The sequence below is a fragment of the Numenius arquata genome, chromosome 7, assembly GCF_964106895.1.
Source record: "Numenius arquata chromosome 7, bNumArq3.hap1.1, whole genome shotgun sequence".
In the NCBI taxonomy this organism is placed as follows: domain Eukaryota; kingdom Metazoa; phylum Chordata; class Aves; order Charadriiformes; family Scolopacidae; genus Numenius; species Numenius arquata.
Genome location: NC_133582.1, coordinates 31,379,451 through 31,442,696, shown reverse-complemented (window position 1 = coordinate 31,442,696; position 63,246 = coordinate 31,379,451). Strand labels below are relative to the sequence as shown.

The 63,246-nt window shown below is 42.7% G+C and overlaps 1 protein-coding gene across 2 annotated transcripts; it reads left to right on the top strand.

Annotated features, from left to right (window-relative positions):
• Positions 1-32,445: 32,445 nt before the first annotated feature.
• Positions 32,446-57,480, top strand: ACTR2 (actin related protein 2). 2 transcript variants are annotated; one of them, XM_074150688.1, is made up of 10 exons: positions 32,446-32,581; positions 38,727-38,837; positions 42,450-42,464; positions 44,467-44,682; positions 49,020-49,092; positions 51,473-51,609; positions 52,402-52,551; positions 53,194-53,339; positions 54,435-54,567; positions 55,805-57,480. In XM_074150688.1, the coding sequence occupies exons 1-10, from the start codon at positions 32,534-32,536 to the stop codon at positions 55,973-55,975; spliced, it is 1,200 nt and encodes a 399-aa protein (XP_074006789.1). In that variant the 5' UTR covers positions 32,446-32,533; the 3' UTR covers positions 55,976-57,480. The 2 variants fall into 2 exon arrangements, with proteins under 2 accessions (XP_074006789.1, XP_074006790.1); XM_074150689.1 differs by lacking the exon at positions 42,450-42,464.
• Positions 57,481-63,246: the final 5,766 nt, after the last annotated feature.

The following is a 63,246-nucleotide window of genomic DNA, read 5'->3' as shown; positions in this document are numbered from 1 at the left end:
TCCTATGGCTCCATGTCGCACGCCTGGGATGTCGGAGCAAACGACAGCTTGAAGAATTCAGAATGTAGGAGCCTGGTTTTCTGGTCGACCAGTTAAAACAACTTCTTACTGACTATCAGGTTGTATCACTGCCATTTTCAGCTGTTTATGCTTTCAGATTTACTCCTATCAAAGTCCTCTGCTTTTCAACGCCACCGGCACGGCCGCCACGCTATCCATCATTCTAGCCTCCTACACGGAGCGCTGCTAAACCTTCCGAGTCTTTACAGCTGCTTGTAATCAGCTCGGGAATTTAAATCCCCACTAAATACATATTATCTGACGTTATTTCATGACAAAGGCCACAGTATAACACATTGACCAGGGTTTATCTTCCAGCCGGCTCCAAGGGCAGGAGGAACAGCCTGCGAATGGATTGTGAGATCACCGACACATGCACAGAATCACAGAATCATCATGGTTGGAAAGGACCTCTGAGATCACCGAGTCCAACCATACGCACACAAAAGACCCCCACAACCTCGGCCGCTAGAGCATGCCCTGAAGTGCCACATCCACACGCTTCTGAAATACCTCCAGGGATGGTGACTCCACCACCTCCCTGGGAAGGCTGTTCCAGTGCCTGACCACCCTCTCAGGAAAGTCATTCTTCCTAATATCTAATCTAATCCTCCCCTGCCACAACTTCAGACCATTTCCTCTGGTCCTGTCATTATTCCCTTGGGAGAAGAGGCCAACACCCACCTCTCTACAACCTCCTTTCAGGGAGTTGTAGAGGGCAATGAGGTCTCTCCTCAGCCTCCTCTTCTCCAAACTAAACATGCCCAGTTCCCTCAGCCTCTCCTCGTATGACTTGTTCTCCAGACCCCTCACCAGCTTGGTGGCTCTCCTCTGGACACGCTCCAGCAGCTCAATGTCCTTCCTGTAGTGAGGGGCCCAGAACTGAACACAGCACTCGAGGTGAGGCCTCACCAGTGCCCAGTACAGAGGCACCATCACTGCCCTGCTCCTGCTGGCCATGCTGTTCCTGATACAAGCTAGGATGACATTGGCCTTCTTGGCCACCTGGGCACACTGCTGGCTCACATTAAGCTGGCTGTCCACCAACACCCCCAGGTCCTTTTCTGCTGGGCAGCTTTCCAGCCACTCTTCCCCAAGCCTGTAGCGTTGCCTGGGGTTGTTGTGACCGAAAGGTCATGTAGGGCTTCATCTTCCCGCGGCCAGCAGTGCTGCAGCCCTCGGGGTGCAGTTCACCCGGCCATGTCTGCACACCGAGGGATGGCTGGAATAACCGCCATGGACGGGAGTCTTTACCTTGGACGTCAACAGAACAGAGCAGAATCCCCAGAGGAACTGAAATTGCACCGTCTCGTCCTTTCCCTCCCCAGTCAGATCATGAAAAGTCACTCAGGCTCCACACATCTTCATGGTATTAATATCATTCTGTTCAGTTCCCGAAAAAAAAGTCAATAAACTGTGCCGACTACAGTTGAAAATATTAGTGAAAAAAAGGTTTTGGGTTTCCTTTGCTTTCTTGCATTGCTCGTTAAGTGACACAACCTACAGATGAATCCACCCCATACATTACCCTACGTGCTGCTGCTGCTGCGGTGGCCATCGCTGAAGATTCCACTTCCCTTTCCCCATTCCTTTGTGTATTTGTGAAACAACGCCCGTTTGGTGTGAGGTTTGCCATCAGAAATCCAACGCATCCTCTGAAACTCTCTCTCTCTCGTGCAGCACGACTCTTTGAGACGCTCTGCGGGAGGCGACTGGATGGGCAGGAATACCCAGGATGACAAACCCCATTTAGCAGGCAGCACCTCAACCTCCGCTGAACCCAGAAATCAGTTTTGCGGGGGTCGTTTTTTAACATTTGTGCTTTTACTTTTCTCTTCCCCAGCGAAACAAAAAGCTCCAACTGCCCCAATTCTGTATTCTGTTGTGAGGAATAATGCTTACAGCTCTGCCTTACACGGGCACCCGTATAACCGGATGAACGGGCTCAGGACCCTCGCCTGGTTTCTCGCTGGGGTCAGAGCGATGGTTTGTAACCTGTGTATTGCCTTCTGTCCTGTTCCCCGTCCTTCCTTCAGTGGAGATTCATAGTTTCAACACCACGAACCACCGGATGGTCAGAGAGGCCTCGCTCATCTCTCGCTAATGGGAGCGTAAGGCAAGGAGCAATATCAGATGCCAGTTAAGGAAACATTATTCATATACCTTCAGGGCTGAATTCTGCCTGTGCCAAGAGAGGCTGATTTTATCCTGTTAGTGAAATCAGCTGCAGAATTGCCTTTGGCTTGGGCTATAGCATTCTTCCAGAGCAGCCCGGGAACAGCCGTGAGCACACATTTACCTTGAACCATAACACTGACCTGCCATCCCCTGCTCCCATCTCTCTCCTCCCTAGGCCACAAAAGGCATGTGCCAGGGGACAGGAACATTTCCCTCTGGGAAATGAGGGGACAGGAGGACAGGGGAGGGGAGGGAGAGGGAAAGCAAGCTGCAGTGCCTGCGGGAGGTGTAAGAGAGGAGAGGAAGGAGGAAAGAGGGCCCAAACGATGGAGGAGGAAGGTTACAGCTGCTTGAGCTCAGGTTTGGCATCGCAGCGGGGAGCCCGCACGCCTGACAGCGGGGCTGCTGCTGGGATGGGGAGGGCATCGCTCCCAGGGGTTGCAGCCTGCAGAAAGCAGCGAGCTGCACAGGATTGGTTCTACCTTCCTCTTCTGCCCTTATTTCATATGAAACACTCAGTATCTTGTAGCTCTATAACCACGCCACACAGTCACAGGGCAAAGGAAAGGTTCCGGTCTGCTCTCTATCACTCTACCACAGTTTTTACCTTGTAAATGTCTCTCTTCCCTGTGTCTTGAACCAAAGGGAGGGGGAATCGGGCTCCTGCCCCAGTTACTGCCTCCTCATAAAGCTGTCGTGTTAGCACAGCAGTGTTCAAACACCATCCAGCTCTTGCCAGTGTCCTTTTCCCTAGACTATGTATAAAATCAGAATGAAACAATTCAGGTGTTTATTTCCCCTCTTGCCTTCCTCTGCTCTTTCCTCCCAGTGTCCGATCCATGTGGTGGGAAGCTGGCAGCCCCGCCGAGAAGGTCAGGTCCCAGGAATGCACAACAGCAGGCTGAGATGTTGCAACTGACTCTTTCTGATATGGGGAGCGCTGGGGGAACAAACACAGATTTTAGCTTATCAATAGCAGCGTGTCTGTCTCGTACTGCTCACAGTCCTCCCGTGTATTTTAATCGCTCTCCAGGACTCGTCAGCTACCGGTGTTTTTCTGACAATACAACCAGCCCATTTGTGATGTGCTGGCAGCACACCTAAAATGCCGTTAGCACATTCTTCTCCTTATTAATTCTTGATTTAGGAAGTAAAGGGCGAAGGAAAAGAGAGCAGATGTCCAACTCTGGTGAGCTACATCTCTTTTGGGAAACTCCTAGAAGGAGAACTAGCACCTTGTTCTGGCTCTTTTCATCAGAATCCAGGCCCAATTCACTTCAGTGCTGTCATGAGCACGGGGGAGGTTTTGTGGCAACTGTCACCCAAATTTGAAGTAGAAAATTATTTTGAGCAGGACACTAAACGCTCTAATAAGCTGGCTATGTATTAACTTTGATATCTTTCTTTACTTCTTACTTCACGCTGCCGCCACGATTCAGATCTTGATTTCCCAACCTTCTGCAGAACCGACACCACCACATTTTGTCTTGCCTGAGTAGCCACGGAGGAAGCAGAGGGGTTTGGTAGTTGGGGCTTTTGTTACACAAGCCTAATGGAAGCCGCGTAACCCTGCCAGCTTAGGGCAGTAACTGAATGCATTTGCTTAAATCATAGAAAAAAAAAAAAATTAGGTTGGACGGGACACCGAGAGATGATCTAGTCAGTTCCTTTGCTTCGGTTGCATCTATTTCAATCCCAATAGCTATATTCTTGAAAACCTCCAGAAATGACAATTCCACTGTTCCCACAGGCCATTTATGACAGCAAGCACAAGAAAGGTAAAAAAAGCTCAGTGGTAAAATGATTCCAAGGATAAATTAAGCAGCTTTGGCTTTTACTTAAGGTTGCTGGTGAATTCAGTACACTTTACTTCATCTGTTATATCCTGGGCATCTTTTTAATCATAATCTTCGGTGCCACAGGAGATACAGAAGACAGAGCTGGAGCTAATATGCTGAGCTTCCATGGCTCTATGCCAGCTGAGGATCCAGCCGGTTTGTTGGTTTTACAATGGCAGCTCAGTCTCTAGACCACAACTGTGGTTGCCGTCTCCTGATCATAGAATGGTTCAGGTTGGAAGGGACCTTAAAGATCATCTTGTTCCAACCCCCTGCCCTGGGCAGGGACACCTCCCACCAGACCAGGTTGCTCAAAACCCCCTCCAACCTGGCCTTGAACCCCTCCAGGGATGGGGCAGCCACAGCTTCTCTGGGCAACCTGGGCCAGGCTCTCACCACCCTCACAGCAAAGAATTTCTTCCTGAGATCTCATCTAAATCTCCGCTCTTTCAGTTTCAAGCCATTCCCCCTCCTCCTATGGCTCCCCTTCCTGATCAAGAGTCCCTCCTCAGCTTTCCTGGAGCCCCCTTTAGCTATTGGAAAGCCGCTATAAACTCTCCCCGGAGCCTTCTCTTCTCCAGGCTGAACGCCCCCAACTCTCTCAGCCTGTCCTCACAGCAGAGGGGCTCCAGCCCCTCTGGATCATCTTCATGGCCCTCTGCTGACTCATTCCAACAGGTCCATGGCCTTCTTGTGCTGAGGACTCCAAAGCTGGATGCAGTACTCCATGTGGGGTCTCATGAGAGCAGAGTAGAGCGGGAGAATCCCCCCCTCGCTCTGCTGGCCACACTTCTTTTGATGCAGCCCAGGATGCGGTTGGCTCCCTGGGCTTTCTGGGTCCTGCCTGCAGCACCCGTTTCCTTCTAGTAAACAAGCCCTTTCTTATTGATGCAGATCTTGGTTGGCTGCCACATGGGCATTGGGGCCGAGTACTGCTAGAAAGCACGCTTGAAAAGGGCCTAGGAACGTCAGGAAGTAAGAACACTCAGCTCAACATGAGCCGGCAGTGCGCACTGGCAGCCCAGAAAGCCAACCGAATTCTGGGCTGCATCAAGAGAAGTGTGGCCAGCGAGTCACGGGAGGTGATTCTACCCCTCTACTCTGCGCTCGTGAGACCCCACCTGGAATACTGTGTCCAGCTTTGGAGTCCTCAACACAGAAAGAAGGACATGGACCTGTTGGAACGGGTCCAGCGGAGGGCCACGAAGATGATCAGAGGGATGGAGCACCTCCCCTGTGAAGACAGGCTGAGAGAGCTGGGGTTGTTCAGCCTGGAGAAGAGAAGGCTCCGGGGAGACCTCATAGCAGCCTTCCAGTATCTGAAGGGAGCCTACAGGAGAGCTGGAGAGGGACTCTTTGTCAGGAGATGTAGTGACAGGACAAGGGGTAATGGTTTTAAATTGGAAGAGGGGAGATTTAGATTAGGTATTAGGAGGAAATTCTTTACTGTGAGGGTAGTGAAGCACTGGAAGAGGTTGCCCAGAGAAGTTGTGGATGCCCCATCCCTGGAAGTGTTCAAGGCCAGGCTGGACGGGGCTTTGAGCAACCTGCTCTAGTGGAGGTGTCCCTGCCCAGGGCAGGAGGTTTGGAACTTGATGATCTTTAAGGTCCCTTCCAACTCTAACCATTCTGTGATTCTATGTTTCTATGATTCTATGACTCAGGTTTGCTGAAGTGGGGATCAGAGTACTCGCCACAGATACTGCCAAGGGCTATCTGCTACCTCTGACTCATACGTTTTGCAACCCAGCGGAGATAGCAGGGTAGCGCACCATGGAATTTGGTCGCTCTGCTCTTTGCCTAGGTATCTGTTTGCTTAAGGCTTCAATTCAGTGTACCGGTTATCATCTAAATGCTCTGGCATGTATTCATCCAGCTGGGCTGGCATCTCCCTGCTCGGCACAGGATGGTATTTAACACTGACATCGATTTAATACTGACAGGTTGTTTTATTGCGTTTTATGGGTGGTTTTGATGCCAGGGTTCTGGAAGGGAGACTCAGCGCTTTAAGCTGAAAAGTTTGTATTTTCTTATATACCCATATGGCATCCAGAAGTGGCGAAAGGATACATTTCTAATGAAAAACAGCAAATCAAATCAGTGGCTGTACTTTCTTTCATTTTTCCTTCTTCTGTCTCACCCCTTTCCTTCAATACCAGCTTTTGTGCCATTATTCTCTCTTCTGACCTCTTCCTTTTCCAAAACCTGTCTTCTCAATTTTCCTTTGTTCACGATTCTCCTCTGTTTGTGCATCCTTGATCCACACCTGCCTTGCGCAGCATCTTCCATCCTGTGTGCATTGCATGCTTACGGCAACCTGCAACATGAGATTCAACAACAGAACACCGCCCTTGTTTCACGGCCTGACATCGATGATACCATTTTATGCTTTCCATGATCTACCTTTTGAATTTCTCTCTCACTGTTCTCTGTGCTTTTTTGTCTTTCTCGCCCTTTGGCATTTCGTTCTCTCCCTGCTCATCCCTCGTAGGCTGCATCTAACCTGGTTTGAGGCATTTATTAGCAGGTTTGTGAAACCCTTTGCAGGTGCCTGTACAATTCAGCTGTGTGTCAGGAGAGAGAGTCTCAGACCTCTATAGTGACATTTGGGTCTGCAGTTGCATATTAGACTGTCTCCTGGAATTATCCGTTTCCACGGTGGCTACAAACACAGAGAGAAAGCAGTAGCCTCCTCCCACACTACCCAGGAACAAATACCTGTCTTCATGAGGAAAGGACAAGCAACTTTTTGCCAAGCCCCACGGGCGCTTTGCACTCCCCACACAGGATTGATCTGGAGTCCTGCCAAGGCTGGACGCACGGTATGAGAAATCCTGTTACAGCTCAAAGATGCAGAACTAACTAGACCCCCGAAACACAGCACGTACTGATCTTTTCAGCACTTGGGCCTCCACAGCCACCTAAGCACAAAAGCCTTGCTTCCAACTCTGAGTTTTTCTTGTCCATACTTTCTTCTCAGTTTCCTGCTATATTTCATGCCTAAAAATGGCAACGGGCAAAGAATCAGTCAACAAGGCCACTTAGTCTACCCAAACCTCTATTTGAGACCTCTACTTGATGCTGTATCTTTCTGTAAACAGGTGCATTTCAGCTCAAGAGCTCTACTTTGTTAAGTATTACGGGATTTGGGGAGACTTGAAAATAAGCTTACATAATTGGTTTATCCTATCAGTAATGTTGATAACTGCATACCTTCCTTGGCTGGCAGACTAAACTTTGAGTAGTCATACACTAAATTAAACTAACAGTCAACAGAAAACCAGATGGGATTCATCTTTTATTATTGTTATTCAGCATGAACCCTTCAATGTAACAAAAGCTCAAGGAAAAAAAGTTCAGGCTCGGGATTTGATAAGAGAGTCAAATGCTTTCATTTTCATGAAACACAGGAACAGACGGACAGAACTAACTGAGGGTAGCTGACAGACCCGTCATTGATAACTTTTATTTAAAATCCTTCAGGTGTCAGTTCAGGTTTAGGCATCATACCTAATATTTCCGACAGAAGCTCATCATTTGTGTCATACGAGGGGACACCACTACAGTCCTGTGAGGAGGATGGCACAGAACCATTTAACGAAGTCTTTCAAGAAGCAAAGAACTGTCTTTGAATGGTGAAATACTGTGATTTTTGGTAACAGATTTGGAAAAAATAAAAGTAATAAAGACTACATTTTGCTTAAGACATTAATCAGTGAATTCAAGTGGTAAAACTCTGCATAGCAGTAAACCCAATATGAGAAGCAAGTGCTCAATGGATTCTTTAGTCCACAAGCAGTAAAGAACCTAGCTTTTGCTTTCCTGAAATAGGTACATCTATAGGCTTCAGAAATAGGCAATACATTCTTTTTTACACAAGTCATCACTTGCAAATTTTGAAGACCCATCTGTGAGTGAAAATAAGCACAGACGTGAGCCCTTTATCGGATTGTACAAAGGCAAAATTAGGAAATTACACTCAGGATTCAGCTAAGTGTGGAAAATTTCCCATGCAATTCAAAGTTTTAATGACTGGGTGAATTTGTTTTCATTCTCTCACTTTTTTGCTCTCTTCTTTCTCTCTCTCTTTCTTTGGCCTTTTTTTTTTTTTTTTTTTTTTTTTAAGAATGCACTCTGTCATTGACCTGGTACACTTATCCATACTATTTAGACACACAACCTAAATGGGGCTAGAAACTCTGAAATTCCACAGAGGTGTTTCATTTTCAATCTAAGAGGCAGCAACATTTAATTACTGGCAGGCTAATCCTGCAATCATTATTCACTGGAACCACTCAACACAACAGAAGTGTTGATTCTAAATGACGTTGTGTAATAACCAACAAACTTAAAAACAAACAAACATGAAAGCAAAGGTACTAGGATAGAAGACACATTGCTGAAATGTAGAAGAAAAGTGTGATTCAAGACTAAAATACCCACGGTGGAAACTCATTGTGCTTTTCTGTTTTTGTTCACAAGGCACACCGTGTTAAATTCCCAATTCTGTATTCAGAGGCTTAATTTAATTTCATTTAGATCTAGACTGATTTCCAGGTATACCAGAAAGTTTCTCCTAGCTCTCAAAAGACTGCTTACCACTGTGGGTGAGGGATGACCAATCTGGCCTGTTAGTCACCTATGGATTTTCTTGTAAGATGTATTCTTCCATGGCTGGGAGGGTTGCGGCACTAATTCATCAATGCAATCCTTTTCCTGAGACCAGCCACAGTATGGAAATGGCACTGATGAAGCAGCTCTGGTTTCTCCCTAAAAGCAAACAAAAGGAGAGAGAACAGATATATAATTTCAGGAGCTATAAATTCACACAAAGAAATTTAAAAAAAACCCCACCAACTATTTACATTCCACTGGCTATTGTGGTGAAAAATAATTAGAAAGAATGTTATATGAGATAGGGTACTGAAATTATTTGCTCCTTTTACCTTAAGAAAAAAAAAAGCTATTTAAAGATCAAGTAATTCATACTTAAATGCAGTCACTCCCTATACACTGCATGCATTGCCTATGTTCATTAACTAATGAGATTCTTTTCGTACTGTGGAAAAAAAAGGTCACATTTTGAATACATGAGATTAAGTATTCAAATTCGACTGTTATCTAACAAAATATTGGCCCGTGTGATATTCATTCCATGTTGGGGTTTCAGGTCCAAATACAAAATCTGCTAATATACGTGGTTTAGAAGACATAGTAATATCATATCTAAATCAAGTGCATCAAAAAGTGGGGTGGGGCAGGAAGCCACAGAGGCTTATTATGTGAGATAGCACTTGAAGGAAAAATCAGGACAACTGTATTTGCTTTCCTATCTGTTATCCACAGGAGATCCTCATAGAAGAGATATGACACTCAAGGGAACAAGGGTGACAGCTTCCGCTCTGATGATTTTTCATCGCTTTTCATCCTAAAACTACGGTTCAGAGAGGGCAATGGACTACTGCGCTTTCCATCAACTCGTAATTAGCATTATCAGAGAACCCCAGCCTCCCTCATTAATTCAAAGCAGTCTGCCTGATCTTTTCTAGGGTATGCCCATGTACCAATTTAACACTTGGTAAACCGAATGACCACCTCACTCAGAGCAGCTATTTTGGGAGGCATCCAGTTCTACAAAACTGCAAGGCCATAGTCTCCCCCAACTTCTACTCTGAGTAGTCATTCAAAACTGTGCAAAATAATCATCCTTCCTATTTTCGTGGTGACATTTTATGCACCATGTCATAAACCCGAAGGATTACTGAGGACGATGCAGCCTATCTAAAATTAAGGGGACAAGGGAAAACTGCAATGGTAACATGTAATGTTGTGATGTACGTTGCAACCAGAGGAGAAGAGAAAGCCAAAGACCTCCATAATTACTTTCTATTCATGGAGATGACAAACACCATTACAGATCTTTCTTATAAAAACTGAAAGTGATGCATCTTCATTTCCTTTTGGTGGGCAGTCACTGTACCTGATAAAAAGAGCTATATAAAATGAACTGCAAATACAGCGTTTAGTCCAGCTACAGCTTTTTCAGTCCTGATAAACCCATTAAACTGAGCCAGAAGTGACTCATTCTTCTCAATATCATTGCTCCAAAGCAATTGACTGCAGAGAACCAAGATACTGGCCTACGATAGCAAGACAGAAGAGAGTGTTCCAAGAAAGTTCCAACTATACCTTTATGTGCATTGCAATTATGCCAACTCCAAAGACATTTCTTCTCTTACTCGCTGGACTATATCCTGGAGGACAGTCTGGCACTCATCAAGCGAGAGACAGGCCCTGAAAGAAATATAATGGGACGCATGTAGTTTGTCTAACGAGATACGTCTATCAAATGTTTAAGTCAGGGTTGATCTTAATATCCACCACTTGCTTCATAACTGAGATTGATAAAAGGGAATGACAGGATAAAAATGCTGCACTTTGCCCTTCGTTGTACCTAGACATGCATGAAAGTCACCCAGTACTTTAGACTCCTTCCCACAGCTGAGCCAACAGCAAAGTGTTCAAGGCAGAGCTGAACCGTAGGGAATGAGCCTCCACTTTTATAACAAGATTCCTGTTGGCCTTTCCGTCCATTTCAGTTCGTCTCCACAGATGTACAGCCTATTTGGCAACAGAGTTCTTAGCAACCCATTTACATTTTTAATTAGTTTATTGTAAAGCTTAATGATTGGAGTTAATTAAAAAACAAAAACAACAAACAAACAAAAAAAACCCAAAAACAAACAAACAAAACAAACAACAACAACAGAAAAACAAACCAAAAAAACCCCAAAAAAACAAAAGGCCATTGATATAAAAATGGAGACTTAACCAATATCACAACCAGTAAGTTTCACGTTCACCGGAAGAGTAATACTGGCTGACGCAATCTGCTCGTGCCTACCAACATAATCACAACCAGCTCAGATAAAGACATCCCTTTTCATTACAGCAGCACTTGCACGGACGCTGTAATGCTTACAGAAATGTTCCTTTAGCAGCAATTTGCCATCTGAAGCAAGGAAAAGTTGTCGAATCTAAAAACTAGGAGCTGTTAATGCCTTGGTTTCACTTTTGTTTCATAGCTGTAACACTGCCACTGTGGAGCTGCCATCTGAAAGGGCTCCAACTCGCTTCTGTGTAGACGTCTCGGTAGACGAGCTTGCAAAATGGGTCTCCCAGGAATATATTCTGATTAAGAAGGGAAGAAAAATGATTTATAGATGGGCTATTCATTTAACCAGATCGGCCCAAATATGCCACCCGAGAGGAATCAACTCATTTTAACTAGCAATTTAAATACCAGAGATTTTAAAAAGTGTGGCTGTCCAACTCCAAAACAAATCTATACATTATATCATAGGAAAAGTGATCAAACAAAGAAGGAGACATCTGAAGTTGGACTTCTGAACACGTGTAAATGAGATGTGTGAAGGGGAGTAAGAACTGGTGGGGAACCTCCAAATTTTGTAGAGTGTTCAGGATCTTTTGTGGGCACTGCAGTTTACTTCCCTTGTAAGCTAAGTCCTGAAAAAAAGTTGGTCTGAAAGGTCCTTTCACAGGCTAGAAAAGCAGAGAGTGAGTTTAGTGTGTGCAGAAACAGAGTGACCTAGGGTTTCCTGGTGGGCTGCAATGATGGGCCACCCCTCCAACACTACAGAAGGAGACCACATGCTTGAATAAACCATAATTTGTCTAGTTCAAATCAATGGCCTTCTGCATGTAAAACGCCACTCCTGTATCAGTCTGTATCAACAGCTAGGGGAGAAAGGAGGGGAAAATGGAACTTTTAGTAGTTTGATTTCATCTAATGCATGCAAAAAAAAAAACCTCCTTTGTTTTCTAAAGAATGGTGTTCTGCAACAACATAGCAATGGATTGGAAATTACTGGATGTAAAAAGAAAATTTTGACATATATTATACTGGCAATTTATGCTGCTTGCATGAAATAAATAATAAAAATGCATCCTTTTACTGATTTTTATACAGAATACTGTCATATTCTGGCAGAACAAAGTATGTTCATCACACTGTGTGATGTCTAGTATGTCTGCCAATATTAGCTTTATGGACCAAGTAATAATATTATGTTAATAACTGCTGATTGCTATTTGTGTACCAGACTGTTCCAATACCATGGTGATGAGCGTGCTGTTGGTGTCTGGAACAGATGGACAGAACACAAAAGATATTTGCCTTGATTTTAAGGCAAATAGGATTACCTGTTTCATTAATAACGCTACATGAAAACACAGGCGAAAACACGTGATTCTGTATCTCCATTTCCAGGAACTGACAGGGAGAAAAAAGACAGTGCACGTTTATAAAGACATGCTTTGGATGCAACAAACAATTTAGCCCACATTCAGGAAGAGCAAATCTTTGAATCACTTGGAAAGCCAGTGCAGCTGCTTTATGCTATTAAGAGTGGAAACAAAATTCACCACCTTGCTGTCAGCAACACAGCTCCTTTGCAGTCCTCTGCAAAGGTGATACCTTGGGCCGGAGATGAGGCAATTGCCTGTGTCCTGCCCAACCCCACTGATTTAAACACCCCTTAGGAAGAAGAAGACGCAACAGCTTTCCATCATTTCTGGAGAAGAGAACTGAAAGAACAAGGGAGGCCACTTCACCTCGTCTTTTTTGATATGACAAAGAAATAGGATGAAAAGTACACTTTGATTCCACTATGTTGTTTCTTAGGCCCCGCCACCAGATAGCCACTTTATTTTGCACTCTCTTAGTCTTTAACAGAAATGAGGAAGAAAGACCAAGAGGGAAATATTTTCACCGTAGCTTGTGCAGTTCTGTTTGGAATTAAGCCCGTGATACTGGGAAAAAAAATATCTCGGAGCAATCCAATACACAATACAAGATACGATGCCGTATACTATTGACAAACTGGTTTTGAATGACTGCAAAAGCAGTTATGTGGGGAAGAGAGCTCTGACACAGAGCACCGGGACCGTAACAATAACAACTCCTTTCCTATCTCAGCAAATAAGCCAAAAGAGGAAACTGGAATCTACTGCTTTCATATAAGAGCTGCCAATTTCCCACCGGTATCAGAAGCCAGTGGTGTTTGGGAAGGAAACGACCCATTGCTGCATGGCAGAGCTAGCAGGTGCAGATGGCATGTCAACAACTTTCCCAACCACTCATCTGCCAAGGTTGCAAAACAGAAAGTACAAATGGTTTTAAGGACAAGCATTCGGTTCCCACCGGGTCATCCACAGATTCTGAAAGCACTTTATTCACTTTGGCATCCAAAACGGTTTGAAATAAGGCCACCGATGTAGGTGAGGTGTCAGATCACTGCAGTGATAATATTCCCCCCCTCCCAACATATACAGACAAAATTCTATGAATTACGTATGTCAACAAACCCTAGCGTACGCCAAAGCACCGCAGCCATTCCCATGAACCCAGTGGCAATGCCTCGTCTTTAAATGGAATCATGTGTTAATGCAGCCAGAAACAGCGTTCCAAAAAGCGTCTGCATCTCCTGCAGCGCCGGCTGGCCTGCAGACAGCTTCCCCACGTCGGGCTGCAGCCGAGCCGTGGGGCAGGAGCTGCTGCCAAGGCTGCGGCAGCAAACACGGGAGTCGCTCGCTCTGTGGCCACGTAACGCGGGATGAAAGGAGCAACAATCGTGCAAAGCGTGGAAAGTCTTAGGAAATGCGATTTAGCAGGCAGCCTCCCCTCAACGTGTCAAGCCAGGTCAGCGTTGGGGAAGGCTGTTAACCACGGTAAGGGTCAAATCCTCAAAACTCAAGTAAGAAGACTTTCTGCCACGCTTTTGCTTTCCATTCCTTTTTTACTGGCAAATGACACCCATCTACATCTGTCCACGGAATCATGTCGCAGCACTGCAAACATAAGGGGATCTTCGGTAGGTCCGTCCCTGTTCACATCTGAAATGCATGGCTTGAGAAAATAACAGGAAATAGCAGAGCAAAGACGGTTTCCAAGAACCACGGAGCCAAATCAGCACTTTGTTCTTAGTGGGTAAATTAAAAAGTCTTCTCTGCTGCTCTGTGGAGCAGGGTGAAATATAGCAGAGTGACTTCTATCTCAGCAGAATTTTGCATTTGCAAATACTGGCTGCATTTTCATTTGTTTCCAGTAACAAAAACCGGCTGGGTAGGCTAGTTAGAGTGGCATTAATTCGAAAGCTAAGCAATGATAGTTGCACATACAATACAGCATCCCTTCCTCCTTCTGAAGATCAAGTTCCTCTGTCCTGAAATAGGTATTGAAGATAGATGGGATGAATCATTTTCTGAATTGCCTGTTTTTCTTTATTGACTATTGACCATTGACCATTTGTGGAGACAAGCTGGCTGAAATTTAGGGGATGATTCGTTTTACTTTGTCAATTACTTCTGAGCTCTCTTCAATAAGAAAAGCAAAGCTGTGTAGAATACCATCATGGGACTCCATCTTTATTGTCTCAATAATTCAGTCTATTCATTTTCATTGGGAAAAAGACAGACTCTCCATGCTTTGGACTAAATTTTTAGCCTGGGTTCTAGAAGTTAAACTTCATGCTTTTTGTTAACTTTAATATCCCCATATCTAGCAGAGATACTGCTAAATGACTACCACAAATCGGTCTGGAATGATGAGGTCCTATTTCAGGGCATGAGACCAGAGAGTAAAAATCCCTATACACAAGGCTTTGTCAGCTTCAAGGAAGACAAAAAAAAAAAAAAAAAAAGTTAGGAGGAGGAAAGAAAAAGAAATTAAATGAAAGACTGTCCTGTTCATGAGCTGTAGCTTTCAAGTTTTCTTAGATATCCACCAATGAAATCAGTGAAATATTCTTGAGCAACAGTTAATTTTTAAGTTGACAATATGCAACATAACTACCCAAGGAACACTGAAAGTGGTACTGGAAAAGGTCATCTGATATGCTGCGACTTAACACTGGGCATGGTAAGAGGAAGATCATGGCTGCTATGGGTATGGCCTGTGCTCCTGGGCACCAGAGTCACACTCTACATAGCCTCTGTGGTTAAAACTTGTTTTCCACGACCCAGACACTTCCAAAGGAAATCAAAGAAAGACTATTCAGGCTAAGATAAACATGTAGTGATACTTCTCATAAGTACTCTCCCAATCTCCAGCTTCTATAACCATCTGCTGCCAAGGTCACACAAAACCACTTCTTCTACTCACAGAATCGTGAGAACCATTTTGTTTGCATACTGCACCAAGTACAAAGAACACCCCAAACTACTCATTTAAGATTCACATAGTACATAAAGTGTTGATATAAACAGAAAGAGGGCACTTAACCTTCCTGATATCTGAAGGAGGCCTCAAATGGGAAGACAACTCTTGTTTACCATCCATACCCATAGATGATACCCAAGGCTCAGTTCTGACCTGCTGGCAAACATTATGCTCAATACAGGAAAATGGTCTAAGGAGCCTAAACCCCCACCACTACTACCTTTCTTGGCCCTGGAGTGGATTCAGATGTTGGCTTATCTCATGCAGGCACAGATCTGAACAGTCAAGATACCCATGCTAGTTTACAAACAACCCCAGTACTGCCCAGGCAGGGGTCATTTGAACACACCAGTCACACCACCTGTATCAGTGTGTTGCGAAAGAGCCATTCAGCAGGTTTGACATCACCCTGAATTCCTTAAAGAGGGGAATCCTAATTGGAACTGCTTCAGTATTGGTCAGTATTATAAACCGCACCTGTTGAAAGTAGGGCTCATGCCCTGCAAGCTGACTGCCTATTAGAATTGAAAAAGCAAGGCTTGGAAGGCAGGAACTGAATACTGAAGTCTACTATCTCATGGAGTAATACATGAAATGATATAAAAGCAGGGAATAGAACTTAACTTCCTCAGATTTAAGAAGAACTTTTCCCTGGATAAGAGCTGTGTTGTTAGACAACACGTCCTAGGGTTTAGTCTCCATATAATTCTTGTAGAAGCATTACTGCTTTCTAGAAGCATAAGTTATGGTTTGTTTAACTGAAATATTATTCTGTTACAAGCCCTAGTGGCCAGTACATTCATACTGAGAATTTCATTGAGGCACCGAAGTCTTTTTATCACACCTATCTACAGTCCTAGTTATCTCAAGCTAGATATTTTTTATTTGGTGGAAAAACTTTTGCCCTTGGATAAGCACTTAGATAAAGCATTTTGTTTTGTGCAGTAAAGACGTATTTTTAACGTGCAATGACATAATCTACATGCAACCTACTTTTTTTTCTTACTAAGTCGGATACAAGGTATATATTACTCTGTATAGAGTAAATTTTTAGCTGGTGTTAGCAAACATGAGGTAGCTTATGCAAACCTGTGCCTGGAGCTATATGAAGTTTTCAGAGACAGAGGGGAAAAACACAGGGTTGTTTATTCTGAACAGTTCTTCTGATAGTTTCCTCTTTCATTTTCCATTTAAGCATTTTATTTCCCTAGGACAAAAGCATAGCCTCCCCCTGCCACATATTTCAGCTGAAGGTTCTCAAATAGTCAAAGGAGGGCTATTTTTCAAGTCAACCAAAGCATTAGCAAAACAATGGAGTTCTGACCTACTGGGATGAAGATTTGATAAAAATGTTGATAAGAACTACAGAAAATTGTTCTGGTTCACAAAATGTGCCTATTAAAATTGATCTAGAGACATGTTCAGGTAGGTTGTTTTATGCACCTGTTACTGGATTTTGTTTTCTCATCCACACACGCTGCAGCTCCCACCTAGGAAAAAAAAAAATATTACTTTTGAATGACTAGCAGGTTAAGCAAAATTAATCACAGCAGTAACACCTGCCTAACAAATAGTAAAAAAATGCGATCTACATATAGATTTAGACCGAAACCTGGAATTCTAACTATACATATTTTCACCTAATAAATAACCAAGTTCCAAATGAATGCCAAGAAACCCACCACAAGAGTAAGATGTTATAAACCTGTACCCCAGCTCTCTATGAGTTTCAAGGGCTGCAACGTGAAAGTAGGTTTTAGTACTGCTTCCATTTACCCTTTCTATGCCCCAATTTGAGATGACTTTGTCAGTGCTGGAAACCACAAAGTCTGGAGGAAGTGCATTCTCCAACTGTTCCGATTTCCTGAGGAAAAAAGGCGTTTGTCATCATATTTCGTGTATGAGCACTTATTCCGCTGTCTCCACTTCCTCTTTGATTAATTTTTGAATCCAGTGTCTGCTTTTCAACTATGTTTCAAAGCGAATCACAGGTTTCAAGATCCAAATGTGTCACAAGTTTAATGGAAGCAGGCAGCCAGCTAGGAAAAGGAGATCCAAATGGTGCCTCCAGCCATGGAAAAGGATGTAGCAAAAGCCCCATTCTTAACAGACATCAGACGATCCATCTAGGACAGACACAAAGACCATCCAGGCCAGGGGAAAAATTTGTATGAGACACAAATCCATTGGAAACCAGGCTACACTGATTCCATTGCTCATGGACTTATTTGCTCATTTCTTGTAGACTTCCCTACTACACAGAGAGCTAGGGGTTCCCTAAATATCTATTCATGCCATTCACAGTCCAAGATTATCCCTTATACTCCAACTACCTCTTCTTCTTAAAAACTCCAATGTATATTTAATGAGGACTTTTTTTTCACAGAGATCAGAATAGATCTCCTTAGTGCCCCAAACCACTAAATAGTTCTTCAAATACCCTACTTCCACCTATCTACATCTTTTCTCAGTGTAAGAAACCATTTTCATAGGTGGCCTTGTTTAAAATGTGAGTCTGCTCACTGGCATTAGTTTGTAAAAGTATACAAGGTCAGTCTTTCTCATTCTGTTTGTTGCACTTGGATATTCAAGTGCCAAAATGGTATTCATTTATCTTTCATGCAGGCAGAAGCCCTGCCTGCAATGCCATATTCATAGAATCACAGAATAACAGAATGGTTTGGGTTGGAAGGGACCTTAAAGATCATCGAGTTCCAACCCCCCTGCCATTGGCAGGGACACCTCCACTAGAGCAGGTTGCTCAAAGCTCCATCCAGCCTGGCCTTGAACACTTCCAGGGATGGGGCATCCACAACTTCCCTGGGCAACCTCTTCCAGTGCTTCACCACCCTCACAGGAAAGAAGTTCTTCCTAATATCTAATCTAAATCTCCCCTCTTATCCTCATATTCTTATGCATTATCAGCATGGCTATATATCTTCAGATTATTTTCAGGGCTACAAATGATTTCTTCTATATCTAGCAATGCCTGTGGGTAGAATTAATAACTGCAGAAGTTCCTCACCACTTTTCAGATGTGCTAACAAGAGTTTATGGGAGTGCTGCTAACGCAGGTGAGGCCAAGGCAGCTGCTGCATCTCTGACCAGGATTTTAAATTACTTAAAATAATCTATCTAATTGGGCTTAATATGAATTAGGGAGAACTCACAAAACCCGCTCTCCCACAGGTCAGTCTGTAGCAGCAAGAAGGACCCATGTGGCTGTGGATGGAAAATCTCTTTCGTCTGCACACCTGGATCTGGAACAAAACATCTGTCCACATTCTAAACTAGCCCAGGCTGCAGCTATTGTTGTCCTAAGAAAACCAAGTAACAGAAACGGAGTCCTTAGGACTCCAAAAACACCTACGTAAAAAAAGGAAACCATATTCTCTCCAGCAACACAGGCATTGTAAAACCCAAGTTTATTGCACTTTTTCGTACAGCAAAATACCTTTTGGCACATTCTCCGATCCCAGAAACATGACTGTGAGGAGGTGAAAATTAAAGTAATACACAGAACAACTGTTAAGACTCAGCCTTCAACTTAAGAGTACTGATCAGTACTGATCAGCTGTACGAAGCAAGTTTTGCACTTTCTTTTACAGTTTCAGTAGCCTTATTTAAAAAACAAATACACACAAGGAGACAAGTGCTCATCTTGACCCCAAGTATATCTAAAATTGCATCATTTTGTTATTTGAAACTTAGCATGTATCTTCTAAATGAACAAATACCTCGTTCTGCTGCAGACACTCAAAAAATGTGTGAGTTCCACACTTCTTCAGCAGCAATTACAGTTCATTCCACCTTCAGAAGGATACAGGAATGTTTAAAGACAGCATTATCTGAAAGAGCGCCATGACAACCACACGCAGGTACCCCATCTGCACATAAGAGGCATGGCCTCATATTCAGTACAAAGGCGAGGCAAGCATTCCCGTTGCGATAGCTCATGTCATGGCAAAACTTCCACATACCCAAAGTACAGATACTGCCTGTGCCTTGTCCACTGCAGTGAGAGCTGTCCCCACGAGAAGAAATTCTCAGCCATGCAACCACCTAGTGAAGGCTGGTGTCTCACTAGGTGGTTGTGAGGTCATTCCAACTCTGTCAGAGTTGGAATCAATTTTCAGTTGTCTGATAAGAAAAGTATTCACACTGCAAGCTTTCCTGTAGTAGAAGGTGGTAGTAGGATCTCTTTCCTCTTCCCAGCCACCCATTTCCATAAAATTGCTAGGAAGCTGGAAGACTGGAGTCCTCTGTCTTTCTTCCGTCTGAAGAGAAATGGCCAACGGGGTTCCATGTTATTAGTGCTGAATGTTGGGACAGACGGAGTATGATCACATATGTCTTATTTCTTTAGGGAATTGGGCTCAAAGAATCATTCCCCACCCCCTTATTGCACTAAAAAGACAGCTATTAACTCACTGATCTATCTCCGACAGACGAAGGAGGTGAAGAAACAAAGCAAGTAAGCGATGATCTTAACCGAGGAATAAATTACTCTTTGGAAGTCAGATGGAAGAAAAGCCTCTGAGGAAATTTAATCACCACACCCTGCTGGTTATTAAAGGACTGTGTGGAAGCCACGGCTGGGCGACTTCTTATGCAAACCTAGGAAAATGTTTGTTTAATAAAAACATTAAACAAAAGGTTTCATGACAACGTCTGCTGTTTCTAACAGGACTGGACTGTTAGAGAAAACCTGATCTTGCATTCAGATCCATCCAGGTAGACTATTGTGTCTGCGCGGAGCAGACAGATTTGGTCATGCAGAGGCTAACTGAAGGGTTCAAGCCACAGGGAAAAAAGAAAAGAACTGTATTTTTTGTTTACAAGCTGAGAAAATTAGTTCTGTTCTGGATAAAGGCTTACATGCATGTATACTTTCTAGGTCGAGCAGAGTTGCAACTTATTTGAAGGCTTTGTTGCTTTGAAAACTTTTAAAGGAAGACTTTTCATGTGCATCTGAATGAAAAAAAATGTAAATTGAGATTTGGTCCAAAATACATATTTTTAAAATGTGGGGCTGTAGGGAAAACCAACCAACAGATATACAAAATTTACCATAAAAATTACAAGTAAAATTCCTACAATGAATACCCAGTGGAAATAAGTAACGCTGCAGAACTGTCTTGGTTACATCTTGGTCGTCCCAGTGAAAGGCACTGTTCACATTCTTCAAAAAGATGAGAAGTGGGATGTTGATGTAGCTGCTGTGATTCATTTTATCTTTTTTTGTCTTTTTCCAACTAAGCATTTTCACAGGGGAAAAACAATGATGTCATCAAGTTCCCCTCTCTGCTGAGACTGGGCAATTGCAAGGTTTTGTGCTGATTTGTTGATTAAAAAATTTCAATCAGTGATATTATTAATAAAAGTAGGTTCTCTTGCCATTACTTTGTGGTAGTTCGTGAGGGAGATAGAAGTACCTCATGACCTGCTTGCAGACCACAGTCAGGGGATAAAGGATCACCCAACCTTCAAGGATACTTAAAAGGAGGACCAGAATTAGACAAATCTCTTATTTGAATAAAACAATACAATATTTTATTTGGAGTTATTCTTGTTTGCAACATGATTTCCCTAGTTAGAATAAAAAAACCTAGATGAGAATGAGACAGCTTAAATTCTGCCTCTCCACTGTGCGCAGTCTCTCTCTCTACAACTATTGATCCAAATATTAAAAAATCTAGGAAAACTCAAACAACCTCAAATTATTAAATAACTTAGCTGCATTTTAAATTATCGGGCACAAAGGACAAAGTTAGTTGTTGCCATCTTCAATATCTAAGTTGCTTGTCATTGCGACGTTTAAGAAAAAGGGCTCCGATCCTGAATTATTTGTGCCCAGCTCTGACTCCAGTTGGGATCTGAGCTTAACCGAGCAGAGCCGGCAGCGTGTTGCTGCTCAAGAGTGCCACCTCCTGTCTTAAATCCCTCGATACCCACTGGCTGATGCATAACTTCATCAGGGTGCTTCGCCCAGTCCTCCCTTTGCTGGTAAAGCTAATTCTATGTAGAAAGGATGCTTCTTCTTCAAAAAAAAAAAAAAAATCAGACAAAAATATTTACATAAATTACAGGAAGTACAGCAACTATGCAATACATTACATTAGTCTTACAAACAGTTATATTTCCATGGATATCCAAAGCTATTAGACCTAATGAAAATAAAAAAAAAAAAGAGATTATTTCCTTCTCAGGCAACACTATGCTGTGTCTCACCGTTCTGTCTTTCAACAGACAGGCCTATCCATTTTATTATGCACGTTAACCAATTGCCAGATAAAAATACATTACTGACATCTGAAATGTGCTGCTGTATTTATAAACTATTGATTTAAGGGAGAAACATTAAAGGGAGAAAGGTTGCAGTTTTTTCCCAACGATTAATACTAAATTTAAGTAAAAGTGGCGTCAAAACTGCCAAAACTTAGAAATTAGAGGACAGTCTTACACTTTGCACACTTCAGATGTCTGACAGCTCTTTGCTTCTAATCAATTAGGCGACAACCTCACAGTCATTTTCTTCACATCTGAGACATCCAAGTAAGTGAATGCACATTCCTGTGTTATTATCAAGTTTGAGACTTCCATATCCTCCTTTTAAGGAAGCATAAAAATTCTCATACAAAAGCTTTGACTACACCCAATCTTTGCCTGCAATTTACAAATTAAAATACCTTTATTTCCTTTCATTTTCCTTCTGTTTGGCCTTATTTCATTTGAAATACAGGGCAAATAATCTCTACAAAATTGCAAATTGAAAGTTTCAGGTATTTTTCAGCATAACAAGAGAAGAGAGGTTTTTCTTATTTTAAACTAGTGATGCATCTACTTATTTGAGCTATTTCTCCATTTTCGTTCTCAATTTTTTTAAGTTTTCAGCTTTTGTTAAACCAATGTTTCTTCCAGAGGCCTGCAGTTAGGAATTTCAAGGGCAGTACTCACTAATTCTCACTTCAACACTGAACGTATTATTTCTCTTGTACCATGGCAGTGGGAAGAGGAAAACAAAAAAAAGGCAAAAAAAGAAAGCGCATAATTTTTGAAGCAGGTCTTGGGTTGCTTTCATATGATAAATTTCTTACCACTAAATGGAGTATGGGAAGAAAGCCATCGTGCTGAGCATCTGCACTGCACATAAATCATTTGACTTTGCAAGTGTCCAGCATTTCTGAGAAATCCATTTGGTCTCTGTTAAAAACAAAAGGCTTGAAAAAACCAAGTCTTTTGAAAAAAAGTGAGAGGTGCAATTCACACCACGCAGCAGCATCATATATTGACAATTCTTATGCCTTCTGGGAAAGCTACTTAATGAAAGACATCGCACTTCATTCTGAAATGTCTCTCATTTACTCAAACCTCCCAGGTCTTCAAAGTATTACAGAGACCTCTCCAAGAATTGCTGGACCAGCACTGTCAGGCAAGAGAGCTTTGAAAACCCTGCAGCACAGTAGGCTTTCCTGCATCCCAGAGACCAGGCAACCAAGGCACAGATATTTCCATCTGCTAAACTCTTTCATGCTGTATGCTTGGAGGATTGAACCAATCGGGATCGAATCTCTACAATATCCTTGCACATGGCCTTTTACTAAGCCCACATGGTCCTACTTCCATGGTGCACTCTGCTCTGAAATTTCTGGTCACACCTTATCTTGCTTTGGTCACTGCAGCTCATAAAATCAAATTATAGAATGGTTTGGGTTGGAAGGAATCTTAAAGATCACTGATTTCCAACCCCCTACCCTGGTCAGGGTCACCTCCCACCAGACCAGGTTGATCAAAGCCCCCTCCAGCCTGGCCTTGAACCCCTCCAGGGATGGGGCAGCCACAGCTTCTCTGGGCAACCTGGGCCACGGTCTCACCACCCTCACAGCAAAGAATTTCTTCCCGAGATCTCATCTAAATCTCCCCGCTTTCAGTTTAAAACCATTGCTGCTTGTCCTATCACTACAGGCCTTGGTAAAAAGTCTTTCTCCACCTTTCTTATAAGCCCCCTTTATATATTCAAAGGCTGCAATAAGGTCTCCCTGGTGACTTTTCTTCAGGCTGAACAACCCCAACTCTCTCAGCCTTTCTTCATAGGAGAAATGGAAAAACTCACTACTTTCTAGTTTCTAGTATGTACAGAACATACTTTTTTTCCCCTCGAATTAAAATAACACATCCTTATAACACACTTCAACGCTACCTTTCATTTACTCTTCCCATAACTCATCCTCATGTGGAATTAGAATCCATAGAGTCCTGCACACGTCCTAAAATATACACTGGATCTTGAATCACGTAAATCTGTAAACATTGCAGGATGTCATCTCCATGAAAACTATACATGAGCTATTAAGTACATAATTGTTACAGATCAATCTATTACAATAGGGTGCTGACAATAATGTGCTTTTGATCACAAATTCAATACCCTTATTATCACATATATGTGTACACAAATGCAAGCTCACTCGATTACCAGTGACTTCATTTTGTTCAGGTCATACTTTATCACAAAGTCATTACTGCAAGTAAATACAGACTAGTTAAATAATACACATAAATTACTGTTACCTCAGGTGTCATGTTCTCTGGGGCTTTTTTTCTTTTCTAAGTATTCCTATTTAAAAGAATATAATAAGGGCTATTCTTAAAATCCAATAGTGTGTAACAATATTCTTTCTAAAAGAAAGATGGATGAACAAGGAACCGCTGGACAAACTCAGGACCAAAAAGGAGGCCTATAGAGGGTGGAAGCAGGGAAAGGTAGACTGGGAAGAATACAGAGAAGCTGTCCGAGTCACCAGAAACCTGATCAGGCAAGCAAAAGCCCAGGCAGAACTAAATCTAGCCAGGGATGTGAAAAATAACAAGAAGAACTTCTATAGATATATCAGGGATAAAAATAAGACGAGGGAAGCTGTGGGTCCCCTCCGGAAGGAAACGGGAGACCTGGTCACCCAGGATATGGATAAGGCTGAGCTACTGAATGACTTCTTTGCCTCAGTCTTTACTGGCAAGGGCCCTAACCACACTGCCCAAGTCACGGAGGGCAAGAACAGGGGCTCTGGGAATGAAGAACCACCCACAGTACAAGAAGACGAGGTTCGAGACCTCTTAAAGAACCTGAAGGTGCATAAGTCCATGGGACCTGATGAAATCCATCCACGGGTCCTGAGAGAACTGGCGGACGAAGTTGCTAAGCCCCTCTCCATCATATTTGAGAAATCGTGGCAGTCTGGTGAAGTTCCCACTGACTGGAAAAAAGGGAACATAACTCCAATATTCAAAAAAGGAAACAAAGAAGACCCGGGAAACTACAGGCCGGTCAGTCTCACCTCTGTGCCTGGCAAGATCATGGAGCAGATCCTCCTGAAATCCTTGCTAAGGCACATGGAGAATAAAGAAGTGATTGGAAACAGCCAACATGGCTTCACCAAGGGCAAATCGTGCCTGACAAATTTGGTGGCCTTTTACAATACTGCCACAGACTTGGTAGACAAGGGCAGAGCGACTGACGTCATTTACCTGGACTTATGCAAAGCATTTGACACTGTCCCGCACGACATCCTGGTCTCAAAATTGGAAACTCATGGATTCGATGGATGGACCACTCGGTGGATAAGGAACTGGCTGGATGGCCGCATCCAAAGGGTTACAATCAATGGCTCAATGTCCAGGTGGCGGCCAGTAACGAGTGGTGTTCCGCAGGGGTCGGTACTGGGACCAGTACTATTTAACATCTTTGTCGGTGACATGGACAGTGGGATAGAGTGCACCCTCAGCAAGTTTGCTGATGACACCAAGCTCGGTGGCGCAGTTGACACGCTGGAGGGAAGGGATGCCATCCAGAGGGACCTAGACAGGCTGGAGAGGTGGGCTCGTGCAAATTGCATGAAGTTCAACCAAGCCAAGTGCAGGGTCCTGCACCTGGGACGTGGCAACCCCAGGCACAAATACAAGTTGGGTGGAGAATGGCTGGAGAGCAGCCCCGAGGAGAAGGACTTGGGAGTGCTTATGGATGAGAAGCTCAACATGAGCAGGCAGTGTGCACTGGCAGCCCAGAGAGCCAACCGTGTCCTGGGCTGCATCAGGAGAAGTGTGGCCAGCAGGTCTCGCGAGGTGATTCTGCCCCTCTACTCTGCGCTCGTGAGACCCCTCCTGGAGTACTGTGTCCAGCTTTGGAGTCCTCAACACAGAAAGGACATGGACCTGTTGGAACGGGTCCAGCGGAGGGCCACGAGGATGATCAGAGGGATGGAGCACCTCTCCTATGAAGACAGACTGAGAGAGCTGGGGTTGTTCAGCCTGGAGAAGAGAAGGCTCCGGGGAGACCTTATAACAGCCTATCAATACCTGAAGGGAGCCTACAGAAGAGCTGAAGAGGGACTCTTTGTCAGGATTAGTGGTGACAGGACAAGGGGCAATTGTTTTAAATTGGAAGAGAAGAGATTTAGATTAGATATAAGGAAGAAATTCTTTACAGTGAGGGTGGTGAGGCACTGGAACAGGTTGCCCAGGGAAGTTGTGGATGCCCCATCCCTGGAAGTGTTCAAGGCCAGGCTGGATGGGGCTTTGAGCAACCTGCTCTAGTGAGAGGTGTCCCTGCCCATGGCAGGGGGGGTTGGAACTAGATGATCTTTAAGGTCCTTTCCAACTCTAGCCATTCTATGATTCTATGATTCTATGATTCTAAAAAACAGTATTCCATCATTGTGTTTTTACAGCAACAAAGCATGTAGCCATGCAAAAGTATTCTGTAAAAAACAAATTTGAAAATGCAGAAAACAGGTAAAGAATGGTAAAAAAAGAAGCCAGTAATCAATTTGTTAAAAGTAACATTCATTCATATGGGGTGTAACTTCACAGCAACGAAGAATGAATTGATTTGAAACTGCGTTCTTTGAAAATTTGAGGTCAGAATAGATTTCAGTTATCAGAATTTTACCATCAGCAAATTACATCAAAACACTGTTCTGCACATGCTGTGAATGAGTTTTGAAAACTGCTTTTATTTTTTAACAAGTCACTATTCAAGCTCACAGTATTAAAAAATCAATGTTGTAGTTAATACACAGAGCCGGGTATCAGATGATTTAGATTCTAGTCTTGGCTCTGTCTTGGACTGTGAGATAATCACTTACAATTATCTTTTCAGAGGTGGCGTCTAATTTTAGATAATCCAGCTTTGCCTGCCCAGATTTTAATATCTGGAACCTAATTTTCAGAAAATCATTTCATTGACTTCAGCTAGTATAAAAAGAACTCAAAATCTCTGCAAATCAGATTCCTCAAACCCCGAATTTCCATTGGCCATCATTTATATCTCTGCAAAGTGTCCCTAAAATGTTACCAGTGACATAAGTGGAGAATTCAGATTTATTAATACTTTGCATCTGCTGCACATGCCTAAAAAACTACAAAAATTTAGGGCAACGGAGAACAGGGTCCAGAGCATTCAGAGGCTTACCATGAGTGAGGTGTCCAAAGTTCAGCACCCCTCATCTCCACATTTCAGTGCTCCAGCTTAGGTCATCAGAAATTAAAGTGTTTCAAATAAGAAGCCAGAGCTGAAAAGGCAGATTTTCTTTACCACCAAACTATTTGTGGCCCCTAACTTCCAGTGAAATCAACGTTATGTGCCCTGCAGGGACCTGGACCTTTGTGACAAAGCGTCATCACGTATATGGTGATCAAAATTCATTATGATTTGCAATATCTGAACTCTATAAAATAAACTTTGAAGTCATGTTTTAAAAATTTTGAGTAACAGATGTGACACACGCTATAGATGCTACGTGGAACTGAATTTGGGTTGAATTTAAAAAACAAGACGACCTTTACAATGTGTTCTTACGTTTATCTGGAAACAAGTCAACAAAAATAAAAGTTCATACTCTGTGACACCAAAGAGGAAAAACATTTTGTCCACCTTGGGGCTCTGGGCTTTCCTGGTGACTTCAACCCCAAAACCATCTTTTTTTTAAATTTCCCCAGGGCCGGGCTCAAAAATAGCAAACTTGCAGTAAGTTGAAAAGTAATCTTTGTATAATTTTCTGTAAGTAGGAGGTCTCTCTTCGAAAAAGCTAGCGCCTGCTCGCTGCTGCTTGCAGAGCCATGGAGAGAACTACCCACAGCTTCCTAGTAGGAGAAGGCGTGGTGACTTGCTGTGACTTTTGCGAGAGAGAAAGTCTTCGTGACAGAAGATAATAAAAGTATGATGACCAAGCAGAGTGCTGAAGCTTATCAGATAAAGTACTACAACTGTCTTATACTGACTTCAACAGATTTTTATGAACTGGCTGATTAAATGCTCTGTGCTTACCCTAATGTGCAAGCAGAGAGAAACCATACGAACAGAGTCAGGAAATATTCAGAACAGAAAAGGAAAATGGGTTATCGGGACAGCTGTCCCACAGCTCTGCTCAGCGTAGCAGAGGAAGGAGGGTCTAGGAGGAACAGACGACACCTCTCACGCAGCACAGCAAACAGGGTGTTTCTGAGTCCCACTTCCCCTTCCTGCGGAGCCCTCTCTCGCAGTGTAGGTGTGTAGGATTTGCACATGCGAACTCTTGTGCTGGCTGGGGGAACTGAGGCCAGTTCCTATGTTGACGAGGCCAGTTCCAATGTTGTTTTGTCAGAGCAGGGGAAAGACATTCTACCTAAGTATTAGTACTAATCTTTTCCTTAATCTGTTTTGTTTCTTATTGAGGCATTTTACCTTTGTCTCAGAATAATTTCATTACTTACCAAAAATAGATTAGAAATACTAAACTGTGGGTATCATTTGCTGGATTTATGAAACAGTGGATATAGGAAGTTAAAAACATTCAGGAAGTCTGAACACTTCTAAATAGATCAGGCTTTATAGGGCAGATAAGCCCTCAACAGACACACCTCCAACATTGTATGACTACCTCATTACCATTAAGGGACTCTGACCTTTTCCAAATCTTGAATATCTAACTTTCCTGGTTATCAAAACCTCGGTTGGGTGCCAGAAGCAGTGTGGTCATGGTAGCCTATGCAGGATAATTTTCCTGCTAAGACACCTCCAGTGTCTAACTGCATCGGACGAGAGTGCTCAGCAGTGCTCACAGGATTTCTGTGAAGGACAAAAGGGTCAGGATTCTCCTCCCTATAAGCACCACCCATTCTGAGTCATCTGAGCTGGAAGTACTGGCATAATCGCAAAACATCTTCACACAGATGGCATGACGCGGCGTAGGTTACACTAGGGGTCTTGAGTGAGATATTTGGCTGTTTAATCAAAATACGATCACAGAATCATAGAATTGTCTAGGTTGGAAGGGACCTTTAAGATCATCGAGTCCAGCCATCAACCTAACTGATAAAAACCATCACTAAACCATGTCACTAAGCACTAAGTCTACCTGTCTTTTAAATACCCCCAGGAATGGTGCCTCAACCACTTCCCCGGGCAGCCCATTCCAAGGCTTAATAACCCTTTCTGTGGAAACATTTTTCCTAATATCCAATCTGAACCTCCCCTGGTGCAACTTGAGGCCACTTCTTCTTGTCCTGTTGCCTGTGACTTGGGAGAAGAGACCAACCCTCGCGTCTCTACACCCTCCTTCCAGGGAGTTGGAGAGAGCGAGAAGGTGTCCCCTCAGCCTCCTTTTCTCCAGGCTGAACAGCCCCAGCTCCCTCAGCCACTCCTCACAAGACTTGTTCTCCAGACCCCTCACCAGCTCCGTTGCCCTTTTCTGGACCCACTCCAGCCCCTCAATGTCTTTTTTGTGGGAAGGGGCCTAAAAGTGGACACAGTACTCGAGGGGGGGCCTCACCAGTGCCGAGTACAGGTGGACAACCACCTCCCAAGTCCTACTCACCACACTGTTCCTGACACAGGCCAGGATGCTGTTGGCCTTCTTGGCCACCTGGGCACACTGCTGGCTCATGTTCAGCCGACAGTCGACCAACACCCCCAGGTCCTTTTCTGCCGGGCAGCTCTCCAGCCACTCTTCCCCAAGCTTGTATCCCTGCATAGGGTTGTTGTGACCCAAGTGCAGAAGGACTTGGCACTTGGCCTTGCTGAACCTCAACATGATGGGGACAGGTTTTTACTGTTGGGGATATATGAATAACATTCCTTTCACAAGGTGGTTTTGAGGATGAAGTCGCCAGGAAAGCCCGGAGCCCCAAGGTTTGTGGGGCGATGCAAGCGGTTCCCAGGGAGAGTGAGAACAAGCAACAGTTTCCCTTGCTGGCACTTTGGGTGTGGGAGCAATCTCTGGACATTTACTAATTTTGAGTCCAGGCCTGGGAAAATTTAAAAAAAGGTGGGTTTTAGAGTAATGTTGCCAGGAAAGCCCAGAGCCGCAACATCTGTGGGGTGTTGCAAATGGTTCCCAAAGAGCTTGAGAACAAGAAACAGTTTTTCCTGCTGACACCATAGCAGTGGGACCAATCTCTGGACATTTGCTATTTTTGAGCCTGGCCCTGGGGGAAAGTGAAAAAAGGCTGTTTTGAGGATGAAGTCACCAGGAAAAAAACAGTTGTTTTTTTTTCTTTAGAACAAGAAGCAATATCTCAGTTCAACTAAACCAGTAAAATAAGTTTTAATATAGATTTCTGTTCAAAGCACATTGTTATTTCCTGTCTTGCGTTGTACATGACCTTTTAAGAAAACACCAAAATCTTTTAAGGCTATCTAACAACTGACAGCAGGACTTGGTAGCTAGAACAGCAATGGATTTACTGACTATACCACAGAGTATATAAGTTCCTCCTTTAATAGGCCTATTTCCGGTACAGAAATTGCATCCCTCTGATACATATCTTACATGCTATGCTAGAAGCAGCAAATCTATTTATTTTGCAGTGATCGGCGTACTTCAATATCACTATTTCTCAAGTGACTTTATTTACACTGTAATTTCTGACTGCAGTTTCTCAAACTAACCCTTCATCATACAGCGTTTTCTTTAACTAGTAGTCTTAATCCCTGGTAGGAAAAGGCTCATGATAAAAGTTACAGGGGATGTATATTAATGTAATAAAATAAAAATCTTAAACATTTAAAAGGATCTAGTGAATATTTAATCTTAGAAAAGTTAGTGAAGGCAGTTTGCTCTTTATATTGCTCTTTTTTTTCTTCAGCTCTGCCAATTTAAAACATAGTTTGCCTCAAAGCAGAGTAAATTTTGCCATCACTGTACATGAGGAGGCATGAAGCATTCTGTCTGACCAAAATGAAACATTTCTCATTCAGAGATTGCAGATGCTTTATTCATGAGCAGTAGCAGTTTATTGAATTTGAGTTTATTGAAACTAAGACATAGGCAGGTTAAGTGATGTGTCCAGAATTACCCAGCGAGTTTAACAGAAGGGTGTAGTTTCCTGTCTGAGTCCTTCATGCTGGGCTCAACAAGCCAAGCGATTTCAGATATAAATTAACTAATTTTTCTGAACAAAGAGTATGCTTTTAAGGCAATTGCTTTACGCATCTGGCTTTAACCAGCAATGTAAACCCTTTATTGTATAAGTATCAAAACGTCATGCCCTGAAAAATAGATTAAAATATGATTGTTAAACATATCTAAATTAGAAAGCAATTCATACCCAGGTAAGGCTGCTACTGCTCCAGAGCAACCAGGATGTCCTTCCTTCCATTATAGCTGCATGGCACTGGATTAGTCCATGTTTGTTTGCACAGCCTCTTCATCCTAGTAGGTAATGCCCTGTCTTCTGCTCATTCTTAATATCTAGATGTGATTATAGTAAAAAAAAAAAAAAAAAAAAGTCAAATATGATGGCCTCCATTCTGGTATTTTTAAAATTTCTGATTGTCCTCACTAATCTGTAAAATTCAAGGTGGAAAACAACATTACAACCAACATTATTTATACGTAACTCATATAACTATACAAAACGTCTTGCGCTTATATAATTTCTGCTATGCCTAATTGTAACAGGTCCTTGTTCATAGTGGATTGACATAGCTCATGGCACAGAAGTAAATGGCAGGGATGTGAGTGGTTCCTGACTTCTCAAGTCTCATTGAAGTCAGTGGAATTTTGGGCAACACAAGAAAAAAATACTGGGCTGTCAGAGGTAAGCCACGAGTTCATGCTTATTCTTTCCTTTATTCAAACTCCACCAGACAAATGCAAACTGTTTGCCAAGAAGGCCTGGGCAAAAACTCTTGGGGAAAGTAAAAGCTCTTCTGGGATGCTAAGCTATGAAATAACACAATATGAATCATAGAATGGTTCAGGTTGGAAGGGACCTTAAAGATCATCCAGTCCCACCCCCTGCCCCGGGCAGGGACACCTCCCACCAGACCAAGTTGCTCAAAGCCCCCTCCAACCTGGCCTTGAACCCCTCCAGGGATGGGGCAGCCACAGCTTCTCTGGGCAACCTGGGCCAGGGTCTCACCACCCTCACAGCAAAGAATTTCTTCCCCAGATCTCATCTCAATCTCCCCTCTTCCAGTTTAAAACCTTTCCACCTCATCCTATGGCTCCCCTCCCTGATAATGAGTCCCTCTCCAGCTTTCCTATAGGCCCTCTTTTGGGGTTGGAAGGGGCTCTAAGGTCTTCCCAGAGCCTTCTGCAGAGAGAGAGCCTTCTTCCCCCGGAGAACCAGGCTGAGATGATAAATAGTTCTTTATCAGCTGCCTAATTTCACTCTGTGCGAGGAGAGCTGGCAGACAGACCCATTATGGTGCAGGCTGCTGGGGTGGGGAAGGTGTGAGAGAAGCAGGCGGGCGGCCCTTCAGCCCGAAGGAAGGCGGGCAGGTCGGCATCCCCTCGGCCCGGAGGAAGGCGGGAGATTGGCATCCCCTCGGCCCGGAGGAAGGCGGGCAGCCCCCGGGCCTGCGGCCTGCTCCCCTCCCACCTCGTGCTGGGCTCCTGCGGGGGCTGAGGCATCGGCACCGTCTGAGCCACGGCGAAACGCGAGAAATAAAAAAAAACCAAAAAACAAACAAATAAACAAAAAAAACGAAATCCGGTTGTCGGGCTGGTTTGCCGGGCCGCTTTCCTGTCAGGGGCAGGCCGCGGGTCCGCCGCCATGGCAACGGGGGCGGGAAGAGGCGGGCCGTGGCGGGGGTGGTTGTCGCCGCGCTGATTGGGCGGCGGCGGGCGGTTGACGGCTTCCGGCGGGCGCGCGCGGAGCGGGGCGGGGGGGGTCGGTCCGGTGGCGGCTGAGGCGGAGGTGGCCGGGTCTGTGTCGGTGTCGGGGCGACGGCGACGGGATGGACACGCTGGGTAGGAAGGTGGTGGTGTGCGACAACGGCACCGGGGTGAGTCGCTCCGGCACCGGGAACCGCCCTGCCGACAGGGAAGGGGAAGCAGGGCGACTACCTCTCACCCCCCCCCCCCCCCCCTTCACACACACACACAAGGCCCGGCTTCCTGCCGGCACGCCCGCGGGCCGCGCCCGGCCTGCCGCCGCTACCGGGCCCGGCCGCCTTTCCCCCCAGCACCCCTTCACCGCCTCCCGAGGGGCCTTGCCACCCTCCGCCAGCCCGGCCCCGCCGTGGCGAGGTGCGGGCCTGCGGAATGAATGGAGCCGGGGGGAGCTGCGGGCAGAAAAACCCCGATCCCGGCGGTTTTTGCCGGTTCTTCCCTTATTTCTGAGCGAAATCTACCGTCGGGGGTCTTCAGTGGTGCGTCTCACGCCCTTCCTTCCCCGATATTTTCCTGTTTTCCCGTGAATATCTTATTTCTCTGCGTAACCTGAGCCAGTCTCTCTGCAGCAACGAGCACTTAACGAAAAATGCCATTTTTAAAAAAATTCTGAATGAACCCATTACGCTTTGGGCCATCAGGGACGTGTCTCCGTATGCGGGCTTATTACTTTTAGGATTATTATTATTTATTTTGCAACTGCTGGTCAAAATGGAGCATCATCCATCCATTCATTAATACGTTCCTGATCTGCAACGTACTCAAAATTGGCATTGTTTTTTAAATTAAGAGACCCCCAAAGGTTTTCTCCCCATCCTTTCCAGTTTTCCACCTTCCGGAAGCGTACAGGCACCCACTAGATGTTCACCCTTTTGTCAGTGGTGCGCAGGCTTCAAGGCGCCTCGACAGGAAGTTAGAAAGATACCATTTTAAAGCAAAAAGAAAAAAAAAAAAAAAAAGATAAGAAAGATAAGATAGATAAGATGCTATGGGTGGGTATTTTCCCTGGGGAATTTTGTTCAGAAATCTAGGGTTTCCCCCAAGGAAGACATCTTACGTGGAGAGTTAACACAGCTAACAATATATAAAGATCTCTTGAATGGCAGAAAAAAAAGGAAGTGTTTTTTTTTTATATATAAACACTTGCAATAAAAAAGATTTTTTTTTTTTTTTTTTTAAAGCCCAAGAGGGAATAGTTGAGAACAAAGGTCATTGTTAGACATTCAGCATCCTGAATTAGAGGGTTTTCCAATTAGCATGTGAAATGATTAGAACGGTTCAGGAAGAACATTGTGTTTGACAGTTCTGATGTCTTCTCCTTTTTCCTCCTATAGCAAAAAAATATCATTAGTAGGACTGGAGTCTGAAGCCTTTGGGCACTTTTTCCACTGTCATTTAGAAAAAGGCAAGAAAAAAAGAAAGCATTTACCATTTTCTTCTCACAAAGGGATGTGGAAGCTTTTTTGTTGGGTTTTTGTTTTTTCATTGTTCAGTACTCTTATTGTCAGGCCCATATTCCAAAGAAATTTTAGAGCTCCATCTTTTAGTGTGGTCCTTTATGTAGTAATAAATCATTGGGTTGTATATGGTTTAATATATCAGTAGTGACAGCAATGTTGTGCTGTGGCTGGGCTCAGTAAGGTGTGAGGCATAGGGTAAAAGCCATCATTTTTCTCCAATTTCATCTGGGTTTGCAACACAGATTTTGTACAGTGTAACATATCTGTGTGTGCTTTTAATCAAGAGACATCTTGGAGTGGTCCTTTTTTTTTTTTTTTTTTTTTTCCTCTGGGAGTTGTACCAGCAGGATATAAATAACTATAACAGTGGAAGGTGCCTTTATAGTGCCATTGCGGTGCTGAGAGGAGGGGCCTGTGTCACTTCTGCTTTGGGTTGTGTTCAGCCTCCGAGCAGAACAACGTGCAAGTGGAAGTGCCCTGGCCACAGAGTTCATTGTGTGGGAGAGCCAAAGTATCAAGAAATCGTAGTTAAAATCAGTAAACTTGAAATATTTAGGTCGAATTGGGGTAATTGAACTAGAATTGAGATAATAGAACTTGAAGAAAATGCCATTCGGTAAAGCTTTTGAGCCTCAGCTGTGTATTGAGATTATCGAGTAGTCCTACGTTGTCAAACCAGTATTTTTATAATAGTATTTTTTCTGTATGACAAAGAAGAGCTGCTTTATGTCAGAATGATGTCTGATACACTGTGGTATGTCATAATTAAAACCTGGATTGGAAAGAAATCTCTTGCCAGGTGCCAGAAAAACTACACAAAAATGGAGAGTAGCTTCAGAAAAATCAGGTGCAATTTTAACTTTAGCCTCGTCTTTGAAATTTGCGGTCCTTGTTAATGCTGCAATAGGACTTCTAATTTATGTGGCTGCAACCAGTCTGTGAGGAAGAGGTGACTAGAAGGAAGTTCTTGCAACACTGTAGTGTAGCAGAGAGAGGCAATGGCATCTTAAAGGTCTAAAGCGTTAGAGATGGATGTTCTTATTGGTCTAGGACAAATGGTAAGTTACTTGGCCTGTAAAATTGCTCTAATTGCGTTTAGGGTTTTTGTTTGACAGTTGCATCAAGGGAAAGAATCGGGCACAGAGACCTGGTAAGAAGTATTTGTTTTAAGACTGGTCACGTGACCTGTTTGAGAGCTTCCTCATTCTTCTCGTTTGAAAGAGTACTTAAACATACGAGGTCTTACTGTTTGATGACTCAGTAGGAAGTGAAAGAGTCAGTATAAACCACAGTGAAACGGAGAAGAAACTATATATGGTAAAACTTCTTACATGCGTGGTCTTGCACACAGGCAAGCTCAGCAGCTATTCTTAAAACATTCTGAATGTATATCAAGTGCTTGCAAAAATGAATGATGATGAACTCTTGGCTTCCTTACAAAGACTCGTGAATTCATTGAGTGTTGGTGTTACTGTTCGAGACACGGTGTGTACTAAGCATTGGACTGAGATTATTTGATAATTGGTCCAAGGGGTGTGCACTGTAAGGGACAGGAGAGAAACAAGGGTGCTATACTTAAATTTTATTGGAAGGTTTCAAGTTGAGAGTGGAAAGAACAGTGAGCATTTAATATCTGGCACTGGAAAAGAGAAGCTGATTGTATTCCAAGCTGCTGCAGTTTGTAACATTAAACTGAAGATCTTGGAGGATCTTCCATGAGGAAAGGAGAAGTATCTTATGTTTCTTGTACCCCTTCAAAAATCGAAAGCTGTTGAAGAACTATTCTACGGATACATTTGTGTTTCTTAGCTGCCTTTATCTGTTGGTAGTTTTACTAGATCTGGTTCTTCAGCCATAATTTCCAACACTACGTTTTCATGAACCTACTGGACCAGCTGAATATTCAGTAGCATCAGGGAGAGTACTACAGTGGGGCTGCTTTCATTGCTGGGAAAGCTGATGTGCAAGGCTGACTTTTTCTCATCTTCACCAAATTTTCATGTAGCCTGCAGGGGGTAAATTTCAAATTTGAAGGGGAAAAGAGAGAGTTAAAATGTTGCCCCATCTACCTCCTGTTGAGTTTACCAAACTTTAAGATGTCATTTTTAAGGTGCTCTATTTCAGCCTGAAAGAGGTAGGGAAAAGACTGTGAATGTCCGAGATGAATCTTGCCTATTGTAGTTCACATAGATAAAATCTGGTTTTGATTTTGTTTTAGGCCGGTTGGAGAAATGACAGTCTGCTTTTGAAATCTAGGGTTTATTAATTGCCAACATCGTTAACTGCCTGGGAAGGTGTGTCAAAGCTTTAAAGGGCTGGAAGTTACCGTTGCAGTTCAAATAGGGAGAACTCAGACAAGTATTTTTGTAGGTTGGGATTTTTGAGGTCAGCATAGTTGTGTGTGATTTTGGGAGGTATGTTTAAGGTTGGCCAAGAGGCAGTTATTGATTTTGTGCAGTAGCTGTTGGGTGGGTAGCAGAGCTTCCTGAGGGGTGCTCCACTAGCTTCAGTTGTAAAGATTCATCATGTAGATGTTACTGGTCCTGTCACTTCTGTTGACCAACACAGTTGGTGGTGACTGGGGGAAAGAAAAGGAGGAAAAACTGTAAGCAAAAATAAGAGCGTAAAGGTGCATGGGCTCCCTGGAGGTGCTTATGGTTGTACTTGGAACAATTTATAAAACCTTAAGCTGGAGGATGGGATTGTATGGGCTGGTTTATAGTACTTCCTTCTAGCTTACCCAGGTCCTGCACAATGAAATTTATAACAAACAAACCCAAATATTGTAGTGATTTGCCCTGAGTGCAGTAATTTTCTGAGTCTGAAAGGGAGCTTAATTTTTAAAAAAAAAAAAAATAATGAATACCATTGTTTGGACTCAGCTCAGTCCTTCAAAATGGCTCATACGTTTCCTCTGGTAGAAAACTTGCAGTAAAGTCTTCTGGTGTATTCAGGTGGTGTGACCCAAAAAATGTTTGTGGCTACTCTTTGCTTTGTTATAGCAGCACTGCATTCTTGAGTACACAAATAAGATCGAAGATCTATGTAACTCCTAGATACTTCTGGCCTTAATATAAGCAAAAGAGTTGGTAAGTACTTGCCTTCTCAGAGAACCCTGGATTGAATAAAATGAGTTGTATACACAGTGTCATTCCTCAGGTATTCCAAGCAGCTCTGCCTTTGGAGACAGCGAACACTGAATGGGGCGAAAGAAATTAAGATCACAAAAAGAGAAAAAAAAAAAAAAAAAAACAACCAAAAAAACCCCTTACCCCCCTATTAGCCCAACTTTAAAATATCTCTTGGCTCTTGCCGTAACTGGCTTTATAAATTTCTTTCCAACACGTGCCCTTTTTTACTGCAGTAAGGCGAAGAATTTAGAGCAACAGAAGGTGACTTTTCATGTTCCCGTTAGTGTAATGGCAGAATTACCCTCAGCTGCAATTAGCTGTACTCTTTGCTGTGATAATTGTTTCGCTGGCAGTCTTCAGACCTCACTTCAAAAAAACTCAGTGAACGTTTTGGGAATTCTAGCAGGTGGCTTTTAATACACCCTGAAATGGAGAATTAAGCTTTGGAACAGGATCCCGAGGAGGCTGTGAATTGTCTGCCCTTGGAGGCTTCCATCACTCAGCTGGTGAAAGCCCTGAGCAACCTGAATTCAGTGTTGACTGCTTTGAGCCCGGCGTTGGCCAAGGGAGCTCCTGAGGTTCCCTTCAACCGGAATGATCCTGTGGGGCTGTGCTGCTGCTGTTGCACACCAAGACGGTTGAATAATTTCGCAGATGAAAATGGGTAATGTTTAGTTTGGGACTGCAGGATGTTGTTCTGGCGTGTACTCTAGGTATGCATCAAAAAAAAAAAAAAGAGAGGCCTGCTCTATATGAACTGCAGGCAGAACATCAGGGTGCAATATATGAACATCGGGTAGGGTAGCCGAAGAACATAATTTGCTGATCCCCATGAGCTAAAATTGAACTTTAAATGTGCCAGCAAGAAGTTACTTGTTTTACAACTCCGCTTCTTACAGTGACTATTTTTTTTTTACACTCAGTTAATCCTCGCTGTTTTCTTAGTGTATATACTGTCTTGAGACCCAGTGATACAAAGCTTCCTTTCACAAATATTTTGGTAACAAATACTCTTTCAGAGTATGCTGTTTGGTGTGAACTACCACCAGTGGAGGTTTTGGTTATGCTGTTGGTTTTAGAAGTGCTTACTGCAAACTCGTATCTTTCTCCTTAAAAGAAACTCTGAAAATTATAAAACTCTGAGAAATCCATCTGAATTGTGCAGACTACCTGCTAGTTCACTGTTAAATGCTTTTTATACCAGCATAACACCTGAATTCACAAGGTTTTGGGTTTTTTTTCTGATGTGCAATTTGTTATGCTACTGTGTGCTCTAATTGGAGAGGCAATTTAATTTGGTTGCATTGCGTACTCATTATAAGATGGCCCATTTCAAAATGATGGGTTTCAGATTTATAGAATGGCAGGAATCCAAATTCAAACACTGGACTCTTTTACACCTCTCAAAGTACATAGTTATTTTAATACTGTTTCTCAAAAATCTGACAGTCTGATTCAGAAAAAATTTGGGAAGATACTTTAATTCAGTTTTACAGATGTACGCATCATCTGAAATGTGTAAAATTGATATGAAGGTATAACTCCAATTGATTTCCAGTGGGACACAGGCTCTTAAATTTGGGATTTTAATTTTTTACCCCAAACCAGGTTTCTGTTGATAATCAAAAGTAATGCATATTCTAATAAAATTATTTATTTCTTTTCAGTTTGTGAAATGCGGCTATGCAGGGTCAAATTTTCCAGAGCACATTTTTCCAGCTTTGGTTGGAAGACCCATCATAAGATCGACTGCTAAAGTGGGAAACATTGAAATCAAGGTAAATTTTTTTCATTATTATTCCTTTCTGAGAGGTCAAAATATTTAGGACAGCTTTTGACTTACATAATGTTTGGAAATGCTTTTTCCTTAATTCCCCTTTATGCTGTTTCAGTATCTCTTGATTCATTTCTGTAATGTGTTTTAGCCTGTCACAAACCACAAAGTTATTAAGAGGGTAATCTGAAGCACTGGAGGCCTTCAGATAGTACAACTGAGGAGACAGCAGGTAGGGCTCAAGTGGTGCTGGGCAAAAAGGGGTTCCAAATGCCAATACGTAAATAATGTCACGCTTAGACGGCAGAAATCAGATGGAGGTGGTTGATGTTTGTCACCGAGCTGTACCGTGGGATTCTGAGACAATGCAGAAGAACTGCTGGAGCTTCCAGGTCTTTCTATACTGTTTGCTTTCTACCCACAGTTGATCATCTGTGATCTTGTATGAGATGTTTAACCTTGGTTGTGTTTGCATTTCATTGTTTCTGTTGGTTTTGTTTTCTTTTCTTTTTGCTGTTGATCGGCGTAGGTACTCCACACCAGTTAGAGGTGAAGAGGCTGTGTTCGGGCTACTTCGTCTTGGGACGTTGTTCCAAGCTTAGAAGGGGGGGAGACGGGGGATGACACTACTGTTTGAGCATCTTTTCCTGAAGTCTGGGGAGCTATCATTTCTCACTTTTATTTTGTAATTACAGAGTAACGCTTCAAATGTTAGTAGTTGCTTCTGCAGTACAGGCTTCAGTCAATGTCTTGGCCCTGCTGTGGTCCCATTCTACCTCCTTGCTTCAAGCCACACATTCTCACCTTATGCTGGTCGTACTGCTTGTGCAGTCAGGTGGTCACCCACTTTAGTGAGCCCATCCAGCTGAAAAAGAGTGATTTTGTTGTCAGGTAAAGTTTTTGACTGCCTTACTAGACAACTGTGAACGCTAGTTTGAGAGCGAGGCAGAAGGAGGAACTTGAGGGAGAAGCAGGAGGCGACGCGGAACTATAGAAGCCCTCACTTTGGCCAGTGGAGGTGAAGTAGAACCACACATGTACAGGCTTTCAGTTTTGCTTTCCTTGGTGCTTCTGGGCAGCAGCTTAGTAAAAAGGAAAAAAAAAAAAAAATAATATGCCCAGTCTTGTTCTTTGTTTTCAGAACCCTGTGGGCAACAAGGAGAACTTCAGTTATCTGATTTCTGCTGCTGCCTGTAAAAAGTTAGTAGTATCAGCAGAAGGCCGTACTAGGAAGTCAAGAGGATGAAAGACATCAGGCCTGTCCAAAATGCTCTTTGTTTCTGGTTTGCTTGGTTGTTCTTTTTTTAATATTACCATACTGCTTACCTTGTGTCAGCTGGGACAATTTGGTTGTAAGCATGGAGATCTTTCCCTTTCACAGGAGATAGGAGTTTTTGGAAGGAGAGGGAAAACATCTTCCTTTTTCTTGCAAGACATGCGGAGAGGTTTTTCTTCAGATACCTACTTGAACTTAATGTGACAATTTCTTTAAAGAGATCCTGGTAGAGTTTTATGAAAGTTATGTAGTGATTTACAAGTCTTAAGTGGAAAAAAAAAAAGCCAAACCAACAACACCACCAACTCTCTTGCATGAAATCTCATTGTTGAAGTCACGTTTTCTCTCCAGCTGATCTGATCCAGCCTGTCCTGCCAGTTTGGGTATCCTCTGATTACCCGATATCTCAGGTTAATATCATTACAGATGACAGCGTTGAATTAGAAAGATAGGAGGTGGAAGTGAGCAGTTGCTATGAGATCAATGCGAAAAGAACAAGTAAACTATAATTTTGTGTGCGTTGCCCATCTTCTGCTTGAGCATGGTGTATTTTAGAGAGGATAAACTGCATCTAGGTTCTTCCTAGAAGTTTTATAACATCTGCCTATAATAGCTTGTCACTCTTTCTTATGGAAACTGTATCAAGAGAGAAAATCCCTTACACAGATACTTTGGGTATCCCAGTAGGATAATACAGTGGGAAGACTTGTTAAGTGTGACTGCTGGTTTTCTTTGTGAGATTCTTGTAGATTTTTTGAAAAATTGTATTTTAGCAGCCGAGTTCTGTGCCAAAATTTAATTCTAGCCATTCACTGCAAGTTCTTACGGGATAAGCTGAAAACTGAGTGCAGGTAGCTGACAAGAAGATTATCAGTTTAACTTGTCAAAACTATTCAAAAAAGCTGTTATTTCTGTGAAATTCAGAAACTCTGTGAAAATAATGTGGAAGCGGTTGAAAACTGGTTATCATCCATCTATTGAGTTACCTATTTCAAGTTGCTTTGTCCGTGTTTTCCTTCTGCATTCTCATTTCAGCCAGCAGCAGGGATATAGCTTTTTCTCCTACTCAGAGTCCCCAGTTCAGGACATAAACACAAAAATTCAGTTATTATTGGGAGTATTTTGCTTAAAATTGCAACCTTAAAACTCTAAAATCGGAAGCGTAGGTGCTGCCCTTATCTTTTGCTGAATTACCAAGCTTTGAAGTGGGTTTGGGGAAGCAGGTTTCCTTCTTAGGAGGCAGGACTGACGAATAGTTAAACCAATTAGGATTTTTAGGGCAGATGAGACCCAGTGACCTGCTGAGCCGTAGTCTGAGTCCTACAGTTCTGCCTGGTTTCTGCCCAGGACAGCCTGGAGAAGGTTGTTCCCTGGATTTGAAGGGAAGGAGAGGGCCGTGCTCTGATCAGCCTCTTGGGTACTGCCTGGGCAAAGGCAGCTGCCAGAAACTCTACATGCTTCTCGTCTGATGCAATTTGTGGAATAAGTAGATTTGCCTTAATGGTGCTGATAGTTAATCTGCTGGTTTTTGAAAGTTCAGGTGACTCAAAGTAAATTTAATCAAAGGAGGAAAAAATGGCAGTAATCATTAAAATGTCTTTAGTATAATTTTGGTCAATGTTTGTACACATACACTTCAAATTTCTCATAGTGCTTCCTGCTGCTTTAATTATCGTGTCTTTCTACCTCCGTAGCTTGCTATAGGGAAAGAGCTTTGAGACACTGCTTTTACTACTGCACTTCGTGATTGCTTATTTCCATTCTGAGAGTAGATGCCATAATTTAAGTAAATATCTCTTATTTGAGTCTTTTGGGGTATTTGTTCCATGATATATGAACAGATTAGCCTGCCTGTAGGTGAATGCTTTTATGTTATAGTTTCCAATTCTCGGGTATTTAAAGTGGAATTCTTAAAGCAAAATTTAGATGTAGCATTTGTCAGAGTTAGTAGTGATCAAATGCCTTGTGCGGAGTCTTGTCTAGATCAGATAAATGCCTTGCTCAGACTAAAACTCCAGTGTTATAGAATATTTATGCACAGAATCCTATTTATGAGCAATAGGCAGATATACTGATCTTGTTTGCAACGTAAGATGCTTAAACATGACACGCCACTGACCCATAGCAATAGCTTTCTTTAAAGAGGCATTTTAATCTGAGATGCTGAGAATGTTAGTCTGGCCCTGACTAAACTAACTCGGATCACTTCCTGCTGTACGTGCGTCTCTTTTCAGCCTATTTCTACTGTGTACTTAAAATAATTTGAGAATTTCATTTAGGCCTTTTCTGACTTTCTTGCTTCTACCTTCTTTCTTCACCTTTCTTGACCTGTTGAAGTAGAATAACAAAAAGATGGTAAGTGAGGTGCCCCTGTGCTGTTTGTTTACCATTTTTGCTTGATGGGACCTAGTAGCTGTTATGTTATTTTTTGATGCTACTCATTGTTTTGTCTTGTTCTACATCTTACATTTGAATACATACTTATTTTGGACGTTGTTCATTGCTTTGGTTTACTAGCAACTAATCCGTGAGAATATTTTATGTGTTGCTTCTAAATGCTACATAACTTGTAGGTTTGCAAGATGTAAGAATAACTCTTAGAGATCAACATTAGCTCAGCGTTTTTAACAGTAGAAATTGCTCAATTTAATGTTACAAACCAAGAGCTTGAAAAGCTTTCAGCTTTCAATTAGAGAAATATTACTGAGTTCCAGTGTGGTGGAAACATTGAATGTCACGGTATGGGGTTCCTCTCCGCAAATTCAGTTGTGCTGTCCTCCCTCCTCTTCACCTGGCAAGTGCGCATTGAGGATGGTTGTTCTGCCCTTTAACTAGGTTTTAAAAGGATGCGAAAGTGCTGTGCAGCTTTCATTGCATGTTCAGATAGCGACTCTCCCTGGGCTGTGTCCTCTTGGGCAGCCCCAGATCCTCAAAGAGCAATGCACAGAATAAAGGCTTCCGATTCCGCTAACTGATGGAGTTTCTGTTGTCTTGAATTCTCAGGAATAACGCGGCTGTGGGATGGAATTTTCACAGAACCGTTTTGCTAGAGTACATTTAAAATGTTAAAAGTCTTGACTTCTGTCTTCTGTACAGCAGAGAACTGAGGTGTGATCTGCCCTGGAAGGGAAATCAAATAAAATGCCTTGTCAGGGAGAGGGGGTGGAAGAGGAACGGTTTGATTGAAATTATTTTCCTTTAACTTCCTTTTTTATGGTCAATGGTAACTGTTCAGGTTACTTCTAAAAAAGGGTACTTATGATGCTGGATTTTTTCGTTGTGCATCTCCTCTCCCTGGCATTGAATTAGTAGGTTGAGTAACCCTCACGTCCAGGTTTTCTGTGCCACAGTAACTGCAACCGGCGGTGGCGTACTTTTGTATGAAGGAGCTGGGGTTTTTTTGCAATGAAATAACACTAGTATGGAAACAGTGCTATTGGTACCTAGGAATATGCTCTTTACAGGCTAAATATGAGTAAGTCAGTTAAGGTTTCTTTAGAGAAGTATGGGATATAATAGCGAGCAAAGATAAGATGTTACTGTGCACGCTTCCTCTGGGAAATACGTGGGAAAGGAGAGCATATGATGCTGCTAATTTGAATGTGCAATGTTTGCATAACTAACTTTAAGAAACAGATTGCTTAATGAGTGTGAAATGACTATACAGACTATGCATTAGTTCGTTGTATTTATGTAAGAATGCATTACTGGGGGTTTTGGCTTGGGACTTTTGGCATGGAAGAGACGAGGGTATATTTTATGTTTAGATACGTCTCTTCACGTCCTATTGACATAGGCAATATGTAAACCATTGTTTCTTTTAATGTCTAGTGTGGAACTTCTAATCTCTTACTTGCTTTTGCTACTGTTCGGTATGCTTATTCACCACTCATTATTCCTTTTTTGGTATTGTGCACAGAAATTTGCAACATGCATGGAAAAATATTCTGCCAATCTCACCTACTACCCTTATGTGCTATTTTGCATCTTGGCCTTTTGAAATTAGTATTTGATTAAAAGACTTTTGGAGGTGTCAGTGGAGAAACATCTGTATTTATAAAGGTCTTTGTGGTATCTAGCTGTAGCAGGATTTATTGGTTCGTTTAAGGTTAATTGGAGAATGGAATTAACAAAGTTTATTTTGGAAAAGGTTTGGGATGGGTAACAGCCAGATTTAAATACTGCATGAAAATATATTCTACTTTTCTCCTAAGTACCTGAAAATGATTCTAAAATGTGGGCATTGTTTAAGAACACAGTTGGACACAGGCTGGAGCAGTTCACTGTCATTCTTGAGGATTTTGGTGTTTGGAAAATGTTGCAAGCACTGACATGTTTCTGTATTAAAATTTTACAGGATCTCATGGTTGGCGATGAAGCAAGTGAACTGCGCTCGATGCTGGAAGTTAATTATCCAATGGAGAATGGCATAGTTCGGAACTGGGATGATATGAAGCACCTCTGGGATTACACATTTGGACCAGAAAAACTTAATATTGACACAAAAAATTGTAAAATACTGCTCACAGAACCTCCCATGAATCCAACTAAAAATAGGGAGAAGATCGTGGAGGTATGTCTGTCTAGTAGAAACTGATATATACTACCACTGAAGCATCACTAAGAGATTTTAACTTCTTGGAATGCCTGGTAACTGTCTGAGGCAAAGCAGTTCTCCTGTTTTCTAACCAAAACTCATCCTCGGCCGTAGTCATGACGGCAGCTGTGGTTAAATTCAAACAAGCTGAGACTTTATTCAAAAGCCATAAGCAGGCTTCTTGTCTCAAGCCCTGTCACCAGTAAGACGCACAATTGGAAACACTGCATGTATCCAAGATGTATTGATGACTAGCTATTGGATGAGTGTTAATTACTTTAAATGACTTGGACTTCTGTAAGCCAGTAATGCTTCAGAGGAGATTGAGGCTTGAGCAAGATGATGCTTACCAGATGGAGCAGTGTTGTTGGAGGGAGCTGAGACGAAGGTGTGATGACAACCAATTCAGTAATCTTTGATTAATGCTAGGGATTATCAATTAAAGCCTTTTAAGAAGGAAAGCCTGGTTCTTGGATCCTCGATCTCCCAGTGCTGCCCTCGGCAACCTAAGCTCCACCTGAACTTTGCAGTAGTGCAGGTTGTCAGATGTATATTGTTTAGCTCTACTACCATGTGACAAAGACTTTATTTTGAAGAGCAGTTCTGTTTGACGAGAATAGTTTCCTGTTTTCTTGTGTTTGTTTGTTTGTTTTTTTTTTCTCAAGCATCATAGGTATTTTCAATTCATGTAAGTGTTCAGTGTAACCAAAATGTAATTAAAATAATGTGGTGTTAGAGTAGCTGATAGGGCAGGAAAAATGGGTTCCAAGTCTGAAGCCTGACTCATTTATCAGAACTTTGAATATGAAAGCTTTGGATATATGGTTTTTTTCCCAAATCTGTTGCTTAGTCTAGTAAGAATTTACCTTTATCATTACCTCCTGACTTTTCCTTTAAAATCCTTTTGTTGTCACAGCTGCAGTAGTGCTTTCTGCAGTGTGACAGTGAATATATTTGTGCTAATCCTTTCTTTCCAAGTAACTTGGGAGCAAGGGAAGTATAGCAAAGTTGGAAAAACTTGTGTGAAAAAAATCAAACCGTACAATCTAAATTCAGCATTTCTTAGCAATTGTGGACATGAGGGACCTATTACCAAAGTATTGTGTAATGCAAGATTAGCGATACCGTCTATCGTGTATCAGTGGGCTGCAGTGTGATAGACGCAGCAGATTATTCCGGGTGGCCTCCGTGTAGCAGGAATGGTTGAATTTCCTGTTCAGGCTTCTTTGCTTTTCAGCTGTCTACAATAGCGCTCTTGTTTCTGTCTTCCTGCTAAACACAAAAGGCTGGGTTTTAGTTATTCTGGGACTGAGTAATTTTATACCATAAATTGAGAAGTCTTGCATGGCTTCTGAAGTCTGATAAAATATTTGTATTGCTCCATTTGTTTGGTTTTTTTCTTTAAAACCACTCCAGAGATTGTGGATACCGAATCATAATCCAGAGGATTAGGGAGACCTAGAATCCGTTTTTGTAAATTCAAATTTGAGTTAAAGAGAAGCTCATTGTTTCTATTAACTTTTTGAATGGATCACAGTGTTATGAAGACTACCAATATTTAGTTTTTAGCTACAATGTATTTATACTCTTCCCATTTTTGCCACGGACTCCTCCTTTTCAGGGAGGCTAGCCCAGTATGAAGCACTAAACTAAGAGTTTTCCTAAAGCCTACAGTAAATATAATAATGTCTTTGCATTTTGTGATACAGCGCAGCAGCATTTGAAAAGAAAAGCTTAGTCATCTGGACCGTATCAAGATGACAGATAATTATATACGCTGTACTTCATTCTACTTGGAGTAATTCTCTCTCCTCACCCCATCACTCCATCAAACTCAGCTACACAGTAACAGCAGCAAGTGTTCACACCACAGCTCTGTTGTAAAATATATATATATATATATATATATATATTTTAAAAGTGCTGTTTCTTTCCTAGCACGTACAAGACACTGGTTGCTCCTCGGCTTAAGTGAGTGTTTACTGTTTGTTTGTCTCTAGTTACCTGCTGCATTCTCATAATAACAACCCCCCAAAAGCCTGCAAATAGGTTCTAAAAGGGTTTTGCTGTAGCTTCTAGGGTTTAGTACAGCATGTGAAGACAGTAACTAATGCCGTTTGAATATTCATTTTGTTGTACGAAGAGGGTAACTTACATTTTTCTGAGGAGATTTTTCTCCTCCTTCTGAGGAGAAGGACTCGGGGGTGTTGGTGGATGAGAAGCTCAACATGAGCCGGCAGTGCACACTGGCAGCCCAGAAAGCCAACCGAATCCTGGGCTGCATCAAGAGAAGTGTGGCCAGCAGGTCACGGGAGGTGATTCTACCCCTCTACTCTGCGCTTGTGAGACCCCACCTGGAGTACTGTGTCCAGCTTTGGAGTCCTCAACACAGAAAGAAGGACATGGACCTGTTGGAACGGGTCCAGCGGAGGGCCACGAAGATGATCAGAGGGATGGAGCACCTCCCCTGTGAAGACAGGCTGAGAGAGCTGGGGTTGTTCAGCCTGGAGAAGAGAAGGCTCCGGGGAGACCTCATAGCAGCCTTCCAATATCTGAAGGGAGCCTACAGGAGAGCCGGAGAGGGACTCTTTGTCAGGAGATGTAGTGACAGGACAAAGGCTAATGGTTTTAAATTGGAAGAGGGGAGATTTAGATTAGGTATTAGGATGAAATTCTTTCCTGTGAGGGTGGTGAAGCACTGGAAGAGGTTGCCCAGGGAAGTTGTGGCTGCCCCATCCCTGGAAGTGTTGAAGGCCAGGCTGGATGGGGCTTTGAGCAACCTGCTCTAGTGGAGGTGTCCCTGCCCATGGCAGGGGGGTTGGAACTGGATGATCTTTAAGGTTCCTTCCAACTCTAACCATTCTATGATTCTATGATTTTTCTTAAATTAGTGTTTCATTTTGTAAGCACTCAGGTTGTTTGAAAGACTCATCCGTTGGAACAGTGCTGATTTTAGGCGACGACTGCTCAAATGGGGTAGCTTTTTGAGTTGCTGCCCTTTCAACTGTTCCTTTTCTGGCAGACACTTCTGCTTCTCGTTTCTGAATGTATTGCGTACGTGCAGAATTGTGGCCAGTAACGGAAGTTACTAGCCAGCCTTGTAATGTCTTGGTCACTCTTAGCCCATGGATCGGGTTTTCTGATACAGGCCAGCCGTTTAAAATCACACTGTTATAACAGAGGAGGGTCTCTAAATAGCTCAGAATTCTAAAATTGTCAGGCGTCAGCTTTTTTTTCTTTAAAAATATTTAGATACCTTTTACTTGAGCTGTGTTAGTGCTTAGGATTTAATCGGTTTCTAATCGTAGAAGTTGCAGAAGTCTTCAGGAGGCTGCAGGATAGCAAAAGCAAAACTTCTGTATGTGCTGGAGTAATCTGAGTTCATCTGTTTTTCCTGGTAAAGCATTTTGAGGGGAAGACTGCTGTACAGTACGATTTGTTTACTTGGCCTTCTTTTGTGTTTATAAAGATGCCAACATCTTACAAACTCCACATCCTTTAGTCTTCGAGACTGTTTCTTCACCGAAAGTAGTTTAGTGGTTAGGGGAACAAGACAAGCAGTTATTTTCCGTGTTTCAGTAAGAGTTCTGCAAACCTGTGGGTTTCTGCGTGTAATAACAGAGTTAGCCCTACCTGGGCTATTTCAATTGAAGTGGGTTTTTGCATGAGTTCTACAAGTTGGTCGTCGGTTTTGCTGTAAAGAAGGGAAGAAGGCGGCCCAGAGGCAGAGAACAACCTGTGACACTGTCCTGATTCCAGACCCATACGTGTAGGAGCCTGTTTGGTCTTTACTTGTCACAGTCTGCGGTTGTACAAAGCCTGTAGGGGTTGATATGAAGAATAATAATAAAAAAAAAACCCAACAACTCACCCTGAACCTCATTAGATTTAGAGCATACACCTTTAACAAACACTTCATTCCCAAGTCACGCTTCGGTAACAAAGTACTTGGCTGGTCTACAAGTACTGCCTCCCACTCATTAAGCACTTTGGAAAGGGGCTTAGTGAAGCTGCAGAAATTGGTGGGGGGGGTTTCTTGGAAGTATTTTCTGTTGTTGCTTAACGGATGTGGAATGTATCATATGGGTCATCTTGTGTGAACAGGTAAGGTATGGAACTGAATGTGCTACTTAACTGCCATCAAGCAAGTAGGTTTCTAATGTTTGTGTAGAATCTGTGTGATGAAATCTGTTGGAATGTATTTTTGATTAGCAAAAAGACAGAATTCTAGAAATCCAGTTTTCAAGCATCTCTGAAATTTCTTTTAAGTATTTGGCCTGTTTTGGATGTTAATTTTTGCCTTCTTCTTCCAGGTTATGTTTGAGACGTACCAGTTTTCTGGGGTGTATGTAGCCATTCAGGCTGTTCTTACTTTGTATGCTCAAGGTAGGCAAAGATAACTTAACATCTGGTTGGTTCGGAAATGTGTTGCTGAGCCAGAGTCCTAATAAGGTATTAATGGGTCTTAATCCAACGCGGTTGTGAGCTCAGCTCTGATTTAGGGGCTTGTTTTCTGTTTTGAGGAACGACTGATACGTACCACTGTCGGTGTTATTTTCATGAACCAACTGTGGAGACACGCTCGTAAACGCAAAAACCTGGTTTATGAAAAACTGTCATTGTTTCAGGGTGTAGTCATTTAGTCTTTGGCCTCAAGTCTTAATGACATGGTTTTGATTTTCTGATAAAGCAAAAGTTTGTTACTGTAAGTGAATTTCAAGAAGATGACTAGGTGACTTTTGCACTATTTTCAGTTAAAAAAAAAGTAGGTGATTCTTTCACTGTAGGTAAACTAGAATAAATGATCCTCAGCCCGAGGAGAAAATTATGGATTCACTGAATTCGACAGAAATTCTACCATTAGCTGCAATCCATCTAGGATTTTAAGAAGTTACTCCAGCACATCAGTTCTAATAACATGACTCCTTACATCTGTTTACCGGTGGCTCGATGTATTTAGCTCTCACATGGAAGGACATAAATATCCTTGTCTGTTAACGTGTCACCGCAGTTTCTGTGCCCAAGAGCAAAAGCGATGGGGTACTGGCGAGCTGGTCCCCTCGTGCAAGGCATTAAAACGAGTTGAATCAACACTATATTTGCAGACCTGGGTATTAATTTTATTTGCTGCAATCTGTGCTATTACTTCCCCCTCTCCCACCTTCTTTTTCCTTTGGTTTGATTCCTCATGGTAGTCAATTAAGTACTTTTATATATAGTCTTAAACTCTGCTGTTAATTTTACATGTATTTTACCGTATAGTATTCAATTACTTTGTGACTAACAAAATGGGAAACGACTTAGTCCACAGTGTTTCTATGTATTATCATCTAAAACAAAATTGAAGACTTTCTAAGATATAAAAACCAAGTGGCACATAAATATAATACTTGCTTTTGAAAACAATAAATAAATAAATAATGCCCTTTAAAACACGCTACTTATTTACATGACATTAAAGATTAAATAGTGGCTAGAATTACATACAGAGACGTGCCTCGCTTCAGCGCACCACATTTTGTTGCTGCTATTAAAACTATCTTAAGCCAAATTGTTGCTTTTACGTGGAATTCCCTGCGCTTGTGTGCTTTTTAAAGGCAAAGGGGGGGTTCTATATCAAAACCTAGTTCTAATTAGGAAGTTCTTTAGCAATGCCTCACAACAGCCTTCTGGAGTTTTGGTGTAGTCCCTTGTTTCCTTCCTTGCTGCGTGTGTCCCGATTGCAAGATTTGTGTTTGTATAAGCCGTTACTCCACTAATAAATCTGAAAATCTGGTCCCACAACTGAACCTTCTTCGGTGCGTTCGAGGCAAATAACCAGTTTGTTTGCCTTCTCTTTACAAAGCTTGAGCAAATTACAGTAGCCAAACCAATGCACCTTGCCATTACATATTAAATGTTCCTTCTTCATTGTAAGGTCTCCCCTTAAAATATATTTTCTTGCTTTAGGTAGCTTTGGGAGAAACTATAAAACTGTTTTCTAATCAACTTTCACAACTTTCACCATCAATTCTGCTTCTTAGTTATTTTGTTAGTGAAGTATAGAAGCTTCTGTTTTTACATGCTTATGATATCTCAGTTATGTATACCTTAGAATTTAATGGTTCTGTGGTGGAACTTTTTTTCACCTGAGTTCATTTCTTCAGTCTGTGAAAGCGGATCTGGTTCAGCCTAATGCTATTTCTGCGGGGAAAAAAATCATGTGTCTGCTGTATAGTCCAAATATTCTCTACCTTATGAAAGCATTGTTTTGGTTTTTGAATACTAGCCAAAATCAACAAGTCCTAACAATTGAAACAAGGTGAACTTGTGGCCGGAGTACATCTAGGTTTCTTCATATTTGAGAAATTAATATAAGGTTGCACATAAGCAGGTGAATGCGAGGAGGAACTTGTGCCCCAGCAAACATTTGATGATGTTAGATATTCTCATTAATTAGAGTGCAATTTAATACGTCAAAGCACCGGATAAAATTGCAAACAGTAGATTTATAAGCATCTAGGAAAAGGTAGAGGTAATACTTTTAAAAAAAGTATATGAAAGCATATGTTACTATGAAAAGCTGAAGTTTAAAATCCAACTGAATGGAAACAATTGAATTTTAAATTGTGACTTCTTTTCCAAAGTGATGACTGGGGGAACAGAGGTTGTGTTAAGATTACAATGAAAAAAACCCCTATCTTAAACGCTCTACTATTCTGCTCTATTTATGAAGGTGCTAATAAAAGTTGTATTTTATTTCCTCCTCCCCCCCGCCTTCTTTTAGGTTTGTTGACTGGTGTTGTTGTGGACTCTGGAGATGGTGTAACCCACATTTGCCCAGTTTATGAAGGTTTCTCTCTCCCTCATCTCACCAGACGGTTAGATATCGCCGGGAGGGATATCACTAGGTACCTCATCAAGGTAAGCTGAGAAGAATCTTTAAAGTTGAGGCTGAAATTTGTGGTACGTTGGTTCAAGTTAAAATCCCTCGATAGCAAGAAACCACTATATGTTGTTCCTTTATTATTTATATGGTAATTACATGAAGAACTCTGTATTGTATTCTCTGTTTCTTAAGTCCATCCTTACTATGTTTTCTCATCTAAATCACATGTGATATTATCCATATTATTCAGAGACTTCACATTTTCTTAGTAGCAATCTTGTAGGAAGAGATTTTATTCCATATTTGGGGAGGAAAAACTCTATACTCGATATATAAAATGAAAAAAATTGTATTCTATCAGTTCTACTCATTTATTTTCAGAAAGACTTTTTTTCTTACAGTGTGGAAAATAGTGTAGTAATTCTTAACTGATTATTAAATAAGACAGTATGTTTTATTGAGCATTTGCTTTTTAAAACAATATACGCAACAGTCTCGATTGACAAATCTGATGGTTAAACTGGAATGCCAGAGTGTTCTGAAGTGAAGTCCCATATATGAGAATTCTTTCGGTTATCTTTCACCTGTCTTTGTAATGATTATACTGAAAATTGTGGTGAAGAGGAAGAAAATTTCCAACATGCAGCAATGCTGCTGCTCTTCTACTTCCCTGGTAATAACGGATACACTGGGGATAGCTTTGACTCAATACTAAATTTGCAGTTAAAAAGGGGAGATAAACTTTCCAAAATACGTGTCCACCTCTACTGATAAAGAGAATCCTGACCCTTCTCTCGTGTGCTGCTAACGCCACGTGTTGTCTCCAGCTCCTCTTGCTGCGAGGGTATGCTTTCAACCATTCTGCTGACTTCGAGACGGTTCGCATGATCAAGGAAAAACTGTGTTACGTGGGATACAACATTGAACAGGAGCAGAAACTGGCACTAGAGACCACAGTACTAGTTGAATCCTACACGGTGGGTGGCTAAAGAGCTTTTCTTGTTCTAAACTTCGTAAGTTTAAATTCAGGTAGGATTTCGCTTTGATTCCTTTTACGTTTCTCTTGGCAGTAGCTCACCCCGCCCCCGATTTACTGTCAGACTTTGGTCATTTTTGTCAATGTAGATCCTTGAATAGTAGAATTTGAATATTAAATTACGAGAACATATAGAGAAAGTGGACTCGCTCCAGCCTGTCGCTGTTTCAGCTGCATCCATCTGGCACTGACACGTGACTGATACCTGGTGATAAGAATGGCAAACTTGCTCTTAGTGGAAACTTCCTTTGATGGCACACGGAAGAAAAGATCTTGCAGGAAAGCGTTAATCTTCCTGTTAAGATCATCTGTTAAATCAATGTTAGGAGCTGTATTGTGAGGAAACGTGCCCGGTACGTCAGTATTGATGTATCTGGTCCCTGATCTCTCTAAGTAAATTGCGTAACGGTCAAAGAATTTATATCTTCCTTCAGTAGTACTGAATGGCTTCTTGCAGCAGTGACAACTACCAACAATTTCCTGTTTTAAAACATTAGGGAACAACGTAGGTCATTTCCTCTTAGTTTGTTTAGGATCCAGCTGGCTAAAGGTAGTATTCTAAACGCTGTTTTTATTTCACTAGCTCCCAGATGGCAGGATTATCAAAGTCGGCGGAGAACGGTTTGAGGCACCGGAGGCTCTCTTCCAGCCTCATTTAATCAACGTAGAGGGGGTCGGTGTGGCTGAATTGCTGTTTAACACCATCCAGGCCGCTGACATTGATACCAGGTAAGAGCAGAACACTTAAAATCCTCTTGACAGGGTGCGGGGTGGTGCAAGAGCTGCATTCAAACAACGTAATATCTCTTGCTTTAGACACGAATGTGTGCTGCTGGGGGACAGTATTTACTGGGAGCGGGGCTCAATCTGAGATGGCTCCTTGGAGCTTAACGGGTTGTCTGGAAACTTGACTATTTTGGTATGGATGAGCAAGGATAAAATCATGGAAGCGCAGTTGTGTTGGTTTTTTGGGTGGTTTGTTTTTTTTTTTAATGCTTCCGTCTGGAAAAGCATGAGCAAGTCTGCCATGCAGTAGTGTTTAGTCTCCTGTACCTATTTGTACTACAGAGTATATTATATGACACTATCACAGAATCACAGGATGGTATAGGGTTGGAAGGGACCTCTGGAGATCATCTAGTCCAACCCCCCTGCCAGAGCAGGTCCACCCAGAGCAGGTTGCACAGGAACATGTCCAGGTGGGTTTGGAATGTCTCCAGAGAAGGAGACTCCACCACCTCCCTGGGCAGCCTGTTCCAGTGCTCTGCCACCCTCACAGGAAAGAAGCTCCTTCTCATGTTTAGATGGAACTTCTTATGTACAAGTTTGTGCCCGTTCCCACTTATCCTATCCCTGGGCACCGCTGAAAAAAGACCGGCCCTTTCCTCTTGACACCCACCCTTTCAGTGTTTATAGGCGTTGATCAGATCCCCCCTCAGTCTTCTCCAGACTAAAAAGACCCAAGTCCCTCAGCCTTTCCTTGTAAGAGAGATGCTCCAGGTCCATAATCATCTCCGTAGCCCTCTGCTGTGCCCTCTCCAGCCATTCCCTGTCCTTCTTGAACTGGGGAGCCCAGAACTGGACCCAGTGCTCCAGATGGTGCCTCACCAGGGCAGAGCTGAGGGGGAGGATAACCTCCCTCAACCTGCTGGTCACACTCTTCCTGATGCACCCCAGGATGCCATTGGTCTTCTTGGCCACAAGGGCACATTGCTGGCTCGTGGTCATCCTGTTGTCCACCAGGACTCCCAGGTCTTTCTCCTCAGAGCTGCTCTCCAGCAGGTCAGCCCCCAACCTGGAAAGACTCTTCTTTTTTTTGGTCAGGTCTGAATTCTATAAGCACATCGTGCTCTCTGGAGGTTCCACCATGTACCCTGGGCTGCCTTCGCGACTGGAGCGGGAACTTAAACAGCTCTACCTGGAACGAGTTCTGAAAGGAGATGTGGAAAAACTCTCGGTAGGTAGCGAGTCGCTGGTTATTTGTGTGTGGCCGAGATTTATCCTGAACCCCCACTAGAGGGAACCAAGTAGTCAGAAATGCCAGAAGCAACTTGCAGAATCGCTGCTTCTCAGTTGGTTTGGAGTAGGGTGGCTTGTTGTGAATATATCTGCAATAAAGCCGCCTTCTAGTCCGTGCTAACAGCGAGTGAGTCCTGAAGTCTTTGGTTAGTTTGAACATAAAATGGGCTGTTAAACGCTAGGGCACAACTTGTAATGTAGGTTTAAGGAAGCTAGTGAGTTTTTGTGCCTTAGAGAAAGTTACCGTTGAGCAAAAACGATTTTTTTTTTTTTTTTTTTTTTTTAAATCTTATTTTTAATTTTGAAAGCTTTGGCTCACGCTATAAGTTAAATGCTCAAAAGTAAGAGGCTGGAGTTCTCGCACACCTTCAAATGGAATAAATTTCCCTTGTTCACGGGTTACCCCGATAAGCAGACGACGGCCGCGCACGCGTTACAGAGGCAACGCTGCGTTGTAGCGCTCTCTGCTTTTCAAGGAGGAGATACTTGCAGAGAAAATGCCTGCAAGTGGAGTTTCTAACGCTGAGCTGAATTGAACTTCCCTGGGTCTTAAAACGGCGTTCTCTAAAGATCTTTTGCAGCTATATGGAATGACTCAGTTGTACAGAATGTTTTAAGTTAAAAACAGTATTTCACGCGTAGCTTCGGCCATACTTATTTTTGCTCTTGCAGTTAGGGCTTTTAGCATTGAAGAATTTAAGGGAATATTAATTAGTTAAGCTGGTTTAGATTGTGTAAATCTAAAATCTGTTCCATCTGCCCTTCTAAAACTTGGTATAATTCTAAAATATTTTGTGATTTGATGATCCGGTAACTTCTGATAATTTTAGCTATTGAAGCTTAGGAAGCATTTCACTCATGGAATGTTCATGAAATACAAAATTTGAGACTGTATTTTTGCATTCTGACTTCTGGGCTTTTTGTGGATACACCGAATGTATAATTTGGGGGAAAGCGTCAATAGCTGTCTCTAATTTACAGCGCAAAGTAGTTATTTTACTTTAGTTGGTGCAAGCGGAAGCTCACGCAGAGTGCCCTATGCCAGCATTTCAGTATTTTGGTTGCATTTTTCCCACTAAAGGGTTTTCATTTCATTGTTCTGCCGGAAAGCACACTTTTATTTTGAAAGGCTTTATTTCAAGAATCCTAGTAACAGTTTCTTTTCTTTTCCTTAGAAATTCAAGATCCGGATTGAAGATCCGCCTCGTCGAAAGCACATGGTGTTTTTGGGCGGCGCGGTTCTAGCAGACATCATGAAAGACAAAGACAACTTCTGGATGACCCGACAAGAATACCAAGAAAAGGGAGTGCGTGTGCTGGAGAAGCTTGGTGTGACTGTTCGATAAATCCCAAAGCTTGTGCCCATCACATGTCTAAAGCTTTTTGTTGTTTTGTTTTTTTCTCTTTCATTGCCAATCTCTGAACTCACTCGGCTACATGCTATGGAAGGGCCTGTCTGTGGCCTTTTGACCCAAAGGTCAGGTTTTGTTCTGGTTTCTTGGGGTAGCTTTTGTTAAACGTTTCTTAATGTGGCTGAATTTGACTATTAAATTTGACCACTTCCCTGCAAACAAAACAGAGCAAGAGCAGCCCGTCTACTTCATTGTTCCTTCCCAGTAGGCAATTGGGTAATTCTGGGAGGCTTTTTCTTCTGGGTTTATTGCTATAGTCCTGCTAGCTTTTGTCTCTAGTTCACAAGGGGTTGTGTGCCTTTTTTAGCATAAGAAAAAAAAACCTTTTAAACAGAAGCTTTTGCTATTGGATCATCGTGGTGGTTATCTTTGCATCTTTTTGCCTCTCTCGACATTAAGATTTTTTTTTTTTTAATTTTATTTTTTTTTCCTTTCCTGCAATTAGGAATTTCGATTAAACATCTTTAGAAACTAGTTTAACTAGCTGGAATGGCTTTAACACGCTGTTTCAATGTAACGTGGTTCCGTCCGCGCTGCCGCCTGATGAGGCGGTTTATCCTTAAAGGTGGCGGTGGGGCTTTCATAGCGTAGTTTTGGAAGTGGGCACGTACGCAGTTGCCACAAAGGGAGAAACACCTGATGCTCTGGCAAATGTAAAATTGTGGCCTTAGGGTGTCTTTTTCTGGAGGGAGGAGACAGGTTGTGGAGCTGTGTTGCTTTTTTGTTAAGGGACAGCTGGGGGTCGGTCTGACCAAAAATGCCTCTTTTTATAGCTAAATTTTGGTACCGCGTTGTCTCAGCACAGGGAGCAAGAATGTTAAATTAGCTGTTCTGTGATTGCTGAGAAACTTAGATGTGCTGAGACAGGAGCCTCTAGACTTCTGAAGAGATTGAATGCTTTCAGAAACGCTTGTGAAAACTGTAACTATAGATACTAAAACCCCCCAAACCAAGTTTTAAAAGTCTGATGTTTTTAAGTGCTTATATGTACATCAGAAGCACTTCCATTAAACTTTACAAGTATATTAACCTAGTGCCAAGTAGTTATTGCAAATGAATATTTCAGTGACCAGTGTTTATTGCAGCAAGCGGATATTTATAAACAACCGCTGGCAGTAGGTTATAAAGAATGACCTATATTTGTTGCAGTTAAAAATAACATTGGAATATGAGATGTTGTTGGTTGGTAAATATCCACAATTCATTTTGTCCGGTCTTGATTTTTTTGATGCTTAACGTGTGATGGGGAAGGAAGTGAAAACCAGTGATTAAAATGCTGTGTCCAGAAAGTACATTAAAGCTGAGTTATTCTGAAAAATGGAAGTTGTCACTAGTAATTATCAGCCATCTTCTCCGAGTGTAGTTGCCTGTATTTTTCTTCCTACTAGCAGGCTCGGTAACTATCTGTGCAATAAAATCTGCCTTACATAAAGCATAGCAAAAAAAAAAAAAACAAAAATAAACAAACAAACCTCCTTGCGTACGAATGGCAGTCAGACTTAGTTCTACTTTGCTTTTCGTGGAAATATTATATCACTTCTTACTGGTTTTCCAAGCCTACCGTAACATTTAAGCGTAAGGAAGTTAAGTTCTGCTTTTTGACTTGGGAACCCTGGAATGTGTGAGAGATGCTTTCGTATACATGCCATTTGTCTACATCTTTACAGTAATAATTGACCCCGGGAACACGGAAATATTAAACTCCCTTAGACTCTTCAAATTTGCTTTCTTTCTAAATGGAGCGGACAGCTTCCTTTCGGCTGGGAGCGCCAAACCGGCAGAAACCACGTCTGCATTTCTTTAATAACAAGACAGTCGCTATAGTATTGCTAATAACGACCGTTTAATTATAGGCGGGTGGGGTTTTTTGCAGCTATATTTACTCTTAACTTGAACAATATGAATTTACAGGCATGCCGGTCGTGCCTCGGTGCATGCACTTAAGCAGTTACTACATTTTTTGGGGGACGTGAATGTAAGGGGTACTCTGAATTCCTGTAGTCTTCGGAGCATTTAATACACGAGATCTCAAAATGCTGTGAGCTTGCTTTAGGGCTGTGGTTTCTCACGTGACTGTCTCTGGGCTTTTCGGACAGTGTTGAGACTCATGGAAATAAACCAAAGAATGATTTTTAAAACTTTTTTTTTTTTAAATGACAATCTGTCATGTGATTATTATTTTTTTTTTTTTTTTTTTTTTCAAATCTAGACCTTGACCCTGCAACCTCTTTTCTAAACCGTCTTCTCCCTCGTTCGTTGGCCTTGGTCAGGTATGCACGTGTTCGAGTAAAGGTTTTGGAATTTGGCCCTTTCACCAGAGAACTTCACAGCACCATGAGTAATAAATGTCAGTTGATTGTGCGGAATCTTGGGTTTCCATGGAAACTGTGTATATATTAAAAAAAAAAAAAAAAAGTACCTAGCATTTTAAATTCCAGCAATCATGGATGCAGAAGAACGCATGCGTAATCCAAATACCAAATGGGGTGTTCCGGTTGTGCTCCGTGTAGTTCTCCGCGTGTGTTTGCACACACCAGAGTGCGTGTGTGTGTTCTCTCAGCTGACAGCTTCGATATTGCCATGAAAGCAATCTGGTTTTAAAGTGGTATTTTATTTTATTTTTTTTTTTTTTTTGAAGACCAAATAACTTGAGTTGTATTTGCAATATGCTTCGGCTCCTATAAAATTAGAATAGAAGATGCCGCATCAGTTGTTGAGTTTTTTGGGAACATCCTATTTTTAATGTTAAGCTGCTTCAAACCCCTCCTCCCCCTCCCCTATCCCCATCCCACCTCCAAGTGTTCTAGGATGTTAACGGATGTAACACAAATGGCTTTTTATACAGTTCTGAATAATGTTAACACACAACACTGGTTGAGACCATGAATGGAAATAAACATCTATTTAAATTGACAGGTCTTTTCAATACAAAAATAAAATCAGATTTTTTTCGAAGTAGATTATGTTTGCTTTGTTTCCTTTGGGAAATCACAGTTCTGTCAGTTTTTTTTTTTTCTCTGCACTTAACTTCCACCACTGAACTACCGTGAGCTGCTTAACGTTGAGGAAATCTGACGCGACAAAATAACACCTTCCCTATTGATTTGCAGTCACGGAGTGAGAAAAGCAGCCCTACTCCATCCTCTAGCCAAGACTCCCTTCCCTCCGTCTTCGTTTCTTTGAAAATAAAATCAAATCCTTATCCTTGGACGGGAATCTTTTCTAGTTCAAGCTCTCTGCTTAGTACGCTACAATGGGAAGACCCCTCACCTTCTGTTGACTTCAGCATCCCTGTCTAAGCCCAGAAGCCACCTGATAACGCTGTGTTTAGGAAAAATTGCCTTGGCGTGATGACCTCGTGTGCTATATCACCTGCATTTCAACTGCTAGAAGAACTGTAGGAGCGGTTAACGGGTAGCATTTAGAAAGATGCACTTGTTTGAAGCAGCTCTTGCCACCTGAATTTTTGTACTTCTCACCTGGCTGTGTGGATTAGTGGCCGACCCGCTAATCACACTCCATTTATCTGGCTTTTAAAACCAGCTCAACCAGCATCTTCACCCCAGCGTGTTGTAGGTGCTGGTGTGCGCGCGTGTGTGTGTGTGTGTGTGTGTGTGTGTATGTTCCTCAGGCATCACGGCCCCAGCAGGATAACGGCTTTGGTTTTCTTGGAGTGAACCAGGATGTGCAGTTTGGCTCCGGGCGCATCCGTCTCGGTGGCTGGGTCAAGCACGTGCCGTCTTGGCTACAGGTAGACAGGATTTTAATAGCAAAAAAAAAAAATATCTTTATTCCATTGCTGTGCATTCTTGGGGAAAAAAAAAAAAGTAAAAATAAAATCGGGCTTTACCTCTGCTCAGTAATTCATGTTCCCCACTCCTCCCCTTTGGCTTGCTTCGCCTGACACGGCTTTTGTGCGGAAAGGGCTAAATACAGCTCAGGCGACGTTTGCTAGTCGACTTTTTCAATAGCGAATTCCTCCCTGCGGGCACTTCATCTATTTTCCACAAACGAGCTTCATTAGCTCTTTCAATACTGTGAAAAATCAAGGGTATTTTTTGTTGTTGTTTGGTTTTTGGTTTTGGTGTTTGTTTTGTTTTTTTTTTTAAATCTAAATATATTTCTTTCCGCGTTCCAGCAACCGGGAAAACGGTGTTCCTTTCTAAGGGGTTGGTTTGTTGTCCTGGTGGTAGGAGTCACTGTAACTTTGCCATTATAGGACTTAAGGGAAAAAAAAAAAAAAGCTAAAAACCACAACCTTGGTTCAGAGTTAGCTGCTAATTTTGCTTCTTGCCTTCACTGCGTTACAGTATTAAGATCAGCTTTAAGTAACGTCCTGCAGGTAAACAGCTTACCTTTCTGTACCCTGGTGTCACAGCCCACAACCGCATCAACCAGGATCGCAGAAGTCGGGAGGTGATTGTCCCCCTGTACTCGGCACTGGTGGGGCCACACCTGGAGTATTGTGTCCAGTTTTGGGCACCTCAATCCAAGAGAGGTATCGAGGTGCTGGAGCGGGTGCAGAGGAGGGCAACGAAGCTGGTGAAGGGCCTGGAGAATAAATTGTACAAAGAACGATTGAGGGAGCTGGGACTGTTTAGTTTGAGGAAGAGGAGGCTGAGGGGAGACCTCATCACTCTCGACAACTACTTGAAAGGACATTGTAGAGAGGCTGGTGCTGGTCTCTTCTCACAAGCAAATAGCCATAGAACAAGAGGGAATGGCTTCAAGCTGCAACAGGGTAGGTTTAGACTGGACATTAGGAAGAAGTTCTTCACAGAAGGAGTGATCAGACACTGGAACAGGCTGCCCAGGGAGGTGGTTGAGTCACCATCCCTGGATGAGTTTAAGAGTCGTTTAGATGTGATGTTGGGGGATATGGTGTAGGGGAGAACTTTGTAGAGTAGGGTTGATGGTTGGACTCGATGATCCCAAGGGTCTTTTCCAACCTGAACGATTCTATGATTCTATGATCGCAGCACATCTGCTTCTCACCCAGACGGCTGGGGAAGGGCTTCCTCGTGCCCAGTTCCCCTCAGGTGCTGCTGAAACAAGCAGGAGGAATTCAGAGAGGAAAAGCAGCGTGGGGGTTTCCTTCTCTATTTATTTTTTTTTTCCCCTTTGAAAGCAATTCCTTAATGTTAAAGATGAGGGAAACGGTTTCTATTCTGAGTGATGACTAAAGCACTTTAAGAATCTTAGCAGAGACTTGGGATGGTGCTAAGGGGCATCTTCTAAGTGCAGAACTTGTGTTCCTTCCCATACCTTTTTTTTTTAAAAAAAAACAAAACCAAAACCAAAACATCTCTGTTCCCCAAAGCCTAGGAACGGTAATTAAATTGTAGCTGCAGGAATAATGACAGATATGGGCCCGTTGCCTACACCTTTTCATCACCGCGCCCATCTCCCATCTGTTTTTTGTTTGCCCTACAGCTTAAGTGGTTTCAAGATCCTCCTCTTGCACACATGTACTCACCACGTGCCCATTTTAAATCTCTCCAGGTATTTTAACGAATTAATTAATTGCTAGTTGCTGACCTCAACACAAGTACATCCTGTAAGTCCTGACTTGCATCAGGCGCTTTTCTGAGTGCAGGCAGCCCTTCTTGGGGCTCCTCCAAATCTAAACCTTTGCCTTGTCCAGTAACTTCCCCTTCTGAACCCCCTCCCCGTGTAACCCTGCTGTCAGCTTTTCCCTGCCAAAGCAGGAAAAGGCAAAGGGTGGTGTTAAGGACACGAAAGGCAGTATTTCGGGAAACGCACAAACCACAGAATCTCTGTGGAATATTTTAGGGTTTTTCCCACTGTAGCAGGTTTCAACCCTACTTCAAACTCCAGCAAGAGCAGGTGGGGTTTATATTAGCACCCATCACGCTGGTGGATTGTCCCCACGAAGAAAACCCTTCTCGTTAAGGGGGTGCTAAGTGCTTCCCGTAGGGTTACTGGCTGATAGCCTGCAACCCCAGCCTTTGAAACGTGGTCAGTGCCGGAATCCACATAGCACCAGGTGAGAACAAAACGTGGTAATGGTAATTGCTCATTATGTAATTATACAAGAACTTACAGCCCCGGAGGGTGAACAACTAATTAAATGGTTATCCGCTTTTAAAATGGCAACATAGAAATGAGAAATAGTCATTCTTTTGGCTCTTGTTCCAATGCTGTCCTCGAAAGGCGAGTGAGGCAGTTGGGGATGGACAGGGCTGTCCCCATCCCGATGCTTAGGGGGTTTCCAAGGCAGGAAACTTGCCTTCAGGAGAGTAGAGGGCTTCCTCAAAAGCAACTCGACTTTTGAGCTGCGAGTCAAACTGAAGGAGGAATCACTGACCCAGGTTCAGGAAGGCAGCCGACACTGGCCTTTAGAGCAGTATGGGCTCACCTTTTACACGCAAGGATTTGCTTTTGCGGAATTTTAAAGAGAATATATCTGGAGCGCTCGGACCCTTGGCGTGAATGCAATGTGCTGGGGACAGGCCTTGGTTTTACCCCATCTTGGGACATGCTGTTATCCCCTAGGAAAAGAGCTACCTGTCAAAAATGCGGTAGCATTTCTCTATGATTAAAGACCCTGCAGCTTTCGTGCCAGCAGCAGTAGGACCTCTGTAAACCTTTTATCTGGAGTGCTGAACCCACCAACAATTAGCACCATAGGCTCTAATTTCACTTTCCAAAAAGTACCGGACAGCTTCTACCTCATCTCGAGGCACGTGCCTTCCTTCAAAGCCCTCATTCCTGCCTCTCGGCATCTGTATGCTATTGCCCCACTTGCAGAAATACCAAGAACCTCACTGCTTAAACTAGGACCTCCCAAATAGAAGGGATGTGCCAGCCTTTTCAGAGCAGAGAGTACACCCCTGGCCTGCTGTTCTTCACTGTTGTGGGGTGTCGGCGGCCTCCTGGCCAGAGCCCCTCTGCTGCGAGGACAGGCTGAGAGAGTTGGGGGCGTTCAGCCTGGAGAAGAGAAGGCTCTGGGGAGACCTTAGAGCCCCTTCCAGTCCCTAAAGGGGCTCCAGGACAGCTGGGGAGGGACTCTTGATCAGGGAGGGGAGCCATAGGACAAGGGGTAACGGTTTTAAACTGAAAGAGGGGAGATTTAGATGAGATATTAGGAGGAAATTCTTTTCTGTGAGGGTGGTGAGACCCCGGCCCAGGTTGCCCAGAGAAGCTGTGGCTGCCCCATCCCTGGAGGGGTTCAAGGCCAGGTT

Bases quoted from the DNA above. Each gene is read 5' to 3' on its own strand.
- ACTR2 (XM_074150688.1), top strand. From the start codon at position 32,534: ATGGACACGCTGGGTAGGAAGGTGGTGGTGTGCGACAACGGCACCGGG. The intron at 44,683-49,019 runs GTATGTCTGTCT...TTCTTCTTCCAG, and splicing joins ATAGGGAGAAGATCGTGGAG to GTTATGTTTGAGACGTACCA. The intron at 49,093-51,472 runs GTAGGCAAAGAT...GCCTTCTTTTAG, and splicing joins TCTTACTTTGTATGCTCAAG to GTTTGTTGACTGGTGTTGTT.